At 42.8% G+C, this 70,589-nt stretch overlaps 4 protein-coding genes across 6 annotated transcripts in view; 1 reads left to right on the top strand and 3 right to left on the bottom strand.

Annotated features, from left to right (window-relative positions):
- MAT2B (methionine adenosyltransferase 2B) overlaps positions 1-8,903 on the bottom strand; it is a 12,682-nt gene extending 3,779 nt beyond the window's left edge. The window contains exons 1-5 of the mRNA XM_033139829.1: positions 8,749-8,903; positions 7,464-7,658; positions 6,343-6,457; positions 5,856-6,008; positions 1,851-2,044 (exon numbers count right to left, since the gene is read on the bottom strand). Of these exons, the coding sequence (XP_032995720.1) occupies positions 1,851-2,044; positions 5,856-6,008; positions 6,343-6,457; positions 7,464-7,658; positions 8,749-8,811 (720 nt within the window). The 5' untranslated portion in view covers positions 8,812-8,903. The remainder of the gene's footprint in view (positions 1-1,850; positions 2,045-5,855; positions 6,009-6,342; positions 6,458-7,463; positions 7,659-8,748) is intronic.
- A 3,404-nt stretch (positions 8,904-12,307) lies between these two features.
- On the bottom strand, positions 12,308-31,652 carry HMMR (hyaluronan mediated motility receptor). Of its 2 annotated transcripts, XM_033139827.1 has the most exons (17): positions 31,525-31,652; positions 29,932-30,030; positions 28,895-28,968; positions 26,575-26,664; positions 24,352-24,540; positions 22,689-22,769; positions 21,964-22,064; positions 20,318-20,389; positions 18,826-19,004; positions 18,376-18,494; positions 17,747-17,919; positions 17,260-17,376; positions 15,737-15,895; positions 15,138-15,284; positions 14,951-15,050; positions 13,953-14,129; positions 12,308-12,499 (listed from the first exon to the last, which is right to left on the bottom strand). In XM_033139827.1, exons 1-17 carry the CDS (start codon positions 31,646-31,648, stop codon positions 12,323-12,325), a joined length of 2,178 nt encoding a protein of 725 aa, XP_032995718.1. In that variant the 5' UTR covers positions 31,649-31,652; the 3' UTR covers positions 12,308-12,322. The 2 variants fall into 2 exon arrangements, with proteins under 2 accessions (XP_032995718.1, XP_032995719.1); XM_033139828.1 differs by lacking the exon at positions 29,932-30,030 and having other exon boundaries at positions 31,525-31,650.
- A 761-nt stretch (positions 31,653-32,413) lies between these two features.
- Positions 32,414-36,602, top strand: NUDCD2 (NudC domain containing 2). The gene is made up of 4 exons (XM_033139826.1): positions 32,414-32,661; positions 34,205-34,253; positions 35,569-35,720; positions 36,272-36,602. The coding sequence occupies exons 1-4, from the start codon at positions 32,473-32,475 to the stop codon at positions 36,353-36,355; spliced, it is 474 nt and encodes a 157-aa protein (XP_032995717.1). The 5' UTR covers positions 32,414-32,472; the 3' UTR covers positions 36,356-36,602.
- Positions 36,603-41,185: 4,583 nt separating this feature from the next.
- Positions 41,186-50,429, bottom strand: CCNG1 (cyclin G1). Of its 2 annotated transcripts, none has more exons than XM_033139823.1 (7): positions 50,156-50,429; positions 47,645-47,908; positions 45,239-45,492; positions 44,747-44,825; positions 44,558-44,656; positions 42,614-42,809; positions 41,186-41,356 (listed from the first exon to the last, which is right to left on the bottom strand). In XM_033139823.1, exons 2-7 carry the CDS (start codon positions 47,906-47,908, stop codon positions 41,346-41,348), a joined length of 903 nt encoding a protein of 300 aa, XP_032995714.1. In that variant the 5' UTR covers positions 50,156-50,429; the 3' UTR covers positions 41,186-41,345. The 2 variants fall into 2 exon arrangements, with proteins under 2 accessions (XP_032995714.1, XP_032995716.1); XM_033139825.1 differs by lacking the exon at positions 41,186-41,356 and having other exon boundaries at positions 42,659-42,682; positions 42,804-42,809; positions 50,156-50,428.
- Positions 50,430-70,589: the final 20,160 nt, after the last annotated feature.

The following is a 70,589-nucleotide window of genomic DNA, read 5'->3' as shown; positions in this document are numbered from 1 at the left end:
CAGATATCTGAACAAACTTAGTTGGTCTCTAATGCGCTACTGGAAGGAATTTTTTATTTTTTATTTTGTTTTGACTATGGCAGACCAACACGGCTACCTACCTGTAACTCCATTATTCCAGTCCCTGATAAAAATTCCAGTCAAAATACCGACAGATCTATGGTTTCTATAATGCTTCCCATATCACAATCTAGCCTTCTTCTGAACAGAATGGTGCTTCTTATGTTACTGCATTCAGAGGGATGTTACAAAAAGTACTGGTTGGTGGGGTGAGGCCACTCACCTGACTTCCTTCTGCCTGAACTGCTTTTGCTTCCCTGCAAAATGGATGGGGGAGGTGAAGCTTGTGCATCTCCACTGGGCTGTCCTAGCTGCCCCCTTCTCCTTTACTTCCAGGTAAGCAACAGCAACATGGGCAATGGGAGGTCAGCTGAGCACCACCACCCTGCCCACTCTTACAGTTTTTAAGACTAGTTATAACATAGGGTTGAACCCAATGGTAGCTTTGTGATAGCACAAGCACTTCCCCTTGTGCAAAGCGGGGCATATACCCAGTCCACCCCCGTGCCTTCCAAAAGCTTCCCCGTAGGGTTCTGGACCCTCGAAAACAGTGGCAATTATTATTACCGGTAGTTCTTGTAGCTTTCCCTTCCTCTCATGAAAACAACAACAACAAAATGCAACTTTAAAAGTTGAAACCTCAATGCAAAATAAAATATTGAATACAATATGCTAGTGAGCAATAGATTACTACGGCTTGCTGGAAAAAGTATGTCTTAAGCTGGCACCTGAATGAGAGTGGGGAACAATCTGCTTTTAACAGTAACGGAATTGCACAGGTGGGCTGCTGTCACTGAGAGGACCCTTCTTCATATACTGTGCCCTCCCCCAGGCCATATTTACCAGAGGCATGGCAAACAACCTTCCCCTGCAAATCTCAAAGCCTGGTTTACTTGGGTCCTAAGCCATTCAGGGCTTTGTACACCAGCACCATGAATCAAGCCAGGCAATTCACAGGCAGCCAGAAGTGTTTCCAGGATCAGTGTAACATGACCCCATCTCACCACCGTAAAGAAACAGGATGAGGCATTCTGCATCTTGTGCAGCTTCCAGACCATCTTCAAAGGAAGGCCTCTGTAGAACACATTGCAATACTCAGATCAGGAAGTTATTATAGCAGGAGCTACTGTAGCTGGATTATCCCAATTCAAGAACAGTTATAGCTGGCAAACCAGCCAAAGGTGGGCACAAGCATTCCTTACCAGTGAGGCCACATGAACCAGTTGGTCAGAGCACGGTGCTGATAACACCAAGGTTGCAGGTTTGATCCCTGCATGGGGCAGCTGCATATTCCTGCATTGCAGGGGGTGGACTAGATGATCCTCAGGGTCCCTTCCAACTCTATTATATCTAGTGACAGTTTGCAAACCAGGAAAAACCCCAGACTACCCATCTGTTCTTCAAGAGGAGTAACTACCCTGTCCAGAACAGGCTGTCTACTTAATTCCCAAATCTAGGAACCCCCTACCCACAAAGCCCCCATCTTATCATAATTGTTTATTGGCTATCATCCAGCCCATCACTGTGTCCAGTCACTTCCACACCATCATCTGGTCCAGATGGAATGGCATAGAGGACTGCATTGGTGAAAATAGGATCCATTGCCTTGCAATAGAAGTGATCCATTAGTGTGAAGCCACCACTGGATACAGTCCACAGTATTTTTGAAATCTTGAATACATCATAAAAAACACAGAATCACTGCCACTACTACTACAATCTTACGCATATGATAATATGTGAAGTAGTCCTGAAAATCCTGTCTGAAATTTATTTTAAGAATATCTCACCAACATTTTCTTCTCCGCTAGCTGTCGGCAAACACTGGCTACATCCTTGACATAGGTGGGAAACCTCTGCTGCCAGTGGTCCATATTGGCTGATTTATTATTGAATTGCACTTTATCAAACATAACTGTCACAGCGCTCTCTTCCAACCTTTCAACCTCTCCATATAAAATAGGAATTCTAAGCACAGCAGCACCTAGGAGATGAGAAAAGCTATGAATACAAAGCTGTATTTATGAACAGGTACAATGAAAATTCCTCAGCTCATCTCTGGAAAGAAAATTAAACCACCTTTGAACTATTTACAAGACACTTCACTCCCTTGAAAAGGCAAGTCTGCTTATCTGGAAGTCTACTTATGTGGAAAAGAGAATAAATCTTGGTTGGTGTGAAGAAGATTTCAGATGAAAACTTCAGATTATGTACACTTATGCAAGCAAGAAGTGCTAAATTACATCAAGAACACCTTACCATGCAATAGAAAATATGCTCAAGATCCACATAAGTAAGAAAGAAATAATGGTATAAGTCTACATCTACTATTACCCCATCATAAAACTCACCCCCCCTTGAAATCCTGTGTCACCAGTATATGAGAATGTTCTACAACAACCTTGCAGTTAACTACCAACCCAGAGTAAGCAACAAAGTAACTGCAAACACTCATTACAGGTGATTTTCAAGTTATGTAGGGGTTATATTCTGGGGTTATCACATAAAGCCTAATTCACATATTTTCAAAACACCTTGGTTCAATGGCAGGTGGGATTGCCAAAGTCTTTTTTCCTGGATGCTTGCGCCCTTTGTCTGCCAAGCGTATAAAGCTGAATGTGTGCAAGTTAAATGTGTGTAAGTTGTGAGTTACCTGTTCTCAGTCAGCCCTGAATTACATGAATGCACACAAACTGTTGAGCTAAAGCTGGTAGCCATTCAGTGGGCATTCTATATCATGTATCCCTCCACCTACCATTCCTCACAACTGAGAAATCTGACATCCACATTTTTAAAGCAGAAGTTGGATCCAACTGGGACGAGTCAACTTGTCTAAACAGAGGCTTTGGATTCAGCTAACAGTATCACTATACAATACTGACGACAGGGATCTGCTTGTTTCTAATGATTACCCAGCCAATGAACTCTATTGCCCTGTACAATCCTTAAAAAAGCATTAGGAATCTTTTCAGCTCTGCAGGTGAGAACTTTTATCAGGGATCTAGCCTCACAGGCCAAATTTGACAGATGAGTGGGTTACCCACCCATCAGTCACCTGACATGACAATGCTATCAGGTGATTGAGCACTTTGAAGTCCCAAAGTTGGGACTTCAAAGTGCCACACACAGGAAATTCAGCAGGCCTTGGCTTTACTGCCCAGCAGCTGCTCAGTGCTATGTTGAATTTCTTCCTCTGCATGGAAGTAGTTTTAGTCCTGAATCTGTTGTTAATCAGTTTCACTGGATAATCTAGAGATCATGGATTTTGGGGAGGAGAAAAAAATCTCTCTGCATAAATTCTCTCATTTTTAATTAATAAGTCTGTGTGTCATGTTCCTCCATCCTGACCACAGTAGTCATCTTTTCCTAAACTAAACCCCACCAAACAGTTTAGCTTTTCTGTATAGGGAGGGTGTGCTAATCCCGTAGTCATTTTTACTGCCCCTTTTACAACTCCACAATTTGACTTTTGAGATGGAGCAAGCAGAAAAGTGCATAATACTCTGCATGTATGATTTTCAAGCTCTTTCTTTTCTTCAATGCCCCTCCAAAAATCCTATTTTCTTTTCTCTCCAACAATTTCCCCATACCCAGTTTACTCCTTCCCTTTGGCACACAGGCCTTTATTCTCCCTTTCAGCACCAACTTTTAAATGATAAAATGAGGCAAAATTAAAAGCAAGATAAATAGCATAGAGTTGCCAGCAGGTGGCAGTGATTGGGAATTTCCTTGGCCTTGACATTAAACACTGAAAAGGAGCAGTTAGGATAAATAAGAAATGGAATGAACCCTAAGAGTTTAGACCTCCCAGTGATGTATTCTCATATGACCCCAAACTTTATGGCTCCTTTCTTTCTTATGTAGCTTTGTCAAACATTACTTCCTGATACTCATTAATGTACAGTAGGTGATGATTGTTTCTGTATGTTGTTTTAATCCCCCCCTTTTTGTACAACACTCACAGAACAATAGCTATTGGGTGTCCAGTACATTTGGTAAAGAAAACAAATAAATAGAATCCTCAGCTTCTAGGCCACCAATACCAATATAAATTACTTAGGAAACTGAGGTGATCATCTAGTTTGCCACTACAAAACATATAGCCTTGCTCTTCTCATGTTGTTGGACTACAGTTCCCACCAGCTCCGACCAGCACAGCTGGAAGTTCAAGTCCAATAACATCTGGAGGATACTGCGTTGGTGAAAGCTGCTGTGGCCATTCTGACACCCAATAGAAGTTACCAGAGAGCAACTCGAGAACATGCATCATCATTCCCTTTGGCACACTAACAATATTGCTTTTGTCATTATCTACTCTATTTTAGCAAGTTTTGCAGAAGTTCAAATCTCAGTACCATGGTACCTCCGGTTGCAGACGGGATTCGTTCTAGAGGTCCGGCCAGATCCCAAGGTTTTCGCAACCAGAGAGACCGCTTCTGCGCACACAGGCACGGCAGTAGAGCACTTCTGTGCATGCACACGGGGCAAAAACCCGGAAATATACTTCCGGATTTTCCGCTTAAGAATCCTGAAGTTTACGTAACCAGAGGAATACATAAACAGAGGTACGACTGTATAATCTTTGATGGATTGATATGAGGAACACAACATCCAACATTTGGCTACGTACAAGATACTACACAAAAACAATAAACGTAACCGGCTGTGTTATAACACAAATAAAGTCTGTTATTTACTGTATCATGTCAGCATATCAACAAAGATGAGACATACAGTTCAACTGAAGGACCAGAAGACCCAGTGGATAAGTTGTCTCTCCAATCAGCTCTTAAAAGAAAGTTCAAACATATATTAGTCTATTCCACATGCATTGGAACATGTAGTCCAAAACAAACCCTATATGGGTGTTGTAATTCCACAAAACAGAAGTTAAATCATATACTAAAGTCCATTCCCCATGCGTTTGTACATGTAGTCCAAATGTTACGTCTTATTTGGTATGTATAATTATTTATGCCGTTTATATTATCTTTGTAAAATGTATAAGATCATAATATTGCATTTACTGTGTTATCTAGAATTTATATCGCTGATGAAGCCCAGGATGGCAAAACAAGGATAAGATATTCCAGAAATCCTTGTCACTACATTTGGACTACATGAACAAACACATGTGGAATAGACTTTAATATATGTTTGAACTTTCTTTTAAGAGTTGACTGGAGAGACAACTTATCCACTGGGTCTTCTGGTCCTTCAGTTGAACTGTATGTCTCATCTTTGTTGATATGCTAATATGATACAGTAAATAACGAACTTTATTTGTGTTATAACACAGCCAGTTATGTTTATTGTGTTTTTGTGGATTGATATGAGGTGCAAATGCAAGGGGTAAAATTCCAACCCCTTTTTATTCTCAGATTTCATTTGTCTTGCTAGAGTTTGTGCCTAGTTGTTCCCCTCTCAACAAGGTTTTCATTTTTAAAAAAGGAAGACTTTTATAGCTTCCTCTGCTCCTTACCCCTAACGTCAACCTCAACAATGCATTAACAATGCTACCATTCTCTCTCACCATTACAAGTCAGTGGTATACATTTTATGTGACCTTCTGTTATATTGGTTTTACATAATCTCAAAACTTTATAGACTTGATTCTAATTATTTTCTGCAGCTTCCTTTTAAACCCCCTCCTCATTTTAAAATGCATTTCTTATTTTGAAAATAAAATAAAACTGAACTTTCAAATCCATTTGCTCCTATTTATGGAATTTCAGTAAAAGATTTCAAGTCTTAACTGTTAAAGAAAAACTTACTAGCTGCAAATTTACACTTACCTTCATTGTTTGCTAAAACTGCCTTTTCGCCCTCTAGTTTAGTTTTCCCATAGAAATTTAGGGGATTTGGTGCATCATTCTCTTTATAGGGAGGATTTGTTCCATCAAATACATAGTCCGTACTAATGTAGATCAAAAATGCTCCTACTTGAGCTATAAAAATAAATTAAAGCAATATGAAAAAATGTAAATACAAAGCAGTTACTCTCTTTATCTTTATTCTCTCCAAGAATTTAAAACACACAAACAGCAAATATTTACGTGATTGTGAAAGATCTAAGTATTTCTAACCCAGAATTTGTTTCCAACAGCTGGCAGCCAGTTCCCACTATCCGTCTCCTCCATCAATGCATGTTACTCAAACAGCTAATGATACATTTCTTGTGGTAAGAATTCTTTCAGTTCAGGTGTAGAACCCATACTTATGATGACACATAAAAGATAATTATGCATCCTGAGAAGAAATGTAGACCAAACCTTTTTTTACCTGCTTCTTTTGCTATGTTCCCTGAAGCAGCCACATTGAGCTGAGAAGCAGCATCTGGTTGACTGTCTACAACATCTGGCCTTCTCTCAGCCGCACAATGTATTATCACATGAGGCTGGAAATTAAACACCCATTTTAATGAGCAAAGAACAAGCAAGTAGTTGTAACAAATCCACACTGTTCGTGGAAAGCTAGCAGAAAATAGTCCCATGGAGTAAACCACATCTAAAGTGCAAATTTACTCTAGATCATCTCTGACTACCGGTAAGTTGTATGGCTCAACATAGATGCGGAGGAAGAAAATCATCTTTTTGGCTCAGACATTTCTTCAAGCTGTTTCTGCAGTACAGTGGACACTCTGGATACAAATGTAATTCATTCCAGGGGTCCGTACATACCTTGAAAAATCAGCAAGTCGAGGTGCCGCTTCTGAGAGCGGCACAATGGAAAGCTTTTGAGCATGCATGCACAGCGAAACCCAGAAGAATACACCTCGGGGTTTGCCGCGTTCGCAACCCAAAAGTTACGTTACCCAAAGGTAACGTAACCTAAGGGTCCACTTTAGTTTAGATATGAAGAATTTATTTTTTATTTTTTGGCAAACTTTAACATTTCTCAAGCTCTAGAAGGAGTCCTTATACTCTGAAACACAGTGAGTGAAAATAAAATAGTTCTCATACCAGTGAGTACAGGAGCCTTCCCTCTCCTTTGTTTGCTTTGCTCATTGGAGGTGCTCTTTCCCCCATTTTTCTTGTGCATGCAATTTGCATAACCAAAAGAGGGGAATTCCCTAATCACTCTCTAAGTGAGAAGCCCTACTTATTCTGCAGTGCTATTCTAAAGCAGGCTTTCCAGGTTCTACTAGTCTACTAGTATATAGCTACTTTCCTGCACACTAGTTTTCCTCATATCATGCACCTCATATACAAAAGGTGCACCAAGGGTTGCATCAGAGATTACACAGAAAAAAACAATACATAAACAAAGTTAAATACTGCTGTGATAGATAGTGGACATCAATAATCAGTAAAACTTTGTGACCAACTAACATGAATTTGCTGAAGAAACCTTCAGAGAAACATGGTGGTTAGCCTCTTTATCCTTCTTTCCACCATTCTCACCTGAAAATCCTGGATGACATTATGAACAGCAGTAGTATCTAGAAGATTAACTTGCTCAAACATCGGTCGAGCCCTACTGTACCCACAACCGACAGCATTCCAATTATTTCCTTTAAATTCCTTATACACAGATCTGCCAAGCAACCCAGTAGCACCAGTAATCAGAACACGTCTGTTTGGCGTATCAACATCCTCCTGTAAAAAAAGAAAATTGTTATCTTCTATATTCTTAACAAAATTTTATCCAGTTAAATATGTGTTTTAGAAGGCTTATGGGGACATTCTGTACGAGTCTACTCCAATGCAAGCCCCCACTGAGTTCAATGGGACTTATGCACAGGACTGCACAAACAGCCCACAGTATACTGAAGACAACAACCTCAGATTGCTTATAGCTCCAAGCTTTACATTTCTAGCATCAGAAGGAGGACATATTTTACTATTGTTTACTGAAACTAACTTGCATCAAAAGGGACTGTTTAAATATATTGTATAAAGATAATGTTTACAATTGTTCCAGCAAAAGGCTAATTCCCAGGCAGCTAATTTAGTAAGCTTCTTTGCATAGCAAAAATGGTCACTGGAATGATCAAATAAAATATTCTTTCAAATATGTGGGTTGAAGTGGAATTTCCAGCTATGGGAGGAAGTACATCACAGGCGTGGTTCCTAATAAAATACTTAAAAAGAGGGCGGGGAGAGATGAATGACTAGTTCCCCATTCCACCATTATCAATATAAACACACACACACACACACGTTAAAAGCACAGGGAAGGGGCTGTTAGTTACAGAGAGAGACCAGTGACAAGCTGTTATTCCAGTATTGGTTTTGTATTGTTTTATTTGCTTTTAATAGCTGTAGGATCCCATTGCTGTTGCAACCCACATTGGTTATCTTAATGGTCAGAAATCCCACGAATTTCTTTTTATTTTATTTTACTTAAGACAGAGGGCATGGAAAACATTTTAACAAACTGATCCTGATCTCGGAGTACAATCCCGGCGGAGGCTGCTCTCAGGCAAGTGTGTTTGGGATCCTAAGGAGTAAGTTAGTGCCACTCAACTCTTAACACCCAAGCGGAGGCCTACCCTGCAGGGCTAGGCTGGCCACTACAAAGCTTTGCCCAGACTCCAGAGCGGCGGCGGCGGCGGCGGCCCCACCTCGGCTCGCCCCACCCCGGCTCAGGGGGCGCGGCTAATATCTGTTTACCTCCCGCGGAAGAGAAGGGAGGGAGGGGAAGGAGGGAGGGGAAGGAGGCCCAAACCCGCCCACTCTGCCTCACCTCCTCCAGCCAGCACCTGCCGGGCTCGAACCGGATCCGGAGCCCTTTCTCCCACCCGACCATCCCTCTGCCTGCCTCAGTCCGCGCCCGCCGCTCGCGCTCAGCTCCACTTTCGCGGTGACGGCGGCGGCAGCAGCAGCCATTCGCAGGGCACGCCTACTCGGCAGCGGAGGCAACCCCGCAGCCCATTGGCTCCTTCGCCTTTGGAAGGCGGGGCCTCAGAGGGGCGGGCGGACGCGCCGCGCGCGGCTGACGTTGAGACACGTTCAAGGCCAGTCCGCTAATTGGCCCGTCCCTCTAGAACGGGGCGGCGCGCGAGCCCCCCCAGAGACTTGCCCGACGGACTCGCTGAGCTCGATCGCTCACTTCCCCCCCCCACACCTTCGGTTAATTCTCGTTCGTAATGTCTAAGCCCTTAAGCTCCTTGGTCGTATAGCTAGAAACACTCTAGTCATGTTACTTCGATTTACCGCACACGTATTTCGGGCTACCCTTCAGTCTGGGGTCCTGTTTGGAATGCCGTTTGTTTTTTTAATTAAAAAAAAATCTGCTTGCAATATGCGATCACGCAGACCAGTACTGCAAAGTGTTGGGCATCCTGCAACCTCACATGTCAATTTAAGCACAGGTCGCCCTTCCACCTTGGCTCAGGCTGCCTACCCATTGCCGAAAGGAAAATACATGTTTTTTTCCTGGTACCGGTCCGGAGACTGTTTTCTTGTACAGCTAGAGCAAGCGCTGTAGTGATGTGCTAATGCAGGAAGCAGTCGTGGACCCAAAGTAGGGCAAATGGGTGTGGCATCCAGCCAAGATTTGTGCTCTGCCTCAAAATGGGGAAATTGACTTTAAATATTTGTGGTATGGCATACCATGACAGCGCCTGTTTAAAGAAAGGTTGTTCCTGATTTTATAACAATGTAAGAATGCGGCACCCTGCAAATGGCAGTGAATAAGGCAGGGCTAGGTAAAGGGACCGCGGACCATTAGGTCCAGTCGTGGACGACTCAGGTTGCGGCGCTCATCTCGCTTTATTGGCCAAAGGAGCCAGCGTTTGTCCGCAGATAGCTTCCAGGTCATGTGGCCAGCATGACTAAGCCGCTTCTGGTGAAACCAGAGCAGTGCACAGAATCGCCGTTTACCTTCCCGCCGGAGCGGTACCTATTTATCTACTTGCACTTTGACATGCTTTCGAACTTCTAGGCAAGCCCTAGACTCTGTGGTTTAACCCACAGCGCCACCCAGGCTAGTGCACAACAAAAACCTCTTTGTGGAATGAGGGTGGGTTTTTCATTATTACAATCACCCATTAGTGATCGGGGGGGGGGGGGGGCGCGAGCCAGTATAGTAACTTGACTTTTGAAAAAGATAAATGTTAGAACTTTGTCTTTAAGTTTCAGTTCATCTGCTTGTTTGGAGGTTCTAGCAGGGGAGCGCAGCTAAGGTATACCCTTGACTGAAGAACGGTACACTCTTCCTATCTGGGATGGTCGTCCTCAGTCCTCATCCACTGAGCGCACAGCTTTGGGAAGGACGCACACAGAGCGGTGAGGGAGGAAGGGGACACCCACCTAGCCAGCCAGATCAGTTGAATCAACCCTGGCAATCAGTGGGGTGACAGATGTCACAGCCAGATCACCCTCACATGGCAAGTTAGAGAACCAAGGGCGGGAAATGTAACATACTCTACAGACCTGAAAAAGTTAACAAATGGGCAAGACCTCTGTCTATAGTCATTTCTCATTTAGAAGAGAGCATGTTTGTTCATTTTTATTTTGTTCCAGGACGGGTGTGAAATAAGGAGCACCAAGCCTACAAAATTTGCAAGACTGAGGGTCCACAAGTATAATTAGAGAACTAGAAAAAATGGAAGAATGGGGGATTGCTAAATCCTCTTCTCTGCAGCCCCAGAAATTTGGGAAATCTTCTGGAAGAGTTGAGGTAAGGTAGAGGATTGCAGATGTAAAGGGACCTCAGCAAAAATGGCCCCCCTTTCGTCCTTCCAATGGGAACATCTGCTAGATCTCAGTCTTGTGAATAAAAGTAGCCCTTCTGCTTGCAGAATGCAGTCTGGATGCAGCTTCAGAATTACTAGGACCTTCAGAAAGACCATTAAGTCAGATTACTGGTAACAAAGTCGATTTCCAAACACAACCTGCACTACAAGAGTGAAGGCTTTCAGGCACTGGGACCATTTGGTCTCTGGAACGTATCAGATGAGTTTCAAGTGCCTATGGAAGAGCCTTCCTTTAGTGCCCCACCTATTACCTTTTTTCTACAGAAAAAACTCTAGCTCAACTGTGGCATACTGCTGAATTGAATACTGGACTCAACAGAAGTACTGTGGCTTAATGGGTCACAAAGTTGGTACAAATTCCCCTGCAAAAGCTGAAGAAAATATTCCATTAAGCAGCATTTGATTTTCAAGCTCAAGAAAAAAATTCAACATCTTAAGTATTGCAAACCACTTTATTTTTTCAAAAAACATAAATTTAAATTTCCAATGTCTAGAAAGAACTGAGCTATTCTAATATAGAATGATAAAACCAAAACTACTGTTTCAATTTCTAAATTGCAGAAAGATACAATACTTGCATAGCCTCTGTTACAGTAAACAAGTGGCACTTGGGATATATAACCTTGCAGCATTGATTTTTACACAGCAAGCATGATATGTGTTTTTAGAATTTAAACACCTGCAAATATTAGATGCAATGGCACATAGAAAATGTCTAACTGGGTCCTGCTGCTACATCAAGTATGTCAGTGCTATTGCTAGTTTCTCTCTAGGCAAAAGGAGGAAAAAGGACACTGTGAAATGAGATCTTTAATAGTTGCTTTAATTTCAAGAGATTAAAAAAGTACATGTTTAAAGACACCATTCAGTTGAATTTAAAGGTCAGGACTTGTATTATGTTCACATATGAAGCGGCAACATGTGGATTTGTTTCATGTTCTGTTTGATCGAAATCAGGCTGGATTTTATTTGTTACCTATTGTACAGAAAATACATTGTTAGATACTTGAAAAAGGCTTCTTAGTGACTGCCTGCCTCCCTGTGCATGGCAGGCATGAACAGTTCAGAAATAATGCAGGAAATATCAGGATGGAAATACAGATCAAGAAAAATCACAGGACCACTGCTAAATAGCCCTGTGTAAATCTCTAAGCCAGGGGTGGGGAACTTTTATGGATCTGCAAGCCCGAAATTTCAGGATCCAGCCTCACAGGACTTCAAAAGCACACGTACCGCCTAGGCAACAGGTGCATGAAGGAGTTCCCTGCAAGATGGTAGAGATGAAACCTGCTTTGTTTTGCCAACACACTATCAGGAATGCCCTTCTAGGCTTCTGATTGTGCACTGGCAACTATATCTCTGCCAGACCTACATATAATCAGGTGTGGGGCAAGTTTTTGATATTTGGGTAAACAATTACTTGCACCCAGGTTCCATTTTTGTTTTACTGTTCATTACTTAATTATAAATTTAAAAGATAATACAAATTAAAGAAATTAGGTTCACTGGAATATTATCAACATCCTTAAAAACACTTGAGAAATTTGAACTGTGGTGTATTTATGCAGACTCACTTTCTTTAAAAGGTGTTTTGGGATTGACGTTTTCCTTGGCAGGATGCTGAAAAGCCTTAGAAGGATCGAATCGCCTAACACCTTGAATCGCATTCATTTGATCCTCGAGCTCTCCCCGAACTTTCTTTTCCTTTGCTACTTGAGATCGTAGTTTTAATACCTCCTGAAGAACAGAAGACTTCAATGTAAGTTAAACAACAAATTCAGTGACAACAACGTGAAAAGATTTGACTCAAAACCGGTTCAGTTAAACTTTATCCGACTTAATTCCACTCAATCTGAAGGCCTAAACTGCACAACAGCTTAAAAATTAACTCATGGATTGTGTATGTACAAAAATCTTGATAATAAAAATCTAGTTTTAATATAATAGGATAGTTGGGAAAAGATTAGTCCTTGAAGAATGCTCTTCTACTCCCCCACACTCCCAAAATTGAAATTCCCCCTTTCATTAGGCAGTACAACAGGAAATCCTCTCTTACTTTTACCTGCAAAAAGCTCCTGGCTGGTCTCACTTTACACTATTGTTGGCTCTGTTTCCACATCACAGTAAGCCATATTAAAAACACAACTCTGGTAGCATGCTGATACAGGCTCAGGTTTGTCATGCTGTCTGGCCTTGTGAATTGTTTCTCTCCAAATAAACTCTGAGCAGGAAGCCAAGAACAAACCTTGTTTACTACTACAGTATTGGTTTCTGTCTCTGCAAACAAACTATGACCTGGGTTTGAGGCACAAAAAGAACAACGGGAGCTGAATGAGAACTTTTCAGCACCTATTCACATTAAATCATAGCATTTAACTATGGTTTAATGTGACGTGTGAACCGGGCAACTGTCATGGATAAGTGCACTGGATAAAAATCCATTAGGCTTTATCAGCTTTTAAAGATATCTACATCAAACAAAGATCTAGGACACATTCGGAATCTTCTGCGGCTGTGACTATCAGAAAGCATATGTTCAGCTTTTAAAAGACTAAACTCAATGGGTCCAATTGCCAAAAAATGAGGAATAGCAAATAAACTCCATCTCTATGCACATTATCTTTGTTCCGACAGACATGTAGCCTCAAACTTCTCTCAGCACAGACCTTGAAATGGTAGACTCACAGAGTCTGGCTGGCTTGTGGTTTCTTTACATCCTTTTCTGCAACACTCCCTGCTGCCCCCAGCCAGGTGCAAAAATAGTCATCTGCATCCTGCCAGTTGACAGGAACTTGTGAAGTAGGTTCCCTCACCCCCTTAAACGCTATTTTAATTCACATGTTTATTTCATCTAATTTTTAACCCACCCCCTTCAAACAAGCAAACCTATGGTAGTGTACATTAATATGAAAAACAGGTAATTCCACTAAAAAACTTTAAAAGAATCAGTATAACAGCTACTCCTTACTTATTGTCAGTGGCTCAATATGTCAACCATCTACCTTAAAAAGCCCGGCTGGTGCTGAAAACATATGCATTTCTTTATACCTCATGTCATCTCCCCTACCCCCAAAATGTTAGGCCATTGCTGGATTTTTTCCACGGCCCCCATTTTGCATCCAGACTGATGGGCACTCAGCCTTCTGAGTTTGTTTTGCTCTAACCCATAGCAATGCTGCATATCACAAACCTGTTTCAGTTGTGCATTCTCTTCTTTCAGTTTCACTACATGCTTGATTTTCTGCTTCTGATTCTGATGGCCCAACAGCTCGGCATATGCATCACTAAGTTTGTTCAGCTCTTCTTGGGCGGCACCATTCTCATTCAAAAGGGCATTCCTCTCTGCCTCGTATGCATCAAGTTGTTTCTGAAATGTAACATTTAATATACACTGAACTACAAGAGATCAGCAAAACTCGAGTTACTTTCAGATACTGTGTCCTTACTGTATAACCAATTTAATAATGAAACTGCCCATACCACCCCCCCACACCCCAGATGAAATCCAACATCAACCCCCCCTCCCAATCTGCTTGAAGGTCCCCAACCCTCCAGATAAGTTTCTGGAAGGCATAGAGGGCTGTAAAGGGAAAAGGGAACTGTACATGTATGGTCATCACTGAATTTTACCCACAGCTAATAGTGTTTAAGGCAGGGGTAGTCAACCTCGTCCCCACCGCCTACTAGTGGGCGTTTCAGGTTTCTAGGTGGGTGGTAGGGGGTTCTACAGCACAAGCTGAATCCTCCTTCGATCGAGGAAGAAGAGTTTAGATTTGATATCCTGCTTTATCACTACCCGAAGGAGTCTCAAAGCGGCTAACATTCTCCTTTCCCTTCCTCCCCCCACAACAAACACTCTGTGAGGTGAGTGAGGCTGAGAGACTTCAAAGAAGTGTGACTAGCCCAAGGTCACCCAGCAGCTGCATGTGGAGGAGCGGAGACGCGAACTTGATTCCCCAGATTGCGAGTCTACCGCTCTTAACCACTACACCACACTGGCTCTTGAGCACTGGTAGGTGGTAAGGAAATTTTACCATCAAGAAAGATGCATTAGTGGGCAGTAGGGAAAGAAAGGTTGACTACTCCTGGTTTAAGACAATGGGAGAACCTGGAGTAGTGCAAATTCCAGAATTTATTTTGGTATTTTTTTGCGGTATCTAGACTCTTAATGGCTTTAATCAGACTAACCTGAAAGGGTTTGACTTTATTAAGCAGGTCTTCGTACCGGGTACGCCATGTTTCCAGGCTCTCTCTGCAATCAGCTTCTACTTTTTCAGCAACTATTCTCCTAAGGAAACAGAAGTTATTAACCTTTGTGAGCCACCTTTTTGGCCAGAAGGCAGCACAGAAATAAACTCAAACTTCTGAAACTTACCTTTCTATTTCAAGTTGCTTTTTAAAATCTTCACTTTGTTCTTCAAGTTTTGCTTGCAGGTTAGCAATTTCCACAGTACTCGATTCTTTGATTCTTTTTATTTCTTCATCTTTTAATGCTAATTTTGTCTGGGCATCCAGAATCATCCTAAGTGGGGAGTAGGTAAAGGGAGGGGGGAGAGCTTTTTAAATTCTCCACCTGATGGATGGTTGGCAAAAAAATAGAATGAACATATAGATATCACTTTGTAGGATCAAATCTATTATGCAATTTACACACTGGTACAATGCGAAGGATTTGCATTTTTAAATTATTATTATACAAATCGTATCCTGTAAGCATGCTTTTCTTTGATAGGACCAAGAGACAACAAGACTGCTTCCCTCAGCTGTTATGTGGGCCTTTGGAGATGAATATGTAGTTTATTCTGACTAAACCTTTTGACCGGGGGGGGGGGGGAGCAATGCTATAATTTATGATCTGTGCTAGTGAGGAACAACTCTTTAGCCTAGACAGTCAGAAATTTGGCTGAGCGAACACATGTAAATATCATCCCACTTCACCATCAGGTCTATCAGGTGAAATTTCTTATTCCTTACCTTGCATTTTCTTCCTGCGCCATGTCTTTTGCATGCTGAGCATCTTCCATCTTTTGAGTCATGTGCTGAACAGTTTTGTTCATCTCAAGTAATCTGTCCTGCAGGGCCGTTTTCTGTTGTTTGAGGCGTGTGATTTCTTGGTCCACAACAGCTTTGAAACTAAGAAGGGTTACAATATTTACATTCCTGCTTGACTTGGACACTGCCCTCAAGCTCTCCTTTGCCATGCCTTACACACCATGCCTTGACCCACACCCACCCCTGGCATTGGTCAACTCATTCTTCCCATTCCTCCTTGCCTACATGTCAACAGCTTAGATCAAGTCGGGGGGAGGAGATAAACTTCCTTCAGCGGTGCAAACTATCCGGACAAGGGTCATGCTGCTTCAGAGCTCTGCACAGCAGAATTCAAGTCATTGGTGTGAATTAAGCCTTTATCAAGGACTTAATGCCACTTTCCCCATGTGCCACTGAAGGATACCATTTGGACTTCACACAAAACTCCATCATGCTGCTAGTCAAATGATGCCTTCCTTTTTTCTATCCCTCCCACATCAGGGATGGGAAGCCTATAGCCTTCCAGGTGTTGTCAGACTCCAACTCCCATCATACCCAATTGCTGGGCATGCTACTGGGGGATGATGGGCATTGGAGTCCCAACAGCATCTGGGGTGACCAACCGTTTATCCACTCCTGCCCCCACGAAAGGGAGACTAGCAAGGTTGGTGTCATAGACAGCTATTTGATTACCCACCCACCCTCATTTCAGCAAAGTTAGTTAAATATATTGAACCTTGTAACACAACAGCAAGGTAGTCCGTACTCATTTTATGGCATATAAGAAGCAATACCAGGGGGTGGAAGAGGGCAGGGCAAAGGGACCACCCGGCTTCTGCTCCTCCTGGATACTTTCCTTCCTCCCCAGCACCACCTGCCTTTTGGGAAGGATCCCAAAGAGAGTGTGTGTCTACTACTCCTTTGTTGCAGAAGCAAGTAAATGCACATGCAAGATGAATGTGCCTGCAGCAGTTTGCCCTGATAAAACTCTGGAACTGGAGTCGGGGACCTAAAACCCTCTTCAAGTGTGCATGCACACGAAAGCTCATACCAAGAACAAACTTAGTTGGTCTCTAAGGTGCTACTGGAAGGAATTTTTTATTTTTTATTTTGTTTCAAGTGTCGAGTTCAGTTTTGTGTCAATGGGAGATGAAAGCTGAAATAAATAAGAATCATTTGAGGGGGGGCGGGGGCGGGAGACACACAAAGACTTATCCAATGCCGCACAGCAATACCCACAATTTGCTTTGCCCATCCCATCACCATGTCCTGACTTGGATGTTTACGTGGACCAAAGGAAAAGGGGAAATGCCAATGTTCTACAGATCTTAAGACCAGCATCAACCAAAATAATTCAACTTGTGAAAGAGGGAGAGAAGGAGACAGAGGGGAAACACACCATTTACAGGTACACAAGAGCAAAGCAGAAATGAAAGCATCCACTTACTACACAAAGACTTACGTACTTTTCAAATTCAGCAATGGACTCCCCAAGCCTACGCAGAATATTGCTTTGCTCTTCTTGCATCTTCACAACGGTACTTCTGCGCAATAAAGCTAATCTCTCCAACTCTTCATTTTTCCTGAGGTGGGGAGTGGTGAGTCAAAAAGTGAACAGCAGTATTTTTTTTAAGAACAGCCCCCCAAAGCTAGCCAAAATTTTATGAGCCAGTGCCTCCAAGTGCTTGTTTCTGTGTCCAATGCAACCTTTCCATTTAAGTACCCTAGTCCTTTTGAGTTGAAAGCAATGTGCACAAAATGGCTCAGTGCTCTCTCTCTCTCTCTCTCTCTCACACACACACACACACACATATTTTATCAATATATGTCATGTGATCTTTTTCACCTGCAGCTTGAAAGACTACAGCTCAGGTACAGGTTTGTCCACCTCACCTGCCATTTGTGAGAACTATGTCTAAATGTAAATATGCAAATCACTATTTCTCTACATACCCTCTCAGTTCTGCTTCCAGTGCTGCTAGCTTCTCAGCTTGGGATTCCTTCACATTTTCCAAGTTTTTCACCACCATTTCAACTTGGTCGTCTTTAGCGTGCAGTCTCTCCAACTCAGCCATGGTTTCTCTCAATTCTCTTTCCAATCCCTGACGCAAATCAGCAGAAGCCACCTGAAGTGGATTCAACAAATAGCATGTAGCTCGAGTGAACCCATTAATTAGAACAATCTGCCAAGTTATCCTTCCTTCTTATCATGTTCTGCTTCACCCCAACATTCTCTGCCACTGCTTCCTAATTTAAGAAAGTTTCTATTTTTTGAAACTATTTTGATGAAATTTTGAGACACTACCCCACCACATATTAAATTTCTAGGTACGGTAGATATAACACAGCCCAATCTCTCCGTGGGTGATTGAAATTGGGGTTGCAGATTCAAAAATCAGAGATATAACCCAAAGCTATGCCCATTGTGCTCCAATACTGTCGAGAGTAAAATAGGTTAGGAAGCTTCAGATAATGTGAAAAAATAGCACAAAATCTCCAACAGTAGTTGTTCTTTGTCTGCAAATGGTGACTAGCGGGATAAAACTCTTCAGCTTGCTAGACTCCTGCTCAGCTTTGTTTACATTATAGGCTTCCTTCTCCTTTTGGCGCTCCTGTTCTTCTTGAATCAGTTTTTCTTTCAGAAGATCTATCTCTGCATTTGCAGTTTTCTCCTTTTCTCCATATTCAATTAAGCATTTCTCTTTAAAAAAAAAAAAAGAACACAAAGTTACACAAAAAAACTGCTTGGATATAGATACAACTTTTTAAATTCTAACCATTCTGCTCTGCCATTCCCAGATCATTCCTAGATTCCTGCATTTGTGTCTCCAAAGTAAAAGTAACATACAGGAAGAGGTTTGCTTGGCACAATGATTTCCACCACCAATAAAAATAGATTGCCTCATAATACTGTGCACATCAGTCAAGATTAAACTTTGAGCTGTCGTCGAGAAAATGAGAGCCAGCTGTGGTCTGTTTTGAAAGTAACGTAGGCATATTTGGCCAAAACACACCATTAACTTTATGGTTACCTTTTTGCTGTTCAAGCAACTTGCATCTTTCATGCAGTTCTTCAATTTCTGTAGACAGCGTTGCTTCTTTCATTTGAAGAGTATTTTGCAACTTGTCAATGTCTTTATTCTTGGCTTCTATTATTGCCTCTAACTGAATGACATCCACCTTGTATTTATCAACTTGTTCTGCAACATTGCTGTTGGGGAGGAAAAAAAGAAACACGTGATGTTCTTAGTTTACAGTAGGTTTACTTTGGCAAAAGTTAGATCTCAGCTCAGCAACTTCCACTAGCTTTGCAATGTAGTGAGTCTTATTTTAGGCCTCTGTACTGCCAGCAGTCTCTTCTGAGAAATATTCTGAAGTAGTCACATTTTACTACTGCTTGAAGAAGAGATCACAACAATATCTTGGTAAACATGCCCTAGTTATTTTTGTTTAGTTTAGTTTAAGGTTACATTTAGCATGCTGCTCCTTGATCGGATATTCATTTCATCTTCAGGAAAGGACTTGGATCCCATTAACATCCTCAAACTCTCCAAACCAGAAACAGAGGTCACCCAAAGTCCTTTAGAAGTCACAATGCTTGAAACAATTGCTGGGACTGAAATATGCCAAAAAGTTACCCCAACAGGCCCTTCTGATTTTGTTACTGTTCCTAAAATGCCCAAAGATGCATTTAGGAGAGGTAATGGCTCTCTTGCAGTTTTAGAAGCTTCTGGCTGATGACTCCTCAACGTATATTATTCCTTCAATGGGGGAGTAAGAGTAGCAGGTATCCACAACCTAAACACTCCAGTGTCTAAATGCATTCCCAAATAAACATAAGCTGGTATGTTAGCCAAAGATATAGGAATATTAGCAAACTGCATTTTCTAGTCTCGCCTCTCCCAAACTGGTACCCTCCAGATGGAATCCAAATCCCATTAAATTTAGCTAGCAATGCCACTGGTCTGAGATAAACAGATGCTGTAGTATAGCAACATCTTGATGACACCTGGCTGGAGAAGACAATCTTAATTAACCATAATCTCTACCCTTATAAATGATGGATGCACCAGCATCTTGGGCCAGAACAGCTGCCTGCTGGTAGTCTCTTCTTTTCTCAACATTACCATCAATGCTAACTCAAGATTGATCAGTAAGCTAACATGGACAATTGTGGTCCACCCCAAACACAAATGCCAACTGAAGACTGGGGCACTTCTCCACACCCTGCCTTCACTTCCATAGAAAACCAGCTTTTATCTCAGTTAGCATTTGTGACACTCACTCTGAGAACCAGCAATGGACTCGTCACCTCTAAAAACGTGGCTCGTGGAAGTTATGGCTTTGGGAACCACTAGTTTCACACTTCAGCTTAACAAGTGCAGACAAATGCATGATTAGGCAAATTCAAATCTTAGGCTTTTCGTAGAAATAAAACGTACAAGGCCAAGTGCCAAGGTTCCTTTACCAGACAGTGCTTGCGTCAAAGCTGTGAAATTAAGATTGTAAGTATACTTGACTTACGCAAGTTCTGCAATGTATTCCAGGAGATTCTCTAAGTCACATGTCTCTTCAGCTTGCCTTTCACTTGCTGTCCTAAAACAGAATGAAAATGTATGGGAGCACGGCATAGGGTCTTTAGAAACTCGAACAGAAAATAGTGAGTGTTAAGTTTTCCAAAAAGAACGTTTGTTTCAGCCATGTAGGGGCCTAAAATATGTAGTTAATTTTCAACCAGAAAGTACAAAATAACCAAGAAATGGAAATAAGCAGTTTCTTTCCTAGGATATACAGAAGATCAGTTACTTAGAATCCTTACCACAGCCCAGGTAGCAGCTGAGCATTACAAAGTTGAAAACCATTGGGAAAAGATGCAGAGGACCATATTCAACTAACTCCTTCTGAAAGGACCCCCACTGAAATTAATGAACCTAACTTAGTCATGTCCATTAACTTTAATGTGTCTACCCTGAGTAGGACTAGCACTGAATATGACCAAGAATAACCACAATCCCCTCTTATCTTAATGTCCCAGAAGTCAAGCTTGCTTGGCAGTTTTTGTTTAACCAGGTGCATAAAGGCAAATAAGTGTTCCTGATTGTAAGAGAAAAATAAGGCATCAATGTCACCTTTCTGAAATGTGTTTTTACATTTAAAAAAATAATTCTATGGATATGTGTTCAAAATCATGGCCCACGTTGTCAAATGTTCACTGACAATTTAGACATACAATCTCCATTTCTATCTAAACATTATTATATCAGTATCCAAGGGTACGCAAAGCCACAGCAAATAATAAAGCCTAGAGACCAATTGAATTGTGGAAAGCAGCAGCGTGGTGCTGCTCATGTTATCGCATAACAAGCAATAGAAGCCATACTCAGTAGAGACTCCATCCTCAACCACGACAGGTTAAGACCTGAAAACAATCACTCTGTTCTGGATACTTCTGGACCATTGATATCACTACAGTCATCACGTTCCAGCTCTTTTCTTATCTGTTCCTCTTAAAGGGAAAGGCACTTAAGAGTTCAGGAGTCACAGGAGAAAGCAACACTGAATACAAGGACAACACCCCTCTTCCTCTCCACTCCCAGCTAAGCCATTGTTATAAACAGAGGTGTTGATTTTGAACAGAAATCCATTTTGGTAGAATAGTGGGGAGGTTTACTGCCCAACATCTGGTTTTAATTATTATTGATTCCATGGCTCTCTAGTGAGCAGATGGTACTGCTTCCTGTCACTAAAGATGTCCAACTTGGACACGCTAGTAAAAAAAAAACAAGTTATGGATACAACATGGCTCAAATTGCTTGGCCGCTCTAAAAGATTCCAACAGAGCATTATTGCTAACTAAGGAGTAAAGTAACTGAAGTTGAATGGACTAGCTGAAGGAAACATACTATAGCTTGCAAATGGATTTCACTGGCCACTCACCTGCACCAAGTCTGAAATACTTGTGTTAAGTAATGCCTATTTTTTTTTCTTTTTTAAAAAAGAAAAAAGCCATAAAAAGTAACATTTGGGTGTTTCAGAAAGCAGTTTGCCGTAGAAGATGGTTACCGAATCTTACCTTTCAAGACCCTCCTACACTTAAAAGGTTAGCCTATTGAAGTACCACAAAGTTAACAAAAAAGGGTTGCTGCTTGACATTTCATGCAGTAACTTACAGTTGCTCTTCCAGCTGTGCTACTTTTCCCTGTGACTGCTCCAAGTCTTTTTGAACTTTGTGCAGTTTCGTTTCTGTGTCTTCCTGTTTAGCAGGGCCTGTCTAAAAACCACACACATAGGCATTACACAAAAGCTTAAAACCTTAAAAGATCACCAAATCTTACCTTATTCAAAAATTTTAAGTTTAGCAGCAGTAAGTCAACCAATAAAAGGAACCTAGCCTGAGCAATGTGAACTCTCCCACTGTTCAATGTCTACATTAGCAATTTTGAACTCTCCCTCACTGATGGATTCATAAAGAAAACCTGTAGTCCTAGCAGATCAACATTGAGGGTGGTATTCAACTACTGCATCCCATCAGGGCAAGGGTTTCTGCTTGCACAATAAGAATACTGCTCCCCGCCAAATTTGCTCCAGTGTTGAGGGAACCCCAAAACAATTTTTCTGGGATGTGGTGGTGGTGAAGGGAAGAACATCCTTTTGTGCAAGGAGAAATCTTTGCACTAATGGAATGAGACTTAGCATTACATTAGATTTCACCCTCCCTCTCCCCATAAGCCAAGAAGTTTAAAGTCTAAGTATCTATATGAAGAAGTGTGCATGCACACGAAAGCTCATACCAAGAACAAACTTAGTTGGTCTCTAAGGTGCTACTGGAAGGAATTTTTTTGTTTTATACTGTGATAGATATGGTTTTAATCCCAGTCTGAGTACTGTAACTCACCTTCTTTGCATTTCTAAGATTCCGCAGCTTCATTACCTCCATCCATAGCCTTGTATTCTTCCGTGTTCCATCTTCATGGAACTTAAGGGGAGAAAGCAAGAGAGAAGGAAATTTTCTTCTCAATTTTAGTTCCGATTTTTAGGAATCTTCAGGAGCAACCTAGCTAGAACAAATCCTATCTAGCCAAAATTATCCTCTGGCATTCTAGATTCCAGTGGGAACAAATTGGAGTGTGAGCCTACAGAATTGTTCAATGTTGTTAAAACTGTGAAAGAGCTCCAAAAGGACCTCTCCAAACTGAATCGGTGGTAAAACAGCAAATAAAATTCAATGTAAACATGTAGAAAGTGATGCATACAAGGACAAAAATACCCTCGATTTCACATGTTTACTCTTGGGTTCTGAAATGGCATTGACTGGCCAGGAATGAGACCTTGGGGTCATAGTGGATAGTTTGCCGAAGATGTTGACCCAGTGTGTGGCAGCTGTGGGAAAAGGCCACCAAGTTGGCTTTAAAAGAGGATTAGACAAATTCATGGAGGACAAGGCTATCAATGGCTACTAGCAACAGTGGCTCTGCCACTGTCTCTGAATACCAGTTGCTGAGAATTGCAGGTGGGCAGAGTGCAGTTGCGCTCATGTCCTGCTTACAGGCTTCCCACAGGCATCTGGTTGGCCACTGTGAGATGCGTCATTGGCCTGATCCAGTAGGATCATCTAATGTAGAATGCCCCAAAAGATTAATTTAAATAAAGAGAAGTCCCCTTGCAGTCAATGGAACTTATTCCCATGCCTTGTGTGTTCAGCAGCCTTGCCCAACCTGATGCCCTCCATACTCCCAGCATCCTTGATCATTGGCTATGCTGCCTGGGGTCAATGGGAACTGTAGTCCAACACATCTGGAGAGCATCAAATTGCAGAAGGCTATTGCAGGGAATTACAGTCTCCAGCACGTGCATAAATCCCTCCATTGGAAATCAGTGCTTGGAAGTGCACACAATACGTAGTTACTTCTGTGTTCATCTTTTCAATGCCAATGTAGGGTGTCCTGCTGAAAGGGAACTTGCTGCACAAAACCCTCACATTTTAAAGTGTGTTAAAGGGAAGAATGCCCCATGCTTAAGTTTGTTACTGTCCAAAGTCACATTAAGTAGATAGTGAGACAATATATTCAAACCCTGGTTGTTGAACATAATCTGTTCCGGAAGCCCGTTCAGCTTCCGAAATGTTCAGCAATCGAGGCGCAGCTTACGATTGGCTGCAAGAGCCTCCTGCACTTGAGCAGAAGCTGCGTCAGATGCTCAGCTTCCGAAAAACGTTTCGAAAACCGGAACATTTATTTTTGGGTTTTCGGCATTCGGGAGCCAAGTTTTAACTGTATACACCCCAAAATTAGTATTTACTTGGTAAAATAAAGGTATAATTGTAAACAGCTTAGCAGGGCCACCAAGAAAGGTGGAGAAAGAATGGACACCATCTTTATTTTATTAACTACAAAGATTATAACATGTTTATGAAATTACTGTTCACCCACTGTGCCTTAAGGGCAGACCCATTCAAGGACAAAGATTTGCAGGAGGAAACTGCCACCAGAAGTGCTCATCCTGCCTCTTAAAGTGGGGCCAAATACCACAGCAGCTACATAAACCATAATGATATGTACCTTTGATTTCAGTAATTCATTGGTCCTGCTCAACTCCAACTGCAGCTTTTCCAGAGAAGCAATAGTCGCCAAAAGTGAGGTTTTCTCCCTAATTGCAGCAGATAGCTTTGACTCAGACTTCGCAAGATCTTCCTCCAGAGCTTGCAGCCTTTTATCCTGCTGGCCACGTTCCCCAATCAGCACTCGAATCTACAGTAACAGGCATGAAATTAGCTGAGAAATAGTTCCAGGAAGCAAGTCCCCACTCCCCTACAATATTGTTTCATTACTAGTTAAAATTCCAAAATGTTCTCGTTATAAGTAACACAAATGAATTCATTGTCCCAGGGCACTTGCAGACTGTCATTATTTTTGGGTGGGATTCAGTCCAGTGTAAGAAACTGAGAGATGAAAGCTAGGAGCTAAACGGCACCTTAAAACTAGGTTGTGAGCGCAACAATGGAATGTCTAGGTACGCTTTTTTACAATACAAAGCTGAAAATGAATGAACTGCAGCTAAAATATTATGTTCATTTTTCACATGGTCTAGTCCTTCCCCTCCCTGCGCCCTCTTCTCCAGTCTTCAGAGAGTAGCTGGAAGTGGGGAGGCAGAAAAAGACCCCCCTTTCCTTCTACTCTGCAGTTTTAATCTGAAATCTTAGGCACAGTACTACGCCCTGAGCTCAGAAACTACTAATGAAATTTCCCGGTCACAAAATGTGCCTTGAACAATGGGTTTCCAACACTGATTCAGTTGCAATGCCAGCAAATTCAGTTTGCCACAATTACAGTTGTTTGGGAAGGCTTGTTTCACAAACCTACTTCCCTGAATGATCAGACTTTTTGCGATATAAGGAAGTGGTGGGGAAACGCAGTGGAACTGATGCAGTGTCATCAAAGCTCCCTACAAATACATCAGATTGAATGCTCAGTAAAGCAAGCTGTCTGAATGGAACCTCAAGTCACCCACCAGAGCAATAAGTCACATGTCAGCTTTTATAAATGATTTAAAAGTAAGCTTACACAAGTAAGCCAACCATAAATCCAACATTGCATATAAGCAAATAACTATCACTGAAATACTCCAGGCACCTGTAACATTAATGTCAAAATGGTTTATGATGTAGAGTTTGATGACAGTCAGGTGACTTACCCTTAAAGGCCCTTGGGTACTTCCAAGGGGAGTTTCCTATTGTGTTGACTAATGCAGAAGTTGATTTGGCCACCCACTTATTTAAACATCACTAGGAAATTTGGGTAGACAGTAGTGACACTGAGGGAAAATGCTGCACCCCCAATATATCCAGTGTCTTGGGTCAAATTATGTAATAACGTGTCAAATCTTTGGCTCTCCAACGAGCCTGAAGAGGTTTAAGAATTAATTGAGACCTAATAATAATATAATAATTTATTATTTATATGCTGTCCGTCTGACTGGGTTTCCCCAGCCACTCTGGGCAGATTCCAACAAATTAAACACATTAAGCACAGTAAAACATCAAACATTAAAAACTTCCCTATACAGGGCTGCTTTCAGATTCTGCAAACCTATTCTAAAAGAACCATAGATGCTCACACCTGTAATAAACAAAAATCTGCTCTTATTCCCTTATGGGGTACACAAGAGCCCTTGTAAAATCCTTTGCAGGTTCTCCATCGGTAGGAGAATATAACAGAGGCCAACCAGAGAAGATTGAGAAGCAAAGTCTTTTCCCACATACCGGAGAGCAGGGAAAAAACCTCGAACAAAGGAGCGCCTCCCCTTATATATAAATTTGAAATTGCCCACACTGCCATTCAAGACCACCCCCCAAAGCATCATACATATGTCACAAAAAGGCAGTCGCCAACAAATTTCAACAGAAATCTGAGAAGTTCGTTTTTCTCCTGCCTGCCAATTTACGGTATATAATAAAGTCTTATCTGATTGCCTTTCCTGGGTAGCCAGGCCATTCCTTTGAGATGGTGATTACTTAATTTCTGAGACAATGGGAAGGTTCCCTCACCCCCTCCCTCCTTGCAGAGAAACATTTAGTAAACATTTGGTCAGTTTTGAGAGTAAAAATGGTGTCGGGAATCAAAATGGTGTGAGGCCTGTCTTCCTGTGCTGCTTCAGACATGTGGCCTTGTTTTGCTTGGCACACTTATGAGCAATTATTATATGACCTTGATATTCTTACAACACACCAGAAATGCAATAGATTTATTTAAATAAGCTACAAAAAGAGAAAGAGGTGCTCATACCTCCTTTTCCAACTCCTTGCATGTTTTCAAGTCTTTATTGCTGGCCAAATCCTTTCCTGCTTTCATTCCCGAGCTGTTTGGCTTTAAATTCTAGGGGCCAAGAAAAAAAGTTTGTTTCATAAAAGGACTGAAACCTAAAAACCAATTTCCTTTTGATTTCACCCACACTTTATGAGCACAGCTTTTCAGAAGCACAAATGCAACTTATCCAGCAGACGGTTGAGAAATACAGTGGTACCTTGGGTTACAGACGCTTCAGATTACAGACTCCACTAACCCAGAAATAGTACCTCGGGTTAAGAACTTTACCTCAGGATGAGAACAGAAATCATGTGCCGGCGACAGCAGGAGGCCCCATTAGCTAAAGTGGTACCTCAGGTTAAGAACAGTTTCAGTTTAAGAATGGACCTCCAGAACAAATTAAGTTCTTAATCCAAGGTACCACTGTGTACGCATGCACCTTCCCAATTGCTGGGGCGAAAAAATTCCACAAATTTCTATGCATGAAGAAACTCCTAAAGACAAGTGATATTTCTGTCTATCTCAGTTTGACAGTTATAACAGGTTTTCAAAAGGACTGCATTTGTAAAGAAAAGAAAAACCTTTGGCAAAATTATCCTGGGTGGGGTGCAGAGTTTTGTGGTGCTTACCTTATTTTTTATGGTAAGTAATGGGTGTATGTCTCACCAACTGTCTGCCCTCTACAGCCTACTTGGGTGTCCATATTTGCTGTTGCTGCTGCTGTGAGTGGGAAGACCGCTCCCTCCTCTGGCCAACTCCATCGGGCCTAGGAGGCGGGCCTACACTCAACTGCCACAGCTTAAGAGGCTCCAGAGAAGCCTCCGGAACATTGCTGCTGTTGCTGCTGCTGTGAGTGGGAAGACCGCTCCCTCCTCTGGCCAACTCCATCGGGCCTAGGAGGCGGGCCTACACTCAACTGCCACAGCTTAAGAGGCTCCAGAGAAGCCTCCGGAACATTGCTGCTGTTGCTGCTGCTGTGAGTGGAAAGACCGCTCCCTCCTCTGGCCAACTCCATCGGGCCTAGGAGGCGGGCCTACACTCAACTGCCACAGCTTAAGAGGCTCCAGAGAAGCCTCCGGAACATTGCTGCTGTTGCTGCTGCTGTGAGTGGGAAGACCGCTCCCTCCTCTGGCCAACTCCATCGGGCCTAGGAGGCGGGCCTACACTCAACTGCCACAGCTTAAGAGGCTCCAGAGAAGCCTCCGGAACATTGCTGCTGTTGCTGCTGCTGTGAGTGGGAAGACCGCTCCCTCCTCTGGCCAACTCCATCGGGCCTAGGAGGCGGGCCTACACTCAACTGCCACAGCTTAAGAGGCTCCAGAGAAGCCTCCGGAACATTGCTGCTGTTGCTGCTGCTGTGAGTGGGAAGACCGCTCCCTCCTCTGGCCAACTCCATCGGGCCTAGGAGGCGGGCCTACACTCAACTGCCACAGCTTAAGAGGCTCCAGAGAAGCCTCCGGAACATTGCTGCTGTTGCTGCTGCTGTGAGTGGGAAGACCGCTCCCTCCTCTGGCCAACTCCATCGGGCCTAGGAGGCGGGCCTACACTCAACTGCCACAGCTTAAGAGGCTCCAGAGAAGCCTCCGGAACATTGCTGCTGTTGCTGCTGCTGTGAGTGGGAAGACCGCTCCCTCCTCTGGCCAACTCCATCGGGCCTAGGAGGCGGGCCTACACTCAACTGCCACAGCTTAAGAGGCTCCAGAGAAGCCTCCGGAACATTGCTGCTGTTGCTGCTGCTGTGAGTGGGAAGACCGCTCCCTCCTCTGGCCAACTCCATCGGGCCTAGGAGGCGGGCCTACACTCACCAACACAGCTTAAGAGGCGCCGAGAAGGGCAGCCTCGGCTCTTGCTCTGTAAATTTACATTGCAATGTAGCCAAAGCAAATTCCGGGTATATTGGGAAATGTACTTGGCCAATAAATTATTATTCTATTCTATTCTATTCTATTCATATTTCAATTAAAGTCAAGGGGAGGAGGTCATGAAGCAACTCTTCCCACGGGACTTTCTCAAGTCAGGAAGCCCAGACAGCCAGGGAGGCTGCAAAGGACTGGAAAATGTTTACTATAAAGTGTGCATATATAACGCTCCACCCTATGCCATCTTGCAACAATAAGGTAAGTTTGAAACCTACATCCATAAAAATTATAGAGAAGTACTATTGAGTTCCAAGAACAAAGCAGAAACATGGAAGCCATTCCCCGGGGAGAAAAAAATAATAATGAAAAGTTAAAGGGCAGATTTTGACACAGCACTATAAAAATGCCAAGGGAGACACAAGATAAAATATGAATCCTACTTTCGAGTCAAGTTTTCTTGAAGCAGTTGATGAAGGTTTCATGCTGGTAGCATTCTGCTGAATTCCTGCATCCTCTATGAAAAGAAAAAAATAAGAGAATTTTCACCAGATTCCATTTCCAAATTATTTGTTCAACATCCTTAGATGTTCAGCATCCATAGATGGGGAACACAAGAACAATCCATGAAATGATGCTTGTGGGCAAAATGAAATACAGAACCAAGTGCATTATCCATTCAGTGTAACATAGAACCCTGGCAGATCAAGGTTCCACTTGCACAAATATAAACCAATCACCCCTGAATTAGAAGAGGGTGGCAAGGTTGCACTATTGCACTTGTCTGTGTCCCCACATGTGAAATTCCCATCTTGCAGAACCACCTGAAAAACGTTTTCGTTTCAGCCATTTAAAAAACAGACTACTGGTAAGCAGATGTACTTCTATTTCCCAGGTGTCTCCCAGAAAACTTTATACCACCATTCCCACATTGTCCAGACATCACAAAACAAACATTGGCTATAAGCAAATCTACTTTAGGGCATGGATAAGTGCCACAGCATGAGGTTACAAGGAGAAAGTTGGAATGACTACGTGTGAGTAAGCTAACATGTACACAAGCACAAGTCGCCCTCTTAGCGTTATTTTACCTTCCATTATTCTTTGTGTGTTTAAACTAGACAGCAAAATGAACAAATTTATAATTAAACAAGTAGGAATCCAACAAACAGGAGTTCTAAAGCAGAAGGACAGTAAGTGTTAATGCACATCCATAACAAGCGCAAGCCATAACTCCAGCGAAAGCTCCTAAACCTCTCAGTAGTGTGTACACTGTATATGAACATACATGAGTGCTGACTGCGCACATGTGAGTCCAGGTACACACGCATAACACTACTGGAGGTCACTGACAAACATGGAACATGGTTAAGAATAGAAAATGAGAACAGACTCTTCAAGCATGAAGCGCAGATCTGAAACTTGCTAAAGAAGCATCAAGCAAGCATTTGCCAATCCTGCTTCTCTATGACTTCATTACCCATATGCTCTTTGAATCGCTGGGACTTGTCAAAAGACACAGGTCCTTTTGATGGATCTGAAGCTTTGACGTCATAAGCGCCTGGTGATGGGGCACAAGCTAAATGAGGTGGGAAGAAGGATGAACATTCAGCAAAAATCAAAGCCCTAATTACAAGACCCTCATTAAAAAATGCATTTTGGATAGCCAGCTGTTGCAGAAAAAGCTCAATTAATCCTTACTGCACTGTTTGCATTCATTACATTGTGCACTGCGGTTCTTTCACCTCCTTTTCATATTTCTGTTGTGGAAGGGAACATACTTTTGATAAAACTGTTTATCTAGTCTGCACCAACTAAAACAATAACAATGATCTTGAAAGTGTCAGGAACCATTGAGCAATAATACAAATATTATACAATGTAACCATTTGCAATATTTTTATAACAAAAGGGAAAAAAACTCCTGCCATTTCCTGGTGCCTTAAGAATTGCTCTGAAAGTCAATTTTAAAATGGAGGGGGCAAAACTTAGGGCCAGTCCGACTATCAGCTAGAGAAAAACAAAGGAAGGGAGCAGTGGCGATGTGTTGGGAGGACTAAATTCTATGTGCACAAGGCCTGTCTGGCACCACGTAAGCCAGCTGGTGCCTTTAGGTGCAGTGAATGACCCTGTACCATCACCAATTTTTATTATTATAATTGGGTTTTATAAACAAGAATAATGTTGTACAAATAAGTATACAGTACCAAGTTTTCTCGTGTCATTTGAATATCACAAAAATAACATAATAAATGTGGAGCAATATCTACAACATGTGGTTCATTATTAGTGGTCAATGTATGAGTTCTTGGTTCATGAATTGCTTTACATAATTAGCAAGAAAGGAGGAGGAGGAGAAGAAGGAGGAGGGTTTGGATTTAATATCCCACCTTATCACTACCCAAAGGAGACTCAAAGCAGCTAACAGTCTCCTTTCCCTTCCTCTCCCACAACAAACACTCTGAGGTGAGTGGGGCTGAGAGACTTCAGAGAAGTGTGACTAGCCCAAGGTCACCAAGCAGCTGCATGTGGAGGAGCGGAGACGTGAACCCGGTTCCCCAGATTAAGAGTCTACCACTCTTAACCACTACACCACACTGGCTCTCGTGAGGGGGAATGGTAAGTAGGGTCGGGTCGGGTGGTTATGCTTCTATTCTTCTACATACCATCACCAACATTTATACATGGAATAGGAGGCAGGAGCAGTGTCTTGGCCTTTGCCTCAGGCAGCAAAAACACCTTGAGCCGGTCATACTAGACTACAAACAGGTTGGTACCGAAGTGAGACCGGGCTTTGGACAAGAGAAGGCCAAACATCGCCTTCAGTGGGGAAGTGGTAGAGAATTAAGTGGAGCTTCCATGTTCAGAGGCAGTGTACCTTAGAGAAACGGGGACAAAAAGAGGTTGTGGGGCGGGGAGGGCTGTGGGTTTCTTGCAACGCGAAGAGATGGGTGGTGGACTAGACGGGCTCTTAGCAAAGTCCTGGATAGATACTCCCCGCTGCTTATTCACCCTCTGAGCTCTTTGGAGACGCAACCGAGCGCCCCTTCTCCCCTCCCGGCCCGTTACTCACTTGGTGCCTCATTGAAGCGCCTGAGAGGAGCCTTCGGGAACGACATGGCGAAAAGCAGCCTCCGCCCAGCCTGCAGCGAGTAGAACGAATTCAAAAAACCGCGGCGCCCCGCCTCCCGCGTCATATGAACTCAAGGCAGCCAATCAGGAACGCGCGCCGCCGCCCAAGACGCTGCCATTGGGAGGGAGGCGGGCTGGCGAGGGGGCAACGCAGAGATAGAAAGGGGAAGAGAAGCAGCCGGCGGGGCATAGCAGCTGTGAGGCGGAACGGCTCAGAAGCCAGTCCCCTGGGCCTCCAAGGGGCTTACTCCCAGGAAGGCGGGCCAAGGGCGTCGCAGTCTCATTTAACGGCCTCACTTTGTGTAAATGTATAGGGAGCACTCTGACGAGGAAATCTATAAACGGTATGGGAGGCGTCAGCAAACGAATTCATCGCATCGTGTTAAGGTCTCCTTGCATGGCGAAAACTCTTCCTATATTCCAGCCGTTTTCGTTGCAATAGCCTTGATTTTAACGCGTTCTCCTCTTGTACTGTAGACGACAGATGTAGTTTTCTGATCCAAGCGCCTTTCCTTCTGCGCGCCTCCGGGGGGGATGGGGGGATGCATGCGAGCATCGTCCGGGGACGCATCCCGAGTAGCGAGCGCATTCCCCAAACACAATTTGCATTTCAAATCTACGACAATAAGCCTTTCCAAACATGAGTCTGTCTGGCTGGGTGGGGTTAGGTACAACCTTATATTCTCCAAAATGTCCGCCTTCCCTTACTTGCAGAACATTTTTTTTAAATGGAGACTGCTCTCATTTTTCTAGCTCTATGGGCAGTGAAAAGCTGGCGGAAGTGGGGCACTTCGAGGACCACTTCCGGGACGGGTTGCGAGGCGCATGCGCCCTTACCCCGAAGCTGGGGTCGTGGGGGGGGGGATGAGGCGAGGCGCCCGGTGAGTGGATGTCGGCGCCGTTCGAAGAGCGCAGCGGGCTGGTGCCGTGCGCCACCCCCTGGGGCCGCTGGTACCAGACCATGGAAGAGGTGTTCATCGAGGTGGACGTGCCGCAGGGGACCCGCGCGAGGAGCGTCGAGTGCAGCCTCAAGAGCCGCCACCTGTCTCTCTCCGTGGCCGGCGAGGAAGTGCTCAAGGTGCGGGGAGGAGGAGGAGGAAGAGGCAGGGACCAGGGGCGGCAATTCCGCGGCCAAAGCGCACGGCTTCTCCCAAAGGAATCCTGAAACTGCAGAGCCAGAGTTCCCAGCGCCCTTTGCAAACCGCAGTTGCCAAGATCTAGCTGTGACTGCAAGTGGGTTGGGCTAGATGGCCCTCGGCGCCCCTTCCAACTCTTCAGTCCTGTGGCTCTGCGGATTCTTGGGAGGAAGCCATGCGCGTTGGGAGTGGTTTTAAGTGCATGGTTTCCTTTCTTAGTCTCTTGTAGTTAGACTTGCTGTGCCATAACCATGCCTTGGACTAGATCCAGTGCCGCATTTACGTATAAGCTAAACCAGCTATAGCTTAGGGCCCCACTGTCTTGCCCCCCCCCCCAAAAGGGGGAAAAACCACCTGAATGTACATTTCCACAATATAAGATAAAAAATCAAATAAAATAAAACCTACATACAGCAGCAGTGTTTTGTGTTGTGTAGGCTCCTATGATGTAAGTAATGGGCCCCGCCTGCTAGCCTGTTCCCTAAAATATCACTGGTTTGCTCATTTCTATATCAATTACTTTGATAAAATACATATTTTGTTATGTGCAAATGGCTTTAGATACCTATTAGGTCCATAAATTACCATACAGCATATATTCAACACAAAAAACAGTGACAATTTATTGTTGGCAAAGGACAGCTGGACATATAAAGGGCCCCATTACCTTCAGTAGCTTAGGGCCTCATCAAACCTAAATCCGAGCCTGACTAGATCACTGGTTTCCAACCTTTTTTTGGCCATGCCCCACCTAAGCATCTCTAAAATCCTGGTGCCACTCCCCCCAACATATTATTATTATTACTATTAATAATAATAATATTTAAAAAAGTGAACTCCTATTCATGTGGAGGAAGCCTGAAAGGCCATTAACTGTTAATAATTCTCAAATTGCCACCCTGTGGGGCGTGTGCCCCACGTTGGGAACCACGGGACTAGATGATCCTTGTGGTACTTTCCAACTCTCCAGTTCTATGATTCTTCTTTCTCTAGCTCCATCGCCTACCTCCCAAAGCTAGTCTGGCTGCATACTAAATATGTAACTGCCTCAGTTCTTCTGCTGTAAGATGAGACATTCTGCATCAAGGCAAAAAGTCCATCTGGAAAGTTGTATGATTCTGCCTTTATAGAATGGAATACAAATTCATGAGAAATAAAGGGTTTTATATTCAGCTTATATTGCACTATTGGGATGTTGCACGCATAATATAATCCTTGCAAACTGTATAATTAAAATGGCAACACCAGACAAGGAGATTGAGTCCCTGTAATTAAACAAATTTACTAAACTAGTTAACAAGTTGGTGGGGTTTTTTTCCCTCCAAAAAATAGACCGAATCTAACAATTATCATTTACTTACATGCAACACAAAACAAATGGTATTTCTGGAACCAGCTTAAGAAGTTTGAAGTTTTAAGCAAATCTTGTTTGTTTACAAATACATGTTGCAACATGCTTTTTAAAACAGTTAATATTTCTTTCAGGGTAAACTCTTTGATTCTACAATAGCGGATGAAGCAACATGGACACTAGGTAAAAAAACCTTTGTTGAAGTGAACTTTTGGGAGGCAATTTAGTTTCTTTGTTGAGTTTTCTTTCTCCGGTAAAGTTAATGTTTTATTCGTGGAATTCACATGGTGTTTTCATCCTTCCTTGCGAGGACACAGGAAGATTCACGCGTGGATTGGCAGAGCCTCCTTTCTCCCTCCCTTCTCCTGAACTGCCTGGGGAGTGGAAGTAACAGATGAAATGAAGTTTTGTGCTGAATCTGTTTTCAGAATATTTCCACTGTTTTAGAATACTTGTTATAAATTGTGGTTGTGTTTGCTGCCTTGGGCTCCTTCAGGAGGACGAGTGGGATATAAATTCAACAAATAAATAAAAGTCTGTGCATGCCTCCCATACACTCAAACAGCCTTCCTATTATGTTATGTGAGTTCCAGTTACTGCCTCCTTTGGCTGAGCATAGAGATAGTTGGATGAGGTCATGATAGGCGGGCACAGACCTCCAATTCCTCATTAAGGCCTATTGTGCTCATCATTCATGCATTGGGACTAAATGGGAGCATGTGGGGCTGTTACTGCATCTGCATGTGGAAGGTTTGTTTCTGTGAGGTTTGTCTTTTATGGAGGGGTCCACAAAGGTGCTCAACAGCCTGTTGCTGGGGAGAACATTTTATTTTTATTTTGATCTGGTACAAGCACAAAAAAGGAAAGAACTCTCACCTCCTATGTATGCCTAAAGAATTATGCTTAGAGGAATGGCAGGTGTAGTGAAGCTAGAGAAATAGAACTATCTTTTTTCTTCCTCTCCCAGTTCAGTAAATGTTTGTCAGTCCATAATACTCCTGCAGAGGCATGAAGTTTGAGTCTTATTAAACAATTTGTGTACCACTTTACAAGCTTCAGTCAACTGGGAATGTGTTAATGTGATGATAAATCTCAGAATCTCTGACAGCAATTTCACACAGCCAAGCTGTCATATGATTGCTGCTGTTAATAATTGGTCATCTTCCATCGATCTAAGTGCACTACACCGGGGTCAGAGAACCACTGCCCCTCCCAAGCAGGATGTCCATTGATATCTGAAGGGCCAGAGGTTCCTGACTCCTGCAGCACACTAACCATCAGAGTCTGAGGATGAATATATGAAGACGAAACAACTTAGTCACAAAAGGAAAGCTCGTTCATTTGGTGTTGGCTCCACAAACACTGTGTGTAATACAGTTTAGAGAGAGCACATGTCTTTGCTTGCTGGTCAAAAAAAGGAGCAGGTATAAATGCAAGCAAGTTTCCAGCTGTTGTGTGTAATCTTCCTCTCTTAAAAAAAAAAAAAAAAAACTTTTAGAGGACCAGAAGCTGATACGAATCGTCTTGACGAAAACCAACCGTGATGCTGGAAATTGTTGGAGTTCTTTGCTTGAGAACGAGTATGCTGCTGATCCTTGGGTCCAGGACCAGATGCAAAGGAAGCTGACGCTAGAAAGGTTCCAAAGAGAGGCAAGTCTGTGGATGCCAGTTAATGTTTGTGGCTATGTTTTTGAACCAAGATTTGTCCATTACGAAAGCAGGGTATTGAGACGTATCCTTAATATAGCCGCAGTGGTATATAAATCATCTAAGTAAACGAAGTAGCAGTAGTGATCCCACTGACCATATTCCCAGTGTCCTTAAGTTGTGCCAGTTCTACCCTCTCTACTTCTGACGTAGGAGCTGAATATGCAATGGTCTGGACTGGGGCAGAGCGGGTGGCAGAGAGGCAGTGCACACAGGGATGTTGGGGTTGGGTGCGCTTATTACACAATTTAGGGAAGAGATGGAGAACCTATGGCCCTTTGGATGGTGTGACTCCCATGAATCCACAGCCAGTGTGGTCCGTGGTCCTCAGAGATAATGGAAACTGCAGTTCAACAACAACTGCAGGTTGGCGACCCCTGGGTTAGACCTTTAGACTAAATGCTTCTTTTAATTTGCAAAGCCGTTAGCAAATGCTGCAAGTTAATCTGATGAATGAAATGCTTTTTTGCATGTTGTTGTTTTTTTCTTCCCAGAACCCTGGATTTGACTTCAGTGGAGCAGAAATTTCTGGAAACTACAGCAAAGGAGGGCCAGATTTCTCTAGTCTTGGAAGATAGCTGTCTGTTCCCCCCCCCAAATGTATTCCCTTGAACTCAAGCAAAAATGTTGTGAAATATAAATTGGCCAAAGAACTCACCTGTGAGAACTAGGCTTAAAAATAGTTCACTGCTTTTTCTCGATCGCTTTTAGATCACTGAACGACAATAGGCTTTTATTTAAATTGTGCTAACATGGTAATGCTATGGCATATACATAATTCACAGGTCAGTACTATATGTATATCAACAATAAAAAACCTATAATGCTATTATTATTATTATTATTATTATTATTATTATTATTATTATTATTATTATTATTATTATTATTATTATTATTATTTAAAAACAACAACCAGAAACCCTGCCAGCTCAAAGTTATGTTGAAGAACTATAGGGCGCATCATTCTTTGGAATAAGACTACTACTCCCCAAGTGCTCCTGGCTTTCATTTTGACAGAAAACTGCCAACATGGCAAGTTAGTAAAATGAATTTTGAAGTGACGTTCTATGTTGTGATATAAAAAAGCACGTTCTTTTGAAGGCTGGGTAATTAAAAGCAGATGTGGCATGCTGTTGAGATTCTGTGTGGCATCCACTCAGTTGACCCAAGCACAACTTGGATTATGTGGAAGTGCCTGTAGACCCAGCTATGTACGCTAAAGTGTGGTGTACAGGTAGCTCATAACTTACGTGAGGGTTCAGTTCCAGGAGTTCATGCAGAGGCTCAAAAATGCACAAAGCCAGGAAACCCCAGAACCCGTGCAAGGTGGAGCACTGCTTACCTGACTTTGAGAAGGCAGCGCAAGGGCTGTGGCATCACCTTCCCAAAGCCAAGTAAGCCCGTGATTGCAACTTTGTGTAGGTGGTTGTGGGGAAATAAATAAATGGGAGAGCGAGCGGGCTTCCTCTGGCCTTTATTCCGCACCCCACCCACACGAATTTGCAATTTCTTAAGTGAAATAAGCATAAGATGTGAGTTACCTGTAATTAGAATCTCCCATGCTTTTGTGCCAAGTTCATCTGTAAGATAAACCCTGAACCGAAAGCATGAAGCCAACCAGCTGCAATCTTGGGCAGAGTAACCTTGGAGTAATATTCTTCCTGGGCCTCTACCCAGACCAAGTCAGTCATCATTCCAGTGGTCTCTCCACAAGGCTGGTGGCGGTTCAGACTTTGATTCAAAGAACTGCCTTGCATACAACCAAGAGCTGTGGCAATCCCCGTTGGGTTTTTGACTTTTAGTATTTGATGAAGGCCTGGTGCTGTAACTGCTTTAGAACACAGAAAGAGTTTCAATAGGGTTTGCCCTGCAGCTTCCCCTCTTGCCATTTGAGAAACTCCGGACCAAAACGTCATTGGGCATGCAGAGGTAGTTGCAATATACTTTTATTCTTTAGCTCTTGTCTGTACAGTACTGCCCATAAAGCTTTAAATGTTTAGTTTGTAAACATCTTTTTTTAATAAGAACGTAAAATGTACTTCTTATGCAGTCAAGAAATGGTATAACAGTTGCACCCCGTTCTAGAACAGCTGTGAAGAACATGTGGTTCTTCAGAGAGATACTGTTGGACTCCAGCTCCTATCAGCAAACATGGCTAATTGTCAAAAGATATTGGGAACTGGTCCAACATCAACTGGAGAGTCATAGGTCCCCCACCCTAATAGGCAGTAAGTGCAATGTCATTTTGTTTCCTGTAGTCATACCTTGGATCTCAAACGCCTTGGCTCCCAAACAAATTGGCTCCCGAATGATCAAAACCTGGAAGTAAGTGTTCCAGTTTTTGAATGGTTTTCGGAAGCCAAACGTCCAGCGTGGCTTTGCAGCCAATCAGAAGCCGCGCCTTGGTTTTTGATTGGTTCCAGGAACGCATTGTTTGAGAACCAAGTTCCGACTGTATATACAGTGAAATGAATACACTTAATTGCAGTTTGTCTGGTTACCTCTTACATCTTTAAGTTCCCTGCGGAGGTAATAATTTTCATGTTTGAGAAAGTCAAACCTTTCCATGAATTAGTTTATACAATATGCAGAAACTGGGATGTGTTTATAATTTCCAAGTTAAAATCTCTTTGCTGAAGCCTACTCCAAAAGCTCAAAGCTATTGTTTTAGCTATTCAGTTGCCACGAGCTGTATTTGTGTACAAATGGATCAAACCTCAGAGCAGCTTTATTTTGTTTATATTGTGTCTAAACATACACTTAGCTTCCATGTGGCTAGGGTGGGTGGAAAGCCTTTGTTGCTAAAAGGGTTACAGTACAGTGGTGCCCCGCTAGACGAAAATAATTCGTCCCGCGAAAATTTTCGTCTAGCGGGGTTTTCGTCTTGCGGAGCGGCAATGGGAGCCGCGCTCCGCAAAAACGAGAAAAAAAAAAAGACGAAATTTTTTCGTCTAGCGGGGCAGCCTCCCGCTAGACGAATGCTTTCGTCTAGCGAGTTTTTCGTCTAGCGAAGCATTCGTCTAGCGGGGTACCACTGTACAGTGTTGAGCAAAGTTGTCTTGTAAGCAAAAGAGCTTCTGCCTGTGCAACAGGACTTCCTCTTTGCTTGTGCACCCCATCTGCTCTGGGGGTTGGAGAAAAGTACCAGGACAGATGTTACATGGGGAGTGGAAGTGCTTGTATCAATGAGACAACTAGGTTTTATACAGCCCCTGTGTCTTGATCATTCATTGAGCTATGATGTTGCTGTATAGCAAACAAACTGAAAATTTTAACTGGCCTAGGGCAGCAAAAACTGCCCCAGACCTATCTGCAAAAAGTGAAAACTAGCACTAGGTTGTGTGGGGGGTGACTGAAGAGCAGTCCCCCTGCAAAGTTTATTTCCACAAAGGAATTCCATTTATGCAGTGGCACTCCACACAAATAGACCACTTTATGTCTGGTGCACATGTAACCTAGACAGATGACTAGTTTGGCTTCTAACTCCCTATAGTTTAAGCATTTTTAAATCGAAGCTTTTATCCCCTCCCATCCCCATCCAAAAAAAATTTCAGAGCTTAACTTCTCAGTACACATTGTGTAATTCCATTATTACCGTTTTACACAATCCATTTGCAATTTGAAACACATAATGGGGAAGAGGCTTGGAGCTTTTGGCTTATGCAATTTCTCATTTACACATTGCCCTCTGCAGGACTTCTATATGCCCTGGCGCAGAAAAAAAAGGATAGGGAGCTCTTAACCTAGTCTCTACTCTTTGGCTTCAAATTGTGGACATGGTTCTGTAGTATTAGAGGTGTTTTGTTTGTATGCTTAAAGCTAATTACTTGAGGGATGTAAGGCAAAGAAATTCACTTGCACAATTCCATTTCAATATGCTTTATTGAAAGGTACACTGTTTCGTACAAGGCATAATGGCACTTGTTAACTAGTTGCAGCATTCCCTGACTCACACGGAATAGATTTATAAATTCTCTCTCCACCCACCTCTGTATCCAGATGGCAAAAGGCACGTTAGGAGATTATCAATGCATCAGTAAGTTTCATGGTATGGTCACTTGGAAACCAATGGCTTAAGGAAACATTCTATTACTTCATTATGAGTAGCTTGTATTGAGGTAGAAGTTGGTATTGAAGCTCTAGAATACTTTCTCACCAAGAGTTTCAAGCCAGCAGCTTCAACACAGATAGAAATGACCATGTAAGTATTTAGACGGGCTACATTCTACATTCATTAAAACAGCTACAGAATAAGTTGCTAACCCAGTTAACAGCTGGAAGACACCTAGACTAGAAGTGGATGCCATTCAGAGTTAGCAATGTAGAGGTGCCGATTCAGCCAAAGTAGAAAAGCTACTTCTGATGTACAGTGGCACAGGGCTTCAGTACATCATTCACAGCCATATGGCAAAACTGCACTAAGCATTACTTGCCTTCATACTTGAGGAGGCCGTTGTGCTCCCAAATCCTCACCCCCAAGGCTGCTAAGTCCGCATTCAAGAGGTCGTGATGCTAAAAAGTCAGCTCATGTTTTCTTCCCCACCTCAGCTGTCCATTTCAACCTTCCACTTCTCATCAATGGTAGCTAGTCCTAACTGGCTCATACTGGCATCAAGGGGACCTTTTCCGGTAAAACCCAGTCATTGCCACTTTATGCAATCTTCCTCTAGAAACACTTTCCAGCTTAAAATAAAGCAACCCTGTGTATGAGGTTTATAAAACCAACCTAACGCAATGTTCTACTGCAATCCACACCTCACATGCTTTGACCAGTCACTATCATGTACCCAAGGACTGCCTTTCACACTTTCTACTTCCACACATTTTAAAACTGTTTTACTCAGTACAAACTTTGGACGAAGCATCTCAGACAGCCTTTCTATTTTTAGGCAGTGCCGATGTCCCAATGCTTGACCTACATTTTTACCTCAGCTTAAGTGTCGGTGAACATTGTGAAGTTTCAAACTGTGTTTTAAAAAAAGCAGACATTAAGCAGCATTTACACTTTGCTAGAATGTGTGGTGAAGTGGTGCTAGTCACATTATATATTTAAATGTTTTAACTCTAATACCCTGGTGTTTAGAACACACTAAAAACATCATAGTTTTAACACTTGCAATACCCATCTGATTTAGTCCTGGCACAGACATATAATCCAGTTCCGTACTTGTAAAGTGCATTATTATTTCAAGAAGTTTCACAATCCTGGATTCAGTTGGGACATTAAAGTTTCACTTCCTTAAACGCGGTCTGAACATGTTAAAAAGTTTGTGCAGAAATGTGTAGGACCAAACACTAATAGTAGTATGAATTTCATTTTCCTCCAGAAGTCAGAATGAAACACCCGAATAGCTGCCATTTGTGTATGCTTTAGGCCCAGGGATCATTCCGTAAGTGTATCTTCATCATGAGGGGTTAAAAACAAACACTATTGATATAATGAGTAGCAACATTTTAAAATGAGCATGGATATTGGTTTTCAGTAGGGTTCAAGATATATCCAACTGTGATTCTCTGCTCCAGTACAAAAGGAGATCCTAGCCAAATCTGCACTCCCATCTTCTCTTATGGATTCTCTGTAGTTAAAGGAATAATAATAAAAATGTTATTGCAAGGTAGAAGTAAAATAGTATAAGTTGATTTAAACAGCACTGTTTACAACATTCAGTTCTCTCTCTTTTAAAAAAATCACTCAAAATTATAAATAATAAAAAGTACACCAGATTCTTCTGAATCTCTAGACTTCTCCCCTCCGTGGGTTCTTTGGTTAACCTTTTCCACTGCATATTATAAATCCTCATAATTTTTTAGTCCTGCATTGTATCCAAAGTTTATGTAACATTACAAGAGTTAATTAAGACCTGCCAAAGTGTTCAGATGTTTACAGTGGTCTGTCAAATATAATATAAATTTATCCCATTCTTTGTTGAAGTTTGGATCCTCCTAGTTTCTGATTTTCCCAGTCATTCTCCCCATCTCTGCACAGTCCAATAGTTTAGTCTGCCAGTCCACTAAACAAGGTCCCTGACAACATTCAGTTCTCAGTAAAGAAGCAACTTATGCAGTGGGAAGATTTACAAGAATTTCCCCACCCTTCCATCTTTCTGCTTTCAGGAGGAGCAAGTTTTGATCTATTTCAAAGCCACTACTTAGCCTACCATAAAGACATTATTAATGGAAAGATGGCAGAAGTACATTAATGTGCACAAGCATTGCTTCGCCACCCCCACCAGAACTCTGGCACCTCTGAGGTGGGCACCCTTGCCGTTCTAAAAGAACAAGGGAGGCGTTCATTGTGAGTTCTGGCACTTCTTTTTCTAGAAAAATAGCACTGTGCACAACCATGATTATTCTGAAAACCTAGGTCAACACTTTTACCATTGGGGAATAGGAATCTGTGGCCTTTCTGATGGTCATTCCTGACCACTGAGCATGCTGGCCGAGGCTCAAGGGAGTTGGGAGTACAACCTCTGGAAGGCCACAGGTTTCCATCCTAATGCTATAATAGTTAGTACTTCAGAGGCAGACTGCTTTCCTATTGGCTACTCATTCATCCACTTTTTGTGCCGCTTGTTTGTACTGTCAATATTTAAAGAACCTTCTTCCCTTTCTCCCTGAAAAGATCAGGACTGGAGCAGGTATGAAGCTTTGATATTTAACCAGCACTGCTGACCTAGCCACACACTATGACACAGAGTGAGAGAGGGTCAAAAAATTATTCCTTGAACTTCTGAACAAATTAAAAGTTAAAGAAAACCCACATGCCATATAGGCAACTTATTTAAAAGTTATTAAGTTACAGTTTTACAGAATCTTATTTCAGATTTACTCACCTTTCATGAAACCACTTTCTGGGATAGTGGGAAGATGGGCGATCCTGTAGTAACTGTGCTTTAGCTGCCGTGCCGTTCGGCCGGATACAATCCATTTCAGCTTCTGAACATTTGGTCTGGAGCACTTGCTTGAGGAGTATTCCAAAAGGCACTTTGACACAAGATCTTTCCAAAAAGACAGCTCTCTGCCATTTATCTGCCAGAAGCAAGTTGGAAAAAAAAACTAATCAGTGCCACTGAGAAAGCAGCAAAGCTTTGTTTGAAAGTCAGGTGTGCACTTGGCTTTCATGATAAACACTAAGAACCAAGTAAGCTGTTGTGATTGGCAGACAATAACATACAATTTGATCTGCCACCTTATGAATGCTCTCCTTAGGGACAACATGTCTGACACCACCATTGTCAGTTTTTAGGTGCCAGGCTAAGATACTTTTTATTTACCCAGGCCTTTGGTAGTTAAGTGTGATGCTCATAATTTAGTAGGGGAGGGGAGGGCTTACAGTGGTACCTCTGGTTATGTACTTAATTCGTTCCGGAGGTCTGCTCTTAACCTGAAACTGTTCTTAACCTGAAGCACCACTTTAGCTAATGGGACCTGCTGCTGCGCTGCCAGAGCACAATTTCTGTTCTTAACCTGAAGCATTATTTCTGGGTTAGTGGAGTCTGTAACCTGAAGCGTATGTAACCCGAGATACAACTGTATTCTTCTTTCTGTGTTGCCAGGAAGTTCATTTTAGGAATTCTGTATAACAGATTGTTAAATTTCTGGCTTTAAATCAGTATTATCTGTAGTCTAACTTGCTGAATTGAATTGAGTGTTGTTGTTTTGTATAAAGCAGATAACAAACAACACTACTGCAGGTGGCGACCATTCTGAGCGGGGGTTCCGTTCCTGTCCCCCACAAGTGCGGGCAGAGTCCACAGAAGCTACTCTGCCCTGTTACACCTGCAAGCACACCCATTCTACCCTCTTCTGGGTCCAAAAGGATCCGGGCATCAGCAGTTGCAGATCATCTGGATGCGCACAAAATGGTCACCGCCTGTACTAATATTAATAATACCCTTAAGCAAGGTTTCAACACCAACCTGTGTATCAAGTTCTGACAAGTTTTGACATTCTTATTCACTTAAGTCTACACTCTGCCCCCTGACAACTGTCCAAACCAGATAGTACCATACCCTGCTTCCCCAGGGAAATATTTGTACCCAAAATTCCATTTCCTTTATCAATAGGGGATTGAGCTAGCAGATTTTTGAGATCCCCTCTAACCCAGTGCTTTTCAACCAGTGTACCATGGCACCCTGAGGTGACTTGAATGATGGTCAGGGGTGCCACTGGTCTCTGTCCTTCTTTCCTTCTCTCCCTCCTCTGATGCCTTCTTGCGTCTCTGCCTCCCAAAGGATTGTGAAGCTGTTTCTTGCAGCAGACCTGACTACAAGCTCCCCAGATGAATGGTGCCTCTGGGGCTGGCCGGGGGGGGGGGGGGGCTTCCCAGGCCCTTGTGGGGCAGTGTGAGGAGGCACCTCTCTTTGGGGCAGGGTGAGCAGCTCAGAGACCAGGGACAGTAGCAGCTGCCTGGAAGACTCCCAAGGAGAGGGGAGAGGAGAGGAGGCTGAGGGAACACTCCACAAGGGAGGGTGTTCGAAAAAGTGTGAGAGGCTGCCAGCTCTGCAGGCAAGGGGTGACATAACTGGGCTCCTGAGCCCCGCAGGGGAGCTGCAGAAAGAACGTAGTTGGTCAAGGGAGCCATGGACCCCAAAAGGCTGAAAACCTCAGCTCTAACCCTAGGATTCTATGGGATCTAATCATGCTGAAAACCGAAGTAGACAAAATCCTTCATTGTACATAGTCTCTTATTAGGCAAGAGGCTCTATACATTAACTCAAGGCTGCTGGAAACAAAGAGATCCAATCTTCTGGACTAAGCATTTATCTACAGCCTACCTTGGAATGTATTTGAAGGTGTTCTATGGTGCCCTCCAATTCTAGCAGTTTTTCTTCTTCAGCTTCCAGGACCAATATGGAGAGAGCCAAGACAGATGGCTGAGGAACAGACAAAGCAATTAAGATGACAATCAATCCTCTCCCGGTCCTGCAGAACATCTGCAAGCACCGATCAATCAAGATCCTTACCTTTGCTTTCGAAAGAACAATCCTGCAGTGACATGCCTTGAGCTGGGCTTCAAGTCTCTCAAAATTAAGATATTTCTTCCTGTAAGAAAGTGAGACCTAGTTTAGTAGATTCTCGTCTTTGCACACAAAGTTTACATGGCAAAGCTAACCTTACTAAGCTTTGAACAGCTACAGAAATTTTAGATCAGTTTAGTAATATTCATTTTTTATTTTTATTTCTAAACCACCAACTCATTTTACACACACACACACACACACACACATCATAAAACTATGAAAGCATAAAATACAGAAGAAATGAACAACACCAAATCAAATTATCTAAAACCCCTTTTCAAACCGGAATCATTTTCAGCAGGTAACAAAATATCAAAATGCAGATGCCTCAGATTTCACTCTCCACTGTTCTCAAATTCCATCCAAACGAAGACTTCCACTCTGCCTAAATGGAACTGCCCGTTCCAAACATGTTCTGAAAGGAAAACTCTCTACCTTTCATAGGTTAGGCTGCCGTGTAGGACCGAGTGATAAAGTTGCAGAAACTGGAAGGCAGTCGTTGCTTTCACTTTACCACATAGCTTCTCTAGAATAATCTCCTCCATTCTCATCAAGTCGGAAACTGTGAATCGGTACTGGCTTATTCTAATTAAGTCGGTGGCTAATGGAACATTCCTCTCTTCTTCTGTCGCTTTCACAGCCAGGTAGAAGCAGCTTAACCCAACACAGCCCAAGTGTTTTGGCTGTACCTAGAAGAGGAAAGACAGAGATTAAGGGTTTTTCTTTCTAATGTGCAATTTCATTTGTTTTGCTCCTAGGCTGCTAACAAACAGCTAATCAGGAAGTAAATAACACTGTACTCAATGGGAGTTGAGACTCCACATCATAGGATTAATGAGCTACAAGTGAAATAGTATGTTTTTATATGTGTAAGATTAATAGGCAGCAAGATGGTTTAGGACATGGGACGCGGGTGGCGCTGTGGGTTAAACCACGGAGCCTAGGGCTTGCTGATCAGAAGCTTGGCGGTTCGAATCCCCGCAACCGGGTGAGCTCCTGTTGCTCGGTCCCAGCTCCTGCCAACCTAGCAGTTCAAAAGCACGCCAAAGTGCAAGTAGATAAATAGGTACCGCTCCAGCAGGAAGGTAAACGGCGTTTCCGTGTGCTGCTCTGGTTCGCCAGAAGCGGCTTTGTCATGCTGGCCACATGACCCGGAAGCTGTACGCCGGCTCTCTCGGCCATTAACACAAGATGAGCGCTGCAACCCAAGAGTCGGACATGACTGGACCTAATGGTCAGGGGTCCCTTTACCTTTTTTAGATGGTTTAGGACAGCTTTCTGCACTCCTGGGTCAGGTCTATCAAGCTTCAGTATCGACTGGTAGCAACTACCAGGGGTTCCAGATGGGAACCATTTCAGGATCTAGCTGGGAATTGAGCTGGAACCTTACACATGAAAGGCAGATGTTGTGCCATTAAGCTGTGCTTACCTGTAGAACTTCCAAAGTTCTCCCAGCACCTGCAATTAATCATCTTAACTTCCTTGAGTGGAAAGTTCATTCCAAATATCCTTGCATAAGCCTACAGTCATCCCTTTTGAAATGCATGCTCAGTTAGCTCTACGCTTGGGGAAGCAAGGCAACTATTTCTCGCTCCCCAAGCACCCACTGTCATATACGTGTCTCAAATGTTTTAAGGCTATTCAAGTTCAGTACAGATAACCCCTACCCTCTTGCAGAAAGGGCAGTCAAGAAAGATTGAGTATGCCTGGCACACAGCAGTTCGTTGCTTAAATGCTTTTTATTTCTTTCAAAAAGGTACATTTGTTTGTTCGACTGACTGCTCCTAAATGTCTCCTGATGCAATTCTACAAGGTTTGTAACATCCTCCACCCTATGTGGAAATGTCCTAAAAAAATATTTAACAAACAACAACAACCTGAATTTAATAATGAAGATAGACATGATTTAAAATAGGGTGGTGAAGGCAGCTTGAGAATTTGGTCTTGCCCCCACCCACTTGCCATATGGTCTAAGATGAGTTGGTCACGATCAATTTGGTGCTCAGCCCAAAAACGGTAGGCAATCCCTAGGCAATCCCTGTGCTAGATGAACACATTTGCTTTTTGCAGTGGATGGCGCAACCACTACCAGCAGTTTTGGACACTCCCACATAGCTCCAGCAAGCCAACAAACACACCAGAAACAGAAGGTCCTGTGTGGGATACACTTTCATCCACAACATTGTTCAAACTGCTAAAAAAAAAAGGTATTGGATAAGTTGCCCACTTGCGATACACAACATCAGCCTCGAATACTGAGACTTCAGAATTATATGCATTCTGGATTTTAAGGGCAAGCACAGTTACAGCCTCACTTCTCCTTTCAAGGCAGCTTGCAAATATACAAAAGACACAATGCAAGTGGTGAAAGAGAGGTGACATTAAACTTGGCATACAAGTTCAAGATTGTTGTCGTTCAGTTGTGTCCGACTCTTCGTGACCCCATGGACCAGAGCACGCCAGGCACTTCTGTCTTCCAAAGCCAAAGAACTGAATGTTCAAGATAAAGTTATGCATTTCATGTCGAAACCCAATCTCTACTCCTGCTCAAGAGGCAGGAGCAAATGAAGCCTCTCAAATATGTGCTTTGATAGTTTTTAGTCTTTGAATGCATTCAGAATTGCTTGAATCAGTGAGACAAGCAGAAGTTTCTGATGCTTTGAACCACTGAGACCTCCAAATGTGAATTCCAGTCAAGTGGATTTACATAGCATAACTGCATGCATGCATGTTGAACTGAATGCAACCCTCCTTGCAGTCAAAGACTTTAAAGTCCATATGGTTGCGAAGTCTTAACACAAAGAGATGAATAAGCCTACAGCTTTGTCGTTCAAGACTTACCTTCATTTTTGATAGAAACCTGTCTAAGTAATTCACTGCGAGAGAAAACGTCTCTGTACCAAAGCCAAAGAACTGAATTAAACTAAGCAGGTCCTTCACTTCAAAGTCTCGCAACCTTGCCGTCATCCGGAGCCCATTATCATGAGCAGATTCAATTATTCTCAGGCCAGATAACTTTGGCTGACATCTTAACTCTTGATCCAGTAACACACTCAGCTGCCGCAGCAATTCCATAGTCTCACTTGCTGCCAACGTTTCAATCATCTGAAATACAAGACTTGGGTCAGAGCAACTGCTTACAGCATAGCACTTGTCTGCAAATTCACAAAAGGATCACATTTTAATCCTGCCAAGGTAGACCATCGGATGTTATAGTGGAACAGCTAAGCAGCATGATGCATTGCCTCATGCCTCATCTTAAAGGAAACCTCCAAAAGCCACCTTTGATGAGATACTGCAAAATACAGGGGTAGAGAGGGAACAGGTGGACAGTACTGCCAACAACCCATGTGGACATGGTCAGAAGGGAACAGTCACAGTGGCAGCTGTGGCTTTCTGCTAAAAATGGGCAGAAGTTTAAAAGGTTACAGACATAATATGTGAACACTATGCATGCATACATCAGAATGTGTGAGCGCTCTCTCAAAACAGGATCAAATCCCCAGGGTTAAGAGGATCTGTTTGTCAAGCCCACAGACTCAACTCCACATTGGACCAGCAGCAATTAGAGGGTACTTTGAGAGTCTCAAAGCCCAAGGGATTGTTGACAAGTGCATGATATAAACAAAAGCAAGACAATTGGCAGGCTAATGCTCCCAGCTACACTGTGCAGACATGACTGCTTTTAGGCCACATCATTCCCAGGGGCCATATCTGGACTGGAGTTGGAAGATCAGCAAGGAGGGGTTGCTACCAGCATGAAGGGCATCCTTTCTAGCAAAGAGGTACGGGCAAATTAGGATTTACTGGTGAACCTCTAATGGATGGGCATGTGCTGCCAACCCCCAATGAGTTAGCGATATTAGATTATTGCAACACGCTTCATGTGAAGCTGCCCTTGGATCTGGCCTGGGAAGCTTCAGCTAGTGCAGAATGCTGCAGCTAGAGTATCATGGCACGGGTGTTAAAAGACCTGCTCTGGCTTCCTAAATGCTACCAAGCCAAGTTTAAAGTCCTGTACTAGTGTTCCAAGGGATGCGGGTGGTGCTGTGGGTTAAACCACAGAGCCTAGGGCTTGCCGATCAGGTGGTCAGCGGTTCGAATCCCTGTGATGGGATGAGCTCCCGTTGCTCCTGCCAACCTAGCAGTTCGAAAGCACAAAGTGCAAGTAGATAAATAGGTACCACTCCAGCGGGAAGGTAAACGGCAGTTCCGTGCACTGCTCTGGTTTCGCCAGAAGCGGCTTAGTCATGCTAGCCACATAACCCGGAAGCTGTACGCCGGCTCCCTTGGCCAATAAAGCGAGATGAGTGCCGCAACCCCAGAGTCGTCCATGACTGGTCCTAACGGTCAGGGGTCCCTTTACCTTTACCAGTGTTCAAAGCCCTTAATCACTTACGCCCCAGATGCTTTAAGGACCATCTTGTCCTGTAGTGCTCCTTGGGTGAGTACTATTAAGGCCAGAAGCATCAATCAAGTCAGGAGTATATTCAGTGTTATAGGCCCAACTCTGGGGAATTCTGTCCCATAAGAAGTTGGGGCAGGAACTGGCCCTTACCAAGTGTCAGACACTTGGCCAAAACTGTTTCATTTCCGGAGCACTTTGCACTCTGACAGCTTCCCAGATCTTTTCCTTATTTTTCTTTTTTTTAACAGTATTTTATTGGTTTTTAAACAATGACATAAGTACAAAAACAGGAACTAAAATAGTTATCCAGCAGTACATCTAATGGCTTTTGTTCCACCCATTGGATTTAGACATAAGCTTGCACATCCCTTTCATGAGATTTTAAAAAGTTTTAAATCTTGCATATTATTTCTATTCTATTGCTGTAAGCCGCTTTGAAACCTACATGGCGAAGAGCGGTGTGCAAAGTTTAAAATAAGCAAACAATATTTAAGTGGAGTTGCAAGGGCTGGCCTTATGCTGAGGCTCTGTGCTCCCTGCGTGTAAAAACATGACCATCAATGGGCCGCCTGGGACATGCTCCTTCTGCGACTACATTCCCTAATTTCAGAACTGAGTAGGGGACCCATGAAATGAAAAGTGAAATCTGAACTTTTATATGGAAATCCAAATCTGGGTCTCCCTGCCCTCTCTCCCCCCCCCTTCCCGCCCTTTTCGTTTCGGTTCCATTTGCGGGTGTTCATAGTGAAAAAGCAAAGAAAAGCCTGCAAAAGCCTGAGTTCCGCCCGCCTCTTGCGCCAGCGGCAGCACCTTCTTGCTCTGAGCTTTGCATGCCCGGGCTTGCCCTTTTCCTCTCAGTCTCTTCCCTCCCCCCCCAAAAAAAGCTAGTCTTATGCGTCAGAAACAACCCACCTACCCATTGAAACCCCTCGCCTGTCACCTACCTTGTGCCCCAGCAGAAATGAAAACCAGACGATTGGGAAGCGCTGCTGCTGCTGCTCTCGCCCGTCCTCCTAACTCCAGGCGAAGTACGCGGAAATAAAAGATTTGCACTAAAAACAAAATAAACTTGTAAACATTCTACAGAATTTCTCGTTCTAAAAGCAGCCGTTTATTTTAAATAGCATTAAAAAAAATAACGCAAAGAACTGGCTTATGCAGAATTAAGTTCTTTCATTTCTTTTCCAGTCCAGCCTTTTCTTCCTGCTGTTGCAAATACCTTCCACGAAGCTCCGCCTCTCCGCATATGGTATAAAAGGGTCGCTCTCCTTCGATTGGTCGCTACTATGACCTGATGGGCGAATCAAAGCTTCTCGTTCAGCCCCGCCCCCTGGCAGAGCGAGAGAAAGCCCTTAGAGAGAAAGGTGTAGAGTCGTGCACGAGCTCCGGTATTCCGTTTCACCATCTCGGTTACAGCTGGTCGAAACTTATTAAGTTGGCTCGCCTGGCTTTGCGTAGGCTAACCAGGTCTGCAGACAGGCTACAGAGAGTGAGGCAAAAAAACAAAACAAAAACCCACTGCACAATCATTCCTTCAATAATTCTGACTGTTAAAGGGATTTCTGCATTAAGGACAGAGGATTAAAACCTCTGGAAGAAACTTGTAAGCGACTGTAAGCCTAGTTGCTATCTCTAATAATAATAATAATAATAATAATAATAAAATATTTATTTATATCCTGCCCTCCCCTACCAAAGCCCGGCTCAGAGCTGCTAACATCATACAAGTAAGACAATGCATAAAAACAAGCGATCATTAAATTAAGATACATCCCACAATGAATTCAAACAAATTAAAATTAAAACTGGACAAGGTTAAATTAAAACTAAAACTGGACAAGATTAAAACTGAAGGCGGTTGATGATTGTTTGTTAAATATATAATGTAATGTAATGTTTGCGCACACTGAAGTTTGAAAAAAGGTTTAGGTTTGCAAAGTAGGGAAGTTTGTATTAGCCAAGAGAGGTTTGTCTCTAGCAAATGCAGGAAGGAAAGGCTGGGTGTTTAGGCTAAATAAATATCACAGCAATTAATAAAAAGTTTATCTCAAGTCCTTATGTATTGTAATTTTGGTATGATAATAAAAATAAGCAGTAAAGCCAGATGTGGGTCTTATTGTAATGATTATTTTTATTAATCTCTTCAACTATTATACAGTATTCCAAAATGTTGCAATTCCCTCACATGACCACCACATGTGGGGAAAAAGAATCTCTGCTCCCACAGTCTCCCCAGTACAGAGGGGAAAGTGTATTATTATTTAATCTGTTTATTGTGTGCGGAATAAAGGACCAGCAGAATACAATGGTTAAAGCATTCTCTCTCTCTCTCTCTGACACTGATTTTAAACGCAAATGTTTATTGAACATTCATCCTGATTCATTTGCACAAAGTTTGTAGGACGGAAATAACTACAAATAGAACTTTCCCCCCTGGATATCACAGGTATCGGGTGAAGGCATTTGCCTCTGCAGTGGAAAAATGATACGATCTGACTGAGACTGCGAAGATTGCTGACAGTGCATAGTCTTTTACATGCTACAGTTGTGTAGGGTTAAGCCCTCATTCTTTTCTTTGTAGGAGAAGGACGGTATCTTAGAAGGCCTCAGGAAAGAAGAGTCGACTAATGCTGAAAGTAGACACAATGAAACAGCTGCACTCCTAAAGTAGCAATTCTGTAACGAGCAGCTGTTGATTGCATATAATTTTGTCTTTCAGCTGTTAAACACCATTTATGGCTTTCTTTTCTTACGTTGGAGAGAGTGCTATTTGCACAGAAGAAGTTTAGAATCGGGCACAATTAAGTTAAAAGTTATGCATACATTATCTGTTCCGCTTCCTGAACTGAATGTGTGCGTATATTAAAAACACTGCAGGATCGCAATTCACCTAATGAATGGCTGCGGCCTACCTGGATGCTTCCAGTTCAAGGTACTGGTTTTGACTTGAAGAGCTATTTATGGTTCAGGGACCCCAATATCTTCTGGAATGCTTCTTCTAATATGAACCTTCCTGGACACTTGGATGTCCATCCAAGGCCTTTTTCTGGGTCCCTCCAGAGAGAGAGGCTAGGAGGGTAATGGTGAGAGAACAGGGGCTTCCAGTTGTTGCACCAGGTAAAGACTTAGGGCAAGATTGTTGCATGTGCAGAACAGGACGTTGTGTGCTTCAGATGGGCAGTGTTAATTATACCAATACAGTAGGTTGGAATGGGGGTTACAGCTATCATTATCAGATGTGGACTGGGGTTGACATATAGCATTGAGGGTAAGCAAACACACTTCCTGTTTAAGGGGATAACTAGTGTGTACTACTTCCTCTGGAATAAGCCCTTATTGAACAATGCTTCTCGGAGTCAAAGTGCATAGGGGTGTACTTAAAATGGTATCAAGACTGAGCTGCTCAGTAATAATCTGTCAGCCTTCTTGATAAACCAATGGGTGATTATATCCTAATAACCAAATCCATGCAAACTCTTGCTCTTTGCTATTCATCTGCTATTGTCTCCTAAACTGATGTTTAGCAGGAAACTGATGAACTATATTGCCAGATATACACTGTGAGTAAAAACTGAGGAAGATGCGATTCTCTTTCCTTCCAGGTCAATTGCAGGTAATGAGGTCAGGATCATAATGTTTCTTCTCTTCCATGCTTGGCTATAAATATCAATCAGTGACTTTGCATGGGGGACATTTCCTACAAAAGGTCAAGTGAGCACTAGGAAGGAGGGTGGGGGACCCAATATTGCTGCAAGGGTGCTGTGTACTCTGTACCTAAAAGAACAAAACCTCCAACAACTTATGCAACAATTCTGCAATCTGTGCAAGTTATGTAAATTAGGCTAATTGGTACAATTTCACATATTTTGTGCAATTTATTCTTTAAAAAAAAAAAAGTCTGCTTCTGGAAAGGCAGAAGGAGTTGTGATAGACACTTAAAATCTGATCCAGCAACTCCTCTGGCTCAGATTTGATCAAGCGCTCATGCACTTTTGAAGCACATATGTTTAAAGATTATTTTTAACCCACTTATTTGTGAAATCTGGTACATTGCAAATGCCGTATCTCAAAAATAATTTTTAAAAGGGGGGGCAGGTAAGCAATTTTCTCTGTGCATGCCTACAATGGTTCTCAGATTTCTGGAACTGAGGGAAGGTGTGGAAGCACTAACTCAAGAGAGGGGACAACAACACACAGCTTGAATATATGCTCACTAGTGTGCATGGGAAACTCTGAGATAGAGTTCAACTGAAAGTGCTCATGTGTGGATGAACATACACAAAAGCACACATGGAAAAATCAGACCTGTTACATCCATGTGCACATTAACATCCTGATGTACCGTGTTTCTCCTAAAATAAGACACCGTCTTATATTTTTTTCCCCTCACTGAAACACAGTATGGCTTATTTTCAGGGGATGTCTTATTTTGACCGCGTCGCATCGGTACGCTGCATAGCCACGCCTCTCCAGGCTGTTATAATGGGAGGTGCCGTGTCACTGTGGCTTATTTTCGGGGTATGGCTTATTTTCGGGGAATGGCTTATATTTTGCAAATGCATAGAAATCCTGCTATGGCTTATTTTATGGCTATGGCTTATTTTAGGAGAAACACGGTATAGGCAGCCCTAATATTGCTTACTGGTACATTTTTTACAATAAAAATGTGCTCTTAGCATGCTTCCTTGTATTTGAGTTTCTCTACCCCCCCCCCCAAGGGACGCGGGTGGCGCTGTGGGTTAAACCACAGAGCCTAGGGCTTGCTGATCAGAAGGTCGGCAGTTTGAATCCCCGCGACGGGGTGAGCTCCCGTTGCTCGGTCCCAGCTCCTGCCCACCTAGCAGTTTGAAAGCACATCAAAGTGCAAGTAGATAAATAGGGACCGCTCCGGCGGGAAGGTAAACAGCGTTTCTGTGCGCTGCTCTGGTTCGCCAGAAGCAGCTTAGTCATGCTGGCCACATGACCCGGAAGCTGTACGCCAGCTCCCTTGGCCATTAATGCGGGATGAGCGCCGCAACCCCAGAGTCATACATGACTGGACCTAATGGTCAGGGGTTCCTTTACCTTTACCTTTTACCCCCCCCCCCAAAAAAAACAATATTTGTAAGCATGTGTCTGTTTGGGGTTTTGAGGGGATCAGAAGGTCTGGAACAGGCATAGGCAACCTCGGCCCTCCAGGTGTTTTGTGACTACAATTCCCATCATCCCTGACCACTGGTCCTGTTAGCTAGGGATGATGGGAGTTGTAGTCCCAAAACATCTGGAGGGCCGAGGTTGCCTATGCCTGGTTTGGAATCTGAAATGGTGCTCCTTCTTCTATTTATTTATTTATTTATTTATTTACTTAATATGCCACCCTATACCCCGAGGTCTCAGGGTGGTTCACAGAACAACATCAAAATATAAAACCACAAAATATATAATTGAAATAAAAACAACAACCCAATAACCACCCCAAAAACACACACCCCACATTTGAAAAGGGCATAGGATGTCTCAAACCAAATATGCTCATCTACCTGTCCCCACAACTTGCTCTTTGGAAAGGAAACCTTTTGCAGCATGTTCTTTCTTTCTTATTCCTGTCAAGAGAAGAGCCTGCTCTAATGGACAATTGCATAATTCTGCTGTTTCATAAGCTGCATATGACAGGAGCCTCCGTTGTTTCAGAGAGAGGGAGAGCGAGAGAGAGAGAGAGAGAAATGTGTATGTGAAAAAACTAGGAATCTGCCTTCAACTCTGACCATATTGCAGGGCTGCCTTCTCATGACTCATCTTGCCAGCAAAAGAGAGTCATATGCATAATCAACCTCCATGTGTGGACTAGGGGAAAAGGCACTGGCTTCTTAGAGTAAATTTTTCAGAGGGGCTCTTGAAGCCACAAATCACATAGCCTCCATTAGCAAGCATTACAGGTTCTATTTGCGGCATATGTTGCTAATAAAGGTTTTCTTCATAGGCTAATGCTCGATGGCATAGGCCACCTCATAAGAAAAGGTTATTTTTAGCGTTTCTCTTCACCGTCATTTACTTATGAATATTTATCATGGAATAAAACTTCAGTTAATTCTGGAACCTCAGGAAAGGTTTCCAGATGGCATATTTAAAAATAACTTCTATTGTAGAACACCAGAGGGGCAAAAAAAATAGATTCCCATGTGTTTGTCGTGAGATCTTTAGCTGTGGCAAGTCAAAAGAAACACACATGATTAGACGCAGTGTATCTTGGGTGGCTGGCATCTAACAGTCATGCCCTGCTTGTGAGTTTCCTAGGGGGTTGCGTCTGGCCACTGCTGGAAATAGATCTTACATAAAAAATATTACAGTTTAAAAACAAACAGTATGGCCTTGTGTCCAAACGCCAAAACTCTGTGCTTCACATCCAGTGCAACCCCTGCACATGTCTATTCAAAAGTAAACCCCACCAAGTTCAATGGGGCTTAATTTCGGATTAGTGGGTACAGAGTACAGCCTTACATGGGTGCCAACTCACCCTCAGGATTGTGGGTGCCTGTCACCACAACGCAGACATGCGACATCACATGCACTTGCCTGCACGTAGTTGCATATGGTCTCTTTACAAGCAGATGCCATGCTGCAAATGTAGTGTTTGCCACCCTAATAAGTGCTTTTAAATTTTTTTATTCTATTGGCCTGATGGTAGCCAGAGCCAGCCAGCCCATAAGGTGGGATGAAGCAGCCGCCTCAAGCAGCACCCCCTAATGGGCAGCTCCCCTGTTCTGCCACCCAGCTTTGACACCAGTCTCCCCAGCCTCTAGGAGCAGAGAGGGACCAGCAGCAAAGCTCTTCTTGCTGAGTCAGTGAGAGAGAGGATCTGGAAAGGATCCCCCCCTCCTACCCAGTGGGGGACACTCTGTCCCCCATCATGGGTATGTAAGGGTGCTTCACGTCAGGTGCTGAAATGCCTTGGGCCACCCCTGCTGGCAGCTGCTTCACTATGGCTGTAGCTCAATGGTGGAGCATCTGATTTGTGTGCAGAAGGATTCCTGGCATCACTAGGTAAGACTGGGAAAGACCTCCTGTCTGAAAACCCTGGAGGGCTACTGCCACTCTTTGTAGACAAAATTGAGCCAGGTGGTCCAATAGATTCAGGCACTCAGGGTTTGGCTGTGTTGCATGGTCACAAGCACCTCCCAAGAAGGGTGTCATGAGAAACAGGTTCCTGGCAGTACCTGATTCTAAAGTTGGTCACTTCAAACAAATTCTCATAACCTTGTTCCCCCTAGCACCTTCTGCATCTGCAACCCAAGACAGAAGCCGTGAGAGATATACCTGTAAGCAGCCATAGTCCATTGAAGAAGGCCTGGCCTGTAAGGAACTGATATCTGTCTGCTTCTGGGTCAGGAGCATCTTCTGGAGAGTGGGGAAACATATACTGTGTGTGTGTGTGTTGTCTGTGTGTGCGCAAGGACTGCAGCACAGCACATATGTATGTATGGAAGTTATAGCTGTGCATTGGCTTTGGGAGGAAGGAGTGGATCTGAAGGGGAGAGGGTGGGCCGCAAGTCGCATCAGGATCAGAGACTGGCAATTCCCCACCTTTGACATATGGCAATAGGGTGACCAATACAAGGAGGTGGGTTTAGAGAATCCTAGACATGCCTATTCAGAAGACAGTCTCATTGAGTTCAATGGGACACACTTCTAGATAAGTGTGTCTAAGTTTGCAGCCTGGGCAGCTGTCTCAAGGAATAAGTTTCAGAGTGTGGACCTTTTCCTTACCCATGCATGCCATGATGCATTTGAAGAAGTTCCCATGCAACCGTATCCAAGGTCCAAGCTTCTCGCCCTCTTTTTGTTCCTGCTTACAAAACAATATATTGCATTGCGACTTCTCCTATCCATTTGCTTTTTGCCTGACTCATTTCTCGAGTCCTTGCCTTTCCTGGCTCTTCCCTGCAGATGGCAGTGTCGTTCTAGCATCGGAATTTCCCCCCCTAGCGCTGGGAACGATCAATCTAAATTTAGGTGGAAAAAAGCACTCTCCAGAAGAGTTCAATAAACATTGCACTCTTGTTCTTCTCTATCCCACACAGTCTTGACATCCACCTCTTTGGAGTCTTCCCATAAATCGTGACAATAAATGTCCCCGATGCTTTCAAAACAGGCTCTGAAAGGCACACGAAAGGCACGAGCTTTAATTAAGCTCACTGACATCTCACGTTCAGCTCTGGGAGTACATGGATCTGAAAGGTGTTTCCATTATTATTAATGGATTGTTGTGACAGTAGGAAGAGGGCCCCGCAAGCGTTTGGGTTTAGGAAGCATGGCAAGGAAAGAAGAACAGTGGCTCTTACAAAAAATAAAAATAAAAAGAGGCCACTAACAACTGCAATGGATGTAAGAGACACCATTGGGTGTCTCTTACATCCATTGCAGTTATCTAGAAGGGCAGAAAATGGCCATTGTGAAGGCTCTCTATTTCAAAGAATTATAGTTCCCACAGTCTGAACCTCAGGAACAGGTTTTCTTGACACTGAGGGAGAAAGATGAAAGAAATAAGACAGGGGTGTCTTATGAGCTAATAGTGAACCACAAGATTTATTTGTGTGTGCATTCAGTTTGTGCCCAGTGTAATGCACTGTAAAATAACCCCCCCCCCCAAAATGTTTGCATCTCCTACTTCCTTCAATAGACTAATGACCCCTTTGTCATCACAACCACCCTGTAAAGTAGGGGGAGCCTATGATAAAGGGGTTCACAGCAACCACACCCCAAAGGAGTCTTGTTTCTCCCACAGCTTTAGCCTTGGATTCAAACAGAAATCAAATGTTGCTCTCTCTCTCTCCTGCTTGCTGGTTTCCTTTCACATCACACAAACACCCCACTCTAAGCTCAGGCTTTGTCCTTTGATGTATCTCTGAGTTGAGGGAGGGTCCCTACCCATTTGTCATCTTGCACAGAGCCCCCTCTCCTTTATTCTCCTAATGGCCCATCACCCAGGCGATCACCTCAACACGGGGAGCTAGTCTGGCTTATATTTTAACACTTGCTGGATCCAGGGGTTAGAAGGATCTCACAGTCTACTTCCTCCCTGTATCCCCAGACTTATCACACTACTTTCGCTTCTCCATCATCTCCTTGGAGAGCTTCATTTTCTGTGAAGGCCCTAAGGCCTGCAGTACCAAGCAAGAAGCAGATCAATCAATATTTGCGCTGAAGATAAAAAAATACGCAATTTCTTTAAATGATGTCTTTTAGGATGACACCACCAAGAGGTCCTTGCAGTTTGACCTACTCCCGTGGCTGGTTGACAACTCCCATGGTTGTCTCATCACTGTGGATGAGACAAAGAGCTGGCAAAGGTTTGTTGAGGTGGCGGCAGCCAGGAATTTGTGTATCTGATTAACTCATTAAGTTATTAATTGTTCAAATAAAGAACAGATAGCACTTCCCTAAAACTGATTTGAGTAAACTGTTTCTCAAAGTTCTTTAGTTCGGGCCCAACATGTTGACTTTGTGAGACTCCTCACACTTCCCATGCATTTGGTGGGTGAGTGGGTGACGGTTCTAGATGCAGCATGCATGAGCACCTGTGTCACAGAGCAGGGGTTCCCTAAAGGTGGTCCGTGGACCATCATTGGTCCTCAAGCTTCATTCATGTGGTCTGTGGCATGTCCTCATTAAATATCCATATTGATTTTCAATTGCCTTTTTATTGCTGTCCTTTATGTCTTGTGTTCTATCTTATCGCATTACAGTCTGAATTCTATGGAATGCAACTTGTAATGCAATAGGATACGATATAAGAAATAAGAGAAGCAATAAAAAACAGTTAAAATAATCTAGCACCCTGCACAGTGCATTACAGTTGCTACAACAGTTGCAGTTCAGCAACATCTGGAGGGCCGAAGGTTTCCCAACACACCACAGCTAAGATATAGATTCAGGATTAAGCATATGCAATGTTAAATAAACAAAACAAAACACCTTTCAATTTCATTTTTTTGGGAAACATTTCCCCCCTCATCTAGCATTTTGTTAATTGCTTTCAAATACATTTTATCTTCATTTGAATGGCATTTATGTTTGGTTTTCCAGTGGTGACAGTGGAGATTTGCTCTGATGTCTGTGACTTTGTCTTTCGTATCCAAAGGACTTGAAATGTGCATGTATTCTACCTGCCAAAATGCAGGCATATTTGACAAATTTTAAAGGCTTATTTATTTATTTATTTATTTATTTTTAAAAGAGGGACATCCTATAAGCATCTTATTACTTTCAATAGAGACCCACCCTGTCTTGTGATACATGTACCTTTGATGTCTTCCATATAAGTGGAATGAAATTTCCAAGCATCTCAGTATCTGAAAAATTACAGGCAGGTTGAGAAAAAAATGTGAAAATGCAAGTAAATGTACCCACATTTGTTCTTCACATTCATTTTACCTTTTTCATTTTTTTAAAAAAAGAATGTCCACTCTCATTTATTTTTATTGATCCATGCATTTATATTCCTGTGACGCCAGTCAGACTGAGGCACAGTGCCTGACCCAAGGTTACTAGTGAGCTTCATAGTCAAGTGGGGATCTGAACCCTGGTCTCCCAGGTCCTAGTCAGAGATTTTCATTGCTGCGCCGGTCTGAGATATTGAGTCTAAATAAATAAAGGTTATGGAGCATAAAATACCATATTGGGGGGAGGCGGGTTCAGAAAGCCATCATAGATTGCCTGAGTGAAATTGCCACATATAGGGATTTTTGAACTTGTTCTATGATTTAAAAAAAACACGAGCCCTTAAAAAATGATTAAAAGAGACTTTGAAGATTGAGATGGGAAGGAGTGTGTGTTATAGGGTATATTGGAGTTTCTCTAACACCTCTTAATGTGTAAAACTGACACCACCTCTTCATTATTACAAGGACAGTATCTGTTATTTATAGGAACTCTATTGTATCTGCAATCCGAAAGCTGTGAGGATAGGGCATTGGAGAATTTCAAAAAACGCATTCCTGAATTTCACAACAGAGAGCCAACTTTTTTGAGTGGGGTAGGGCAGTTTTGAAGAAGAAAGGCAAATTTCTGGTGGGAGAGGGGACTATCAGTTGTCAGGAATGCTTTGATGGTGTTTCCTGCTTGGCAGGGGGTTGGGCTGGATGGCCCTTGTGGTCTCTTCCAACTCTATGATTCTATGCTGTTCCACCACAAGCAGTAGTCCACTAGATTGGCCCACAGGTGCCTCAGTTTCAAGCCTGGCTAGAAACCCAGAAAAAAGTTTTCCAGGTTTTTACTTGGCTCATTGCCTTCACCCCATTTACCCTGATTTCCCAAGACTCTAGTAAACGAGTGCCAGTCTAACGATGCATGGTTAACAGACCTTTAGATGGTGAGCAGAGATAATAATAATACAAAAATACAAAACAGCAGAATTCATTTGTTCCTTGGACACTATTAAACTAGCATGAAGCAGTTTTTCTTCAGTAGATATTGAACTGCCGTAATGGGGTTGTCAGCCTCGCCTCTCCATTTGTTATAAAAATGAGAGCTTGGGGGAAGCTGTCTTAAGTAATAATGATATGAAATCAACCTGCTATTTCTTTGTAATGAAGACACTGCACAAGAAATGAGCAGTAACTTAGGTGGCGATGTCTTGGTGGATCACATATAAAAATAGCATCCCTAGGTTAAGGGGGAATCCAATTTCCAGATAGGGCTGTTCATCTTGGGGAGGGGGGTGGTTTCAAATCTCACTGAACATGTTGCTACTCTCCCACACTTTGTGGGCATGCATGCTTTTGTTCCCCTGTGATTCACGGTGACATATGTCAAAATACTGCCCAAAATTTTGCTACGCAAGCGAAATTCCCGCAATATTATGGCTTTCCAGGGAAGCGATACCACATACATACACACACCAGAAACAATTAACATGGAAATGAGCACTAAACTTACACTAGATCCTACTAAATTTCTGGAAGCAGATCACGTGAAAGATCATATGAAACATGAAAATTATCAAGTAAGAAAATACCAGTAAGGTGGAATAAAGTGCTATCTGAATGCAGCCACCATTGGGACAACTCACTCAACACCCCTCCTCTTAAAGTAGGGGTGAGAAACCTGCATTTTGTGGACTAATTCCATATGCCTACTTAAAGCAGACCCATTGAAAATAATGGACTTAAGTTAGTCATATCATCAGTAACAATGGCCTTCTTTTTGGAAAGTTCTGGGCAGTTTGAAAGAGTGGTTGCTGCTTGCAGTAACATTACCTCCATTTCCAGTGAACAGGTTTAGCAAATAATCTGTAATCTCTATTGTTTCAAAAACCTACAGAACTTGTTTAACCAGAGGCAACAGCAGGACAAAAGAAACCTGTGTAAAATGGCGCATTTTTGGAGGGCCAGGCGCCAAACCATTTTTACCCAGAACATAGGAAACCTGCCTTGTAATGAGTCATAACAGCCCATCTCTACATATTGCCTGTGGGCCAGATCCATATCTCTTCTACTCACTTCTGGGCCAAGTTTGACAGATGGGCAGCTCCATCCACCCTTTATAATATAGGATCAGGACAATGGCCCACCTAGGTCTGCATTCTGCTCTCACAGTGGCTAACCAGATGTCTGTAGGAAGCACGCAAGAGGACCTGAATGCAAAAACACTCTACCTGTCATTCCCAGGGCATGTAGTCTCTGACAGTGGTGATGGGACATCACTTGCAATGACACCAGGCTGTGCGGGCAAAGGCACTGCACTTTGCAAGCCCCAAGGACCAGCTGGTTGTCAAGACTTGCAATGTACTAGCAAGGCCCAGTGATTAGCCTGGGGGAAAAAAAGAACCTTTCAGCCCTGCTGTGCTTTCAAGCTGCCTTGAAGCATCTAGGTGTGGCTTGGCCAAAATGGCTTCCTAGCCCAAATATGAAGGCTTGGCAGGTCCAGTTAGTCCCAGGGGCCAGATGTTCCTCAACCCTGATCTACACTGGCTGGGAACAGCCCTCTAGGGTTTGGGGGCAGGAGTCTTTCGTAGCTCAGTCAGGAATTGAACCTAGGATCTATCAGGTACAAAGCTCTAACCCACTGAGATAGAGCCCTTCACCCTTTCTCTTAATGTTTGTGTGCATAATATCTCCAGGGAAAGACAGAGAGTGGAAAAGAGAAATGAATAAAAGGGGAAAGGAAAGAAGGAAAGTGGGGAGAAGTAAGGGGAGGTGCAGCTACAAGCATAACTGCTCCAACTCGCATCAGAGCTGGGCCCGCCATACAGCACAATGAAGTGACCTACTTCAGGTGGTGCAATGAGGGAGAGATAGATTGTGCCTAAGCAGTGCTGCAAGATGTATGTCTGAATAGTGGAGCAAGACTTTTTAACAACCTACCCTCTAGGAGCCTGTCTAATAAAATCATTGCCAAGAAGCCACCCAGCTCCCTGGCATATTAATCTCTCCTGAGAGTCTGCACCAATTTTACTCACCTAAAAGCTCAGATGCAGTTTAAGAGGTAAAGGACACTTCCAGATTGTCACTATTTTCCAGTGGGATTCAATCATATACCAGAAAATGCAGCTTGTGTAATTAAAGCTCAGTGGGAGGTTTGGGGCAACCAACCTGCTGACCTGCAAACTCAAACTTTTGGTGATAAGAAAAGTGATGGGGGAAATGCAGTGCGAAATGTGGAATAACAATTGCCTGATGCAACAACATATACCCTCCCTGCAAACAAATAGTCATAAATGCTCAATGAACAGCTGGTGGTTTGTGCAAACAAATCAGGGTGAATGCTCTATAAACAGGTTGACCAAACCCACAAAAGTCCGCAGTGCAAAAGTTTTAAGAAACAAATATTGTGTGGGTGCCCTCTTGATTTCCCTATAACACAATTTCTTTCCTTACAATCTTTCCTTTATGACCTATCATGTAGATGTCTTTCTTTCCCTCCTATGATGGCCTATTTTCTAGGTTTGCACATCTGCTAACTACAAATATTATTATTCCACTTAACGGGTTAATGAAGCAGCATTAAAACTTTGATTTCCCCCTCCTTTAGCCAAATAACATGTTTGTATAGCAAAGGGGGAAAGCCAATACCCAATGATATCATGCTTTTCGATCTATAACAATTGCTCTTAAAACTTACAGCTTCCCCATAATGTATCTTTACATGCAGAAGGTCTTTTGACCTTGCTGAATGTCAAGCCACCCAAATCTGGAGTTCTGCCCTAGAGAAATCCTGCATATTGGAAAAGCTTTCTGCACAATGTCAACCTCATGGTTCCTTATAAGATATGCCCACATAATTACCCATGAATCAGAACTCAAGTACTTAAAGTATTTGCAGATGCAGAACATTAAAAAAAAATGATTACAGTAAATCAGGCTTCATGAATATGCAGTTTATTTCTGGTTAGAACACTTGCCAGTAAATAATCTGAGTTATCTAAATTAAAGTACCAAATTACATATCATGAAGGAAGTGTTCTTCTATTTTATTTTTAAAAAGAGAACATCCTTTGTGACAGTCTTCCTGAAATTACTGTGCAGATAATCAGCCTCTGGATCAAAAAGGACTTGCTCTTTTTTCAGTGTGTCTTAAATAGCTGTCAGATTAATTCACTGCAAAAAATAGACCCCATCCTTTCTCTCTGCAATGGACCCAGCCCTAGGTATAACACAGCAAAACAAAAATGAAGTTGTCATCCACAGATTTGACTCATAATGCTCCCTCCTCCACCTTGCAGTAAAAAAATACTTTAACTTCCATAATTCCAAGAGAAAGATTTTAAAGCACTGATAATTAAACAAATATTCCCTCTGGTCTCTTATGAGGAGAATGCTTGAACTTAGGTGTAGTAAACTGGAATTGCAGTTCCAAATTACTTTATGAATGTGACAGAACAGCAAGGCAAATGATAGGTGCTTTTAAAAGGCCTGTTCATGTGTTCTGTGCTCTACAGGCATTCTGCACTTGTCATCAGAGGCCCTTACCTATGTCCCCCCTCCTGGAGAGGTGTGGAGAGTAGCAACATGAGAAAGGGCCTTTTCAGTGGTGGCTCCCCGTTTGTGGAATGCTCTCCCTAGAGAGGCTCACCTGGCACCATCATTACATGTCTTTAGGCACCAGGCAAAAACATTCCTCCTTACCCAGGCCTTTGGCCATTGAATAATCTATGGCCTGTTAAAGTGGGTGTGGGTGTGTTTTATTATTTCTTATTATGCTATTATTATGCTTTTTATTATGTTTTTTATTATTGTGATCCATAAAATGTGTTCTTAATGTTGTATGCTGCCCTGGGATTTTTGATAAAGACTGGTATATAAATTGAATAAATAATAATAAAACATCAGGGGTATGGGACTTTTATCAACTTGAGGGCCACATTCCTTTCAAAGTAACCTCCCAGGGGCCACATGCCTTGCAGTGAGATTGTCCCAGGATGTTCAGCTTTATTACTGTTATTAGTTTCTTTCAGTTTTTGTAAAATGATAATAATAATAATAATAATAATAATAATAATAATAATAATAATAATAATCAGTATTCAGTAGTATTTTGCCATTATATTATATTTACTTTCTATCTTATTTATTTCTGGTATTTAATTCTCTTGTTTATTAAAATCGGCATAAGTAAGATGTATTACTGCCAATATTTTCATGAAAATGTAGGCATTAGCTTATACTGTATATGAAGACTGAAGATAAAATTAACACCCTTTTAATTAATTAAGAAATTATCACTTGCCTTTCACCATATGATCCCAGGGTGAATTGCATCTTTAAAAGTTAATACAATAATATATATTCATATTGTATTAAAATGTTTTAATGCAGCTTAAAAGCCTTTGCTTTAACTTTTTTTTCCAGTACGAAAAAGCAGGTCCTTTGTCTGAAATACTATTTCAGAAGACGGTCTTGCATAAATGCTGCTATATCCAAAATCTGGAACAACAATTGCAATCATACTCTTCTCTTTTCTTGATACCCCAAGGAAAGAAAAAACAGCTGACAGATATAGCTACATCTGTATCTAGCTATCTGTCTATCTGTCTATATTTAGCCTGAGCTTCAGCTTATAATTGGAAGTGGGCCCCAATGTGCTGCTCTTTAGTGTGAGAACACAACAAGGATAAGCAATTTCCTCCTAGCAGTGGATGGGTCGTGGATATAATGAAACATGACTGATGCAACTAAATGTGTTGTGTTATACAACAAGGTGTCAGGAAAACTCGCTATGTTGTCGTGGGTAAGACCCGCTTTAAACGCACACACTCGAAGTGCAGTTCACTAGCACCCAATAATGGCTGCTTAAAAATCTATACCATTCAGGCAACTGCCTCAAGTGACAAGGAGATTGGGTCCCTGAAGGTTGACCAGGATCAACCAAGCTCCTGCTGTATATAGATAGATCCACATATTGTTTTGTCTGTTTTTTTATTTCTTTCTAGGATATTGAGTTGCCGGCATCCTTCTGTCTCAAGAGACGATGGAGTGTGCCTCAGGGAGTGAAGTCAAAACCGCTGGAGAATCAGAGTGCCTGCTATGGCTGCAGAGACTGGCAACTCATAACTCCTGTCTCCTGCATTGTTTTTTCCCCCTGCAGCACCGAAATGGCCTTCCTGGTGCACAAGACTGGGCAGTATGGATGTCCAAGTCTGCCCAGAAGGCCAGACCCCTCCCCGACTTGCTTTTTGTTGTTCAGTCGTTCAGTCGTGTCCGACTCTTTGTGACCCCATGGACTAAAGCACGCCAGGCACCCCTATCCTCCACTGCCTCCCGCAGTTTGGCCAAACTCATGCCAGTCGTTTCGAGAACACTGTCCAACCATCTCATCCTCTGTCGTCCCCTTCTCCTTGTGCCCTCCATCTTTCCCAACATCAGGGTCTTTTCCAGGGAGTCTTCTCTTCTCATGAGGTGGCCAAAGTACTTGCTAGTGTGGTCCAAAGGAAAGGAAAGCAATACATTTTGCACCAGCATAGCTGCAGGAGTTGCTGGAAGGAAGTATACAAGATACCATGCCACCATCTTAGAGACTCCACTCTAGATTTGTGTAGGGCTGACTCCTTAGCTTTTCCTTCTCCCAAAGATGTCAATGTAAGGCAACAGGTATGGATTTTTCCTCAGAATTTACTCCTGAAGTATTTCTCACCAATGAGTGTGGCCACAAGGCAGCAGAGGTTTAGAAACAGAGTTTTCCTTCTCTTAGATGGGCTGCTATCTGCCCTGGGATACTGAGTAAAGGGAAAGAAATACTGCTCCAGGTATGGAGATATCAGCATTTGTACAGCTTTCCTTTGACATGTACATGTACATGCTGTGACAGGTTTATGAATGGTTCTTCACACAATCTCACACTCTATTCTATCACACAGTGGTCCTTGGGGATTATAGTGACAGTGATACAGCCTTCCTTTGCAAAATCCAAGTGAACAGGCATGGTGTATGTCTTTACACACATACTGAAACACACCAGGAATTGTAGGAGCAACCATGTCCATCTTCCCTGATCCAGCACCCAGGAGCAATTGAAGCTCCGAGCCTTGCTAGCATCCTCCTGGACCTGGGTCATTCTATGCGTAGGCTACATTCATACCATACATATGAAGCACGATGACACAACTTTAAATAGCCATGACTTCCCCCAAAGAATTCTAGGAGCTGTGGTTTGTTAAGGGTTCTGAGAGTTCTTAGGAGACCCCTACTCCCCTCTCAGAGCTACAGTTCTCAGAGTGGTTTAACAGTCAATCCCTCTTCACAGGGAATGCTGGCTGTCTAGCGAAGACAGGAGTTGGAAGGTCATGGGTTCCCTATCCCTGGAGAATAGAATTGCAGGTGTAACTTGACATTCATAATAGCATTCAGAGTGACTAGTGCCCTTCCCACCCTCTGCAGTTTCAAGTTCAACCAGAAATGAGCAACCTCAATCCTGGTTCTTACTAATTGAGTGGTTTACTGAGTGAAGCAGGGCTTAAGAATCCATCAATGGGTTCTTCTGTGACTTTCCTTCTCCATTATGTCCTTCAGCCTGTAAAAGCAAGAGAGCTCTTTCCAGCTACAGGCCAGCATCAAAATAATGTGATCTGCATTCCTTGCTTTAAATCAATCCTTAGAAAGGTCACTTTGTCAGGCTGTTGAATATGAAAAAGTCCCTCCAAGTCCCTTAAAGATATAAGCTACCCAGGAAGCACAATGTTATCCTTTTACTGTGCATGAAGTTATCCCCATCCTACTCCTTCACAATTTTGTCACACTTGCACGTCCTGCCTTTCATTTAGGAGGGTCTTTTCTTCTTTAATATCTCAAGGAATGGCAGTATATGTACATGGATGCAACCCACATGAAATTCACCAGGTTGAATGTTAGTTATAGCTTCTTCAGTTTAGTTCAAATCACCTTATCACATAACATTATCATTGTTAGGCCATAGTGACTGAGATCAGAGCAGAGCATGTGTGGATAACATCTGCGTATACAGTTACTTACCACGTGATAATGAAGGAAGACAGAGTGTTTTAACCTCAGCATTTTACTGTATTTGAAATGCCAGAAATCCTCTCATTATTAAAATAAAAAATATCCCCTCAATAGCTGTTAGTCAACTTGGCCAAAGCAACTAGGAATCCCAGGAAGCACAGATTGTCACCTGTTCCCATTGGTGATAACCCAACCCATTGAGTTCAGTGAAGCTTATTCCCAGGTAAGTGTGGAAGGAGTGACAGCTTTAATCTCTTATTCCCAGGCACCTTTCCTTAGACACATGGTTCCTAGTATGTTCTACCAACATCCCACAGGAATCAAAGGATGTAGCCCCCTAAAGCTATGTGCTAATTCTGTTCCCTTAGAACTGAAGCAAGTCCCAACATTGTTAAGTGTTTGACATTTACTGATAACTTTGTTTTTCTCCCAGGCCTTCCTGAGTTAATCTATTTTATTTCTGCAGTTTCAAATTGTTATTGGGCTTTGTGCTTTAATATCTCTTTATCACCTGTATTATGTTTTCTATTCTCTTTCTGTACACTGCTTGGTTATTCACTGAATGTAGAGCAGTTTATATGTTCTGAAATATATAAGTAAATAAATAATTCTCATGTTAAATTTTTGGTTGGAAGAGTTGCCACAAACTGACTCTGCTCTATATTCACATGGTAAAATGGTCCTGTGGCCAGAAGTTAGCATGCTTGAGAAACACAGGTTTTTTTTAAGTGTCTCTCAGGTAATGGTGATTTGTAATTTTTGCCAAGTGGCAGCACTTTCATAAGATCACTTTACATCATGAACATTCGGCAAGGCTTAGTGGGGACGGAAAGATTATCAGGATTCTCTTCAGTCCTTCTTTTTCTTTTCATGGGCCAGTGCACCAGCTCATTGCTGTGTGACTTCAACACTATGTTCTGATTCCATTCCCTTGATGGTAATGGTGCAGAGGTCTTTCCTACCTTTCCTCCGGTATTGCTGAAAAACCCTATGTGGAACAGCTATAAGTAGTCTATCGATGTTAGAGGTCAAAAATTGTTTCAAGTGGAATTAAATAATTTTGACAACCTGCACACTTCAGTCAGCAACAGGGCTTTCAATTGTGCTGGATGCCTAATGACACTGGAATTCTGAAACCTTTTAAAGGCAGCCCTGCTCCAGTCTCATAACAATGGGCCAGCAATTATTAGCAATTTCATATTTTGATATTCAGCAACCATTTTACTTAGACCCATTTTCTCCTGGTACTTCAGATAATCTCTTTACCTGACTCATTTTATCTCGTTAAACCATGTCCTTGGATTCCCTTAATGTTTCTTCTCCCTCCCACACCAGGAAAGGGGAAATATCTTGCAATCAAGTGACACGAACATTTGCTTCTCAACATGAAGAGGTATAATTAATAGGAACACTAATTAGATTGGAATGTGAAATAATTGAGTGATGGGTAACTATGTGAGGGAAAATGAGGTAAATTGGATTTGTTTTGTTGTACTATGCAGCACTAACACATTATACCACTCTCTCTGACACCTCAATTGCTCTGGGCTGCTTTATTCCTTAATTGTCTTGCAACCTGCTCCTTGATAAGATCCTTCCTTCAAATCTGCAGCATCTGAGGACTGACCCTGAGCACTTCTGCATACAACAGATGTGGTCTATCTCTGAGCTATGCTCCTTCTTAAGATAATCCACCCCCAGACACTGTATCATAGCCAAAGTCATGGCTCTTCCTGCTCAGATGTGCCACACGCTCCTGTGTCACTCCTGAAACCTGCAGTGAATGTTGGACTACCATGCCACAAACTCCCAAGCCGTGTAATCCCCACCACCATGTACCCTAGAGCAAAATATACACCAGGAGGCTTAGTTTGGTCAGAAGCAAGCATACTGTACACTTCCAGAGTTAACATTAAATACATTACTTCTGGTAAATGAGCCGCCATAATTGCCAGAGGGCTGTCAACACTTGTGTCCCAGGCTTTTTAGACTCGTCTACCCATGTACTATCTGAAACCAAAGGCACGCATTGGTTGCCAGGTGTGAAGAATATTGGCATTATTTGCAGCTCTCCTACCCCACTAGAGGAGGCAGTTGGAAGGGAAGCTGAGAAACGGTAGCTTAAGAACAGCAGTGAGTGGATGAGGAGTTGCAGGTATGCTGGGAAACGAACAGCAGACAAGTTCAAAGGAGGCCAAGATTGCCAGATGGAAGCCAGTCAGTGGGAGAGCTGAAGCAGGATTGGGGATATGTCTGGAAGTCTGCAGAGATCATTCAGTGGGTGGGAAGGTCTGTGAGATGTAACTACAGGCAGTTGACTGCAGCCTTTAGATGACACACCAATACATAGTGCTGAAGAGAACTGGTGATGATCAACAGTAGGCTGTGCCTGTTTTTTTTACTGTATTGTCTGGGATCACACATTTCAGAACTAACTTTTAACAAACTGGGGGAATCATATGGATGATTATGGAAGAATCCTGGCCAGATTTGATGAGAATATTATTCCCAAGCATAAAGTAGCTTATGAGAAGGCCTGTTTCAATTAGAGAGCTCAGAGGCATAGGGAGTCAGTGGAATCCTTTTGTATGAAATGGCAGGAAATGGTGTTACTCAATTGGGCCGTCAGGAAACCTCTTCTTTTTGAGGGCTGTCAGTAAGCTGGCATATATATTTATATTGTGGGTGTGTAATGGGCTCCTTGCCTTTAAGCTTGGCCAGACAAAATTGCTGGGCAAGCATAGGTCACACATGACAACATCAGATTCCCCATTTGCTGGTGGTTCTGGCTGGGAGGAGAAGTGAGTGAACCCAAGTAGAATAGATATGGGACTTGACCTACATTGAAGACTGTTGGTTATCAGAATATGTTTAGAGAAGAATCAGTTAAAATAAAGCCAAGATATGCTGGGTTTATATTACAAAGGAGCGGGGTGATGCAGGGTGA

This window comes from Lacerta agilis, chromosome 2 (assembly GCF_009819535.1).
Source record: "Lacerta agilis isolate rLacAgi1 chromosome 2, rLacAgi1.pri, whole genome shotgun sequence".
Lineage (NCBI taxonomy): Eukaryota > Metazoa > Chordata > Lepidosauria > Squamata > Lacertidae > Lacerta > Lacerta agilis.
The sequence above is the reverse complement of the archived record's forward strand: the minus strand, read 5'-3'. Positions and strand labels throughout refer to the sequence as shown.

Bases quoted from the DNA above. Each gene is read 5' to 3' on its own strand.
- HMMR (XM_033139827.1), bottom strand. From the start codon at position 31,648: ATGACGCGGGAGGCGGGGCGCCGCGGTTTTTTGAATTCGTTCTACTCG. The intron at 19,005-20,317 runs GTAAGTCAAGTA...CCTCCCCAACAG, and splicing joins GAATACATTGCAGAACTTGC to CAATGTTGCAGAACAAGTTG. The intron at 18,495-18,825 runs GTAACCATAAAG...TTTTTTTTAAAG, and splicing joins GTTGCTTGAACAGCAAAAAG to AGAAATGCTTAATTGAATAT.
- NUDCD2 (XM_033139826.1), top strand. From the start codon at position 32,473: ATGTCGGCGCCGTTCGAAGAGCGCAGCGGGCTGGTGCCGTGCGCCACC. The intron at 34,254-35,568 runs GTAAAAAAACCT...AAAAACTTTTAG, and splicing joins TGAAGCAACATGGACACTAG to AGGACCAGAAGCTGATACGA. The intron at 35,721-36,271 runs GCAAGTCTGTGG...TTTTCTTCCCAG, and splicing joins TAGAAAGGTTCCAAAGAGAG to AACCCTGGATTTGACTTCAG.
- CCNG1 (XM_033139823.1), bottom strand. From the start codon at position 47,908: ATGATTGAAACGTTGGCAGCAAGTGAGACTATGGAATTGCTGCGGCAG. The intron at 45,493-47,644 runs GTAAGTCTTGAA...TTCCTCTTCTAG, and splicing joins GGTTTCTATCAAAAATGAAG to GTACAGCCAAAACACTTGGG. The intron at 44,657-44,746 runs GTAAGGATCTTG...TCTGTTCCTCAG, and splicing joins TTGTTCTTTCGAAAGCAAAG to CCATCTGTCTTGGCTCTCTC.